This window comes from Antechinus flavipes, chromosome 2 (genome assembly GCF_016432865.1).
Source record: "Antechinus flavipes isolate AdamAnt ecotype Samford, QLD, Australia chromosome 2, AdamAnt_v2, whole genome shotgun sequence".
Taxonomy (NCBI): Eukaryota; Metazoa; Chordata; class Mammalia; order Dasyuromorphia; family Dasyuridae; genus Antechinus; species Antechinus flavipes.
In genome coordinates this window covers 466,390,141-466,462,229 of record NC_067399.1, presented here as the reverse complement: position 1 = coordinate 466,462,229, position 72,089 = coordinate 466,390,141, and the positions used below count along the sequence as shown (strand labels likewise).

The window sequence follows — 72,089 nt, the reverse complement described above, 5'->3', positions numbered from 1 at the left end:
AACTCCTTCTTTTTATTCAGGTAACCTGCAGTATAATTGAAGCCTTCTATTTCTTCACCATTTAATCCAAATGCTTTCCATCATGCTATTCCTGAATTTCCTTACATGGACATACCTTTTTAAAATGTATATAAAGTTAACCCTTCTTTCACTTATCCTATTTCTTCTGAATAAAGCATATACCACAAATTCATCCAAAATGCAATTCCAGTCATGGATTCCTTCCTGCCTAGTCTCAGTATCAACAGTGAGATCAAATTTGCTTTTTTACATTTGGAAGATCAATCACTCTTGTGTATTGATTAATCTCTGGTCATCTATGCACCCATTTGAAGCCAATGGCTTATTATGGTCTCCTGTAAATTTGTGAGTATCTCTGCAGTTATTTTTCCTTCACTAGAGCTATTCATTATATATCGCTGGATAGTTTGATAGATGCATATAAGTGACTTTCTCCTTCACCCTCCCTTTAAAAATATATTTAATATCTTTTTGATTAGATTTGCAAGAAACCAAGTAAAGATATTCTTATCAGTCCTTATAAGATGTACTTCATCCCTGGCCAGGAGTCTGTTATCCCTATATTTTAAATTAAGATCTAGAAATCCTAATCCACTTCTCATACACCACTTTCTAAGACAGCTACTTATTTCCTAAATTACTTTCTTTTCCCTTTTACATCCCTTGTTATCAGTGGATAGCACTGAGTAAAATAAAACCTGTGTTCCTGTGGCCAATATTTTCTTGCCTAAGACTTCATAATCTTTGGCAATACTTTTGAATATCATTTGTGCCACATGAATCACCAGAAGTAGGTAGTCATCTGTTTCAACAAGTCTTGGGAGGTCTCTGTTATGTCTTGAATATATGCCCTAGGAAGACAATAGACCTCTATTGTTGTTAGCAGGTTGACAGATAAATGCTTAGTTATCCCTTAAGGAATCACAAACAACTGCTATTCTTCTCTTCTTCTGATTGTTACTAGATAATTTCTCACATGATAGTTTCTGTGACTTTATTAGTCCTTTCAGAAGAAATAAATGCTTCCTCCTCAAAGTGTCCATCTCTCTCCACTTCAGCAAGAGTTCCAAATTTGCTTTTGCTTTTGTTTTTAGCCACTTGAATACTGTGGTTCTTTCCTTCCCTTTCCTTTCTGTGCAACATTATTGCATTATCCATTTTCCTGATAAGGAGTGAAATCCCCCTCTACTATTTTGAATCTCCCCCTCATCCCCATTAAAGCTCAATTCCCTTTTTAAAGGAACATTTCATTGTCCCTCAAAAGGGACAATCTCTCCATTTCCACCAAAGACTGTATGAGAAACTTTACCAAAAGATTTATTATTTACCAAAGATTTATTTAAAAATCCAGGGAAACTATATCCACAGCAGTTTCTTCATTTACTAGTTTAGCAAGACTGTCCAAAAAAAGGAAATTTTTTCCTTTTTCTCAATAACTTTATAATTATACATTATTTCCTTTCCTGTAATCACTAACCTATTTGCTCCAACATTTTTCAACTTGCATTTTCTTATTGACCTTGCCTTTCTATCGTCTCCTTCTTGTTGAATCCTTTTCTTTAGGTCCTTACTATTCTTCTGTTGCAGAAATTGGAGGTAGAATCTAAACTTAAGTTAGTCATGTTGCCTCATGCTTGTAATTCCTACTATTGGGGGAGGCTGAGAGTTATGAATAACTAGCTCAGAATTGAAGTGCAGTGGGATTAAAGTGCATCAACTACTAACTCCAATGTCAACATGAGGTACCCCCCCACACCTGGAACTAAGCTACCTGGAACTAACTGAAGTAAGAAAAATGAAACACAATAAATCATCTGCAACAATCATATTGGAGTTAAGTTTATAAAGCCACTTAACTTTTTCAAGAGTAGGAGAGATTGGGAGATTGAGGCTCCAAATTAATATGTGTGTGTGTGTGTATGTATATACATATATACATATATATACACACACATGTATATATGTATTAAATATGTATATGTATATACACACACATATACATATAATTGGACATCTTCAAATTTTCTTTAATTTGTTCCAAATTTCTTCTCCCCAAATTCAATCTCTGACCTCATTCACACATCTAAAGCCCTGCAAACCACCTCTACAATTTTTTTCTCTCTGGCAAGCTCAAGTTATTTTCTGTTCTACTCTCTTTCACCACCTACTCTCACAGAAGTAGAAAGCTGATTGTATCTATAGCCACCTAACTTCATCCTTTCTCTCCTTCCAATTCATCCTTCATTCCTCTTCTAGAATAATCTTTTTCAAACATAGTTCTGGTCATGTCACTCCTGTGGTGTACCTGTTGTTTATGGAGTTAAGTTCAAATTCCTTAGTCTGGAATCAATGCTTTTCACAGACTGGCATCATAGTACCTTACCATTTTTATTTCATATTATTTCCTTTTGTGCACTCAGTGTTCCAGCCGTACTAGTTTGATAGCTTTCCTCTGATCAAATCATGGTATGCACTCCCCCCCCCATACAGTTACACATGCCTTTCTTTATTCTTCACCATGCTTACCCATTAAACCTACCATCCATTAAACCTCCCATCCTACCCCCTCAAATGTCATGTAAAGTTTTCTATTAAGATTTTCCTCAACACCCTGATTGATGATAAACTCCTACAATCAAAATCATATAGCATAATTTATAAAATTCTTTCATGAACTTATGATTATAATATTGGAAATTATAATTATCCATGATGGTGTTTTATCCCCTACTAGTCTAAAAGTTTCATGAGATCAGAGAGTATGCATTATTGAAATTAAATATTTCTCTTAATCTTAACCTACTGCTCTCTGTATACAATCTGTATTTAATAAATGTTAGAGAAAGAAATAAATTATAAATTATTGATTCTTTTCCTGCTATCTCATAGGCCTGTGGTGAAGAAATCACTTTGCAAATTATATACTACTGCTGAGTGTGGCAGTCCATACTTGTAATTTCCACTTCTAGAGAGGCTAAAGTTAGTGGGTCACTTGAGCAAGGGAATTCTGAGCTGCAATGGGCAAAAGTCAGTCAAGTATCCAAACTATGCTTATGGCAGGATGAACTAGCCCAGGTCAGAAAAACAAAGAAATAAAAAAATTTCTGTGATGATCAAGACTATGATCAGATCCACAAGTGACTACTGCTTTTCTAGCATAAATAAGATAGGAGAGCCCAGCTTTTTAAAAATTGTATTTTAATCAATAAATATCAAGAATTTTGTTTTCTCAGAGGTTCGGTCTATTTATACTACCTACTTCATCAAGATAAGATAAGAAAAAATATTTTATAAAACTTATAACATTAGATAAAAGGCAAAAATAAAAATCTATGTTATTTTGGTAAGGTGAAAGATCTCAGGTCCAGTGCTTGCTAATTAGGAAACAATGTCCTGGATTATAGAGCTGGAAGGAATCTTAGAGACTCTTTAATTGAACTCCTTAATTTTATAAATGAGAAAACTGAGAACCCTGGGATGAAGAACTTCCTCAATTTACACACCAAGTAAATGGCAGTCAGGATTGGAACCCAGAAGTCCAAATCCAATGCTCTTTCTATATACCTGGCTTTTCCTTAACACATTTATTCATAAAAACAAACAAAAAACCCAATGACCATTAGAGGTAGATATTTAGAATATCCTAAGTTTTATAAATAAGAAAACTAAGGCCCAGAATGGCGAATTCATTTGCTCAAGGCCACATGGAATATTAGTAGCAGAGCTACAATATTAGAACCTGAAACTTATAATTCCCAGAACTCATGATATGACACTATTGGTATTTCTCAGGATGTCCTTGCCCATTAACCCTATTGCTAGAAGATTGTTGGGGGAAGACCCCTATAGTCTGGTAATAGACCACTTCCACAAGGTGCTTGCCTTGTGCAAGTACAAGGTCTGGGTTACTACTAGCCAATGACTCCTCCCTCTTCTAGCCCCCTCTTTGCATTGGTTCCTTCTCTGTTCCTCCAAGGCCAAATCTGGCCAAGCACAGATACTACTCTTCTCTGCCTGGTCTTACTTTGCCTTTTCTTATCTAGTCAGATCCTGGGCAAAGAGATGAGGACATAGTTGAGGACTGCCCATCTTGGGACAGGAAAAGGTATAGTTTGTACTAGCTTCAACAGCAAGTAACATTCAAGCAGAGATTCTGCAGGGAAGCTTTATGCTTCAGGCAGGGTTTGGGGGTTTTTTAAATTAGTTTTTAATGTCCCTTTTTATTTTAATATTTAGATTTTGTTCTAAAGTCTCTTCCAGTTCTAACATTCTAGATTCCACCTTCTATGAGCTATTTTACCTTTCTAGTACCATACTTCATCCTTTATGTTCTAACATTCTGATCTCTGCATCTCTGTACATCTCCATCTCTCTTCTTCCTTCCCTCCTTTCCTCCCTCTGTCCTTTCCTTTCTCTGTCTCTCTCTGCCTGTCTCTTTTTCTTCCTCTTTCTTTCTCTTTCTCTCTCTCTCTCTCTCTCTCTCTCTCTCTCTCTCTCTCTCTCTCTCTCTCTCTCTCTCATTCAACTTTGGAAGGAAAAATCTTTCCCTCTTTATCACCAACCCCCATCTCTAACACACTATTATGAACTTCTTACCATGTTCCTTTGTTGGGAATATAGAGAAGGAAAGGGGACACCCCCAGGCTGTGTTCCAAGAATCAGACTTATCTGTGTGGCAGTGCTGACAGACAGAGATAGAGATCGGGCTCTGTCCAAGCCTGAGCAAGGGGCATACTTGGCTGTCTCTATACATCTGTATCTATATCTTACCTATATGAATACTTCTATGTATTTACATGTTTGTGTCAGTGCAGGTATCTCTGAGTATGTCTTTATACTTCTTTTCTTCAATTATGTAGCTGAACTTCTGGATATGTATATTGAATGTATTTCTCACTACATATTTATGTGTTTTTGAATGTCTCTGGAATGTATCAGGACATGTATGTGTCTCTTTATCTGTATATATACCTTGAAGAGTATTGATGGGTGGTCATGTCTTCATGTCTTTAAGAGTTAATTATCTTACTAATGAAGGTTCTCTCTCCCATAGTTAAAAACACTACCTCCAGCACAATTTTTGTCCTCAATCTTCCCTAAATGCTCTATAGAGGGTCTACCCAATATGATAAGAGTCACCAGGACAGCACTCAAACTATTCATCACTTATTTCTGACACATAACTGTTTCAGCTTCTTTTATACCTACATTTTTCTTGATAGCAACATTTCTGGCAGTTCTTGTGGGTAGGTCATCATTGGTAATAAGTAGCAGTCTCCTTACATCTGCCATCTGTCTTTCCATTGCTCTTTGAGATAGTCACAATTTTGGTTCTTTGAATGTTCTGATCTTCCACTATTCTTCATCATATGGCACTACTAGAAAAAAATTTATGTTTTCAGAAAGACAGGCAGGGCAGGGAGTGAGAAAAGATTGGGCCATGGAATTAGATTGTAAACTTCTTGAGGGCAGAGAATGCCTTTTGCTTCTTTTTGTATTCCCAATGTTTGGCTTAGTTCCTGATATAACAGGTGCCTGATAAATGTTTATTGATTAAACTACTAACTGATGGAAAGCACTGTCCAATTTCCCAAAGGCAATCCAGCTCACTCTATTCTTCCCGTTTAATTCTGATCCTCCCTCATTACTGGGCTCATTTCTCTGCCAGGACCTCCTCAAGATAAACTGAAGATACAACTCATTGGATTGTCCCTTCAATTATATATATCACAATCTGGGCTATATTCATTCTCTAAATGCTTCTTTTAAATTTCCCCTGTATGGATCAGTAAACTAATGTCCATTGCAAAACTGGGAATCTTATTGAGGAGGTAATCTAAAAGGAGGAGCATCTATAGATCATACAGAGGAAAGCCCTCTTCCATTTGGACTCTGAGAAAGTCATCCTTCACGACCCTGGCAAACACGTTTGGCAAGCATATGCCTTGTTTGGTATTAATAAACAGAGAATGATTGAGCAAAGTTATCTCTGTGGTTACATCTATCAGGGAATCTTGTATGATTTCACCACATGCGTGGGAGAAGCCATGTTGGAAGAGGCCTTTAAGGCTACATTTTACTCTGTGAAGACAATTTTTTAAAAAAATCAACAAACAATAAACAGTAGGATCTTGTGTTCACTATATTTTTTAATCCCCAATACATGCAGCAACCCTGGCTTCCTTGCTGTTTCTTAACCATAACACTCCATCTCCTGACTCCATAAATTTTCTCCTGTTGTCCCCCACCCTTGGAGCTCTTTCCCTCCTCATCTCTTCTTCCTGGCTTTGTGCCTTCCTTCTGAGATTACCTTCAATTTAGCCTTTATTTAGTTTGTTTGTACAAAGTTCTTTGCATGTTGATTCCCCCACTAGACTGTAAGTTTCTTAAGAATAGGGATGTCTTGCTTTTCTTTGTATATCTAGCATTTAACACAGTACCTGGCACATAGTAAACAATTAATCATTGCTTGTTGATTTAACCTGAATTGTGTAACTGTGAGGATGTGGTCTGGGTGACAAAATAATCTGCCAAAACCCACATGTCTTCTCATATATTCAATAGGAACATTCTCCCCAGGTGCAAATTCTATTCTCATAAGGATATTATAGATATGAGAAAGTCAGCATGCAAGTTGGCATTTGCTGAAGTCTTGTCACCTTTTAGGAGTGAGCCATAATTTTGTCTAATCTTTTGATATTTTCTATTTCATATATCTTGAAAGTCAATTATTGGGCACCTTATTAAAAATAAAGAGCTAGAAAGAAGCTCAGAGATGAAGTAGTCCCAAACCTTCACTTTACTCATTTTTTTTTTTACTAATTTACTAATGAGAAAAATGAAATCCATGCAAGATAAATGGCTTTCCTGAGGACCTCCAAGTTCTCTGACTTCAGAGCCAGCATCCTTTCTTCTTTTGGCTTGGATTTCTTCTGGGTATTTTTGGAAAAGTCCAGTCACTCTTACCAATTTTATCTTTAGAGTGCCCTTTCTTTCCCTATATGTAGCACAGATAGTATCAAGGTTCATTTCTTCTTTACTTCTGCCTCTTACTGCATGCTCCTAGGCTCAGCTCAAATGCCTATATTTCATATAGGGAAATGCCTATATGAAAACTTTCCTGATTTGCTAAGTTAATGGTCTCTCCCTTCTCAAATTATCTTATGTTTACTTATCTGTTTTGATATGATATGATCCAGTTGAACAAAAGTGTCTTGAGGGCAAGAACTTTCTGGAGTTTTTATTTTTGTACTCTCAACATAATGCCTTGTATAAAAATATTTGTTGAATTGAATTAAATAAAGTCCAAATGTAATGATTCTTCTATCACTGGCTATGAAAACAGATCACTAGAGAAACATTGGCAAATCTGTGCCATTTTACATTGATTTGTTGTTTTCTTCCAGTTTCATCTATAACTGTGCTTAAGATGATTTGATATAGCAGAATCTCACATTACGCTTTCTACAGATTAATCTTCAACATCTTTCAATGTTTTGTGAGGTGATATTGCTCATAATCTTTTGCTATAGTCCTCCATAATGTAATATTAGTGACCTTGTATTCTAAATGGATGTTTTTCTTAGCTTCCAGGTGTATGTTCTTGGTAAAGAAGTGAAACGTTTGTTGGGATAGATCATTTCAGAACTTTTTTGTTTTCCTCAGCATGATGATGACTTTTAATTACATTAAATTTCTATAATAAATAATAATAGCAGTGTCTTTACTTTTGTCAACTTGGCATTTTTCAGTCAGTTGTTCATTTAAATAGACTGATTTGCATGAAGTGTGCATTTTTATGTTCATCGTTTCTCCTAATTTGGTGCAAAATTTGACTTTTGCTCCACCTGGTCAAAAATCTGACTGCACATAAACAATCGATTCTAGAATGACTCCAAAGCAAGTAAAGTCTCAATTTCTTCATCTGTAAAATAAGAATAACAATATCTGTACCAAACATAATAAGATATGGGAACAGTCAGCATTGGAGGTGTTGTAAGAAGACAGGAAGCTGGAGATACTATAAAAATAGTCAAACATTCAGGGAAAATAATTTGTAATCATGTTAAGATAGTGACTATTATGTCCATACTCTTTGATCTAGAGATCCAGTTGCTAAGCATATATCCCAAAGAGATCAAAAATAAAAAGAAGTCCCATATATGCAAAAAAAATTATATTAACACTTTTCTTAGTATCAAGGAACTGGAAATAAAAAAAATACCTATAAAACTGGGGAATGCCTATACAAATTATAAGAGCATAGAGATTGAAGTATATTTTTCTAGATTTTTTTTCCTCCTCAGAACATGGCTAATTTGGAAATGTTTTGTATGGTTTTTTGATGTATAATGGGTATTAAATTTCTCACTTTCTCAATGTCTGGGGGAAGGAAATGAGGGAAGAAAGATAATTTGAAAATGAAAATGAAAATAAAATACATTATGGTGAGAAATCTAATGGAATATTTAACTTCACAAGAAATTATTAAAGAATACAGAAAACAAGAGAAGACATAATCATTGATGCAAAGTGAAGTAAGCAGAACCATAATATATATATATATATATATATATACACATACATACACACACACACATACACATATATATATATATGTATACAACTTACAATAATGTAAATTGGAGGAACAACAACAACAAAAAAAATCAAAATTGAAAATTATGTGATCATGGTGCATATGTTTGTACCCAAAAAAGAATGGAAATGCTTATCCTTCCCTTCTTTGCAAAGGATTCTGAATGTGGAACATAGCATAAAATATCTGATTTGGTTGACATCTTGGCTGGTTTTTCTGAACTGTTTTTTTACTCTTTTTTCTTCCCCCCCCCCCCCCCCGGTTCTCTGGGTGTGAGAGGGGAAGAGATAAATTGAGAAATGGAAGGTAATGTCTTTGAGTGTCTCTGCATGCCTATGTTTTTATGTTTATTTCTCTCTGTGCCTATGTCTGTATGTGCGTATTTGTCTGTCTATAGAGAAATAATTTATGCACATGTGAATATGAGTGTAGATGCATGTAATTATATTAATTCAACAAATGCTAATTGAGAGCTTACTTTGTTCTCAGTCAAACCCAAGATCTTAATAGGTGCTGAAAAAATAATATGTCCAAGTGAAATGACGTAAGACCAGGACACTGAGAACTTTAGTTTCCAGTCGCTGTGTGAAAGGGCCAAATGATTGGTAAAGAGGGTAAGGGCAATAAAAGGGGCAGAGGAAGTACTGATATGGTGCCTGTTTCTGTGCTTGGTTTTATGCTTGCTTATTCTTATCTTAAAGCTTATTGCTTTATGCTTATCTTATCTCTTTACCTCCACTCCCCTTGGACTTTTTAGACTAGACTTTCCAAATGTACTATTGGAGGGGGGAAAATACTAACCCTAGTAGTATTCGATTTATATTCAAATCCCAAGTCTGATACTTAGTAGGTAAATGACTGAGCAAGTCATTTCCTTTCTCTAAACTTTAGTTTCCTCCTCTATAAAACAGAAATTTCCTTAAATTAACAGTTATGGCAAAATATTTTCCTCACAAACTGGTAAGGTAACCAGTATGGATATTATTATTTCTACTTTAGAGATGAGGAAACTGAGGCTGAGGAAGTTTAAATAATTGCCCATGGTCAGAAATGGATTAAGTTTTGGAGTCAAAACTAGAATGTAAGTTGCATCATTGTGTTTACAACCTAAAAACTAGTCTGTCCGTCTCTCTGTCTTTTTCTCTCTATTTCTCTGTCTCTTTGTTTGTCTGTCTCTTTCTATCTCTGTCTGTCTGTCTATCTCTCTGTCTGTCTTCCTGCTTGTCTCTCTGTGTCTCTGTCTCTCGCTGTGTCTCTGTCTATCTCTGTCTCTGTCTCTCTCTGTTTCTCTCTCATCTCTTCTCTTTGGTTCATCCTTCATAAAGTTTCCAAACAATCCTTTTATCATTTAAGTATCCTCCAAAGAATGAGGACCCCCCCCCAATCCCAAAACCAGTTCCATGACACCTAAAATCATGCCTTTAGAAACTTCTAAATCTGCATAAAGAGAATAACAGTCAATTCACGGACAATCAAATTACTTGTCCCTCTCTTTTCTTCCCCTTGCTTTCTGAGCCACTCAGGGAGCTAAAAAACCCCAGCAGATAGATGGCCTTGTATGTAACACTCTGTCCCCTCCACCTCACCCCTGTTTCCAACAGAACGTTCCCAGTACAATTAAATAGAGGGGCCAGAGGGAAGTGGGTATGGAGGGGAGAGGAGGAGAGCAGGAATGGGGGACCCACAAAGTGTCCTGAAGCTGGAAGAGGGAACAGAGGAATGGTAGAAAAGGAGAGTTTAAAAATTGGGGAATGGAAGATATGGCGATGAAAGGAGGAAGCTGGGATGTACAAAAGGAGGACTGGAGTAGATGGAGTAATGGAGGTACAAAGACTCAGGAGGAGAAAATGGTGAGGGTTTGGAACTATGAAGAGACCCTTCAGAGAGCCAAGTCTTCTCATTGGAAGGCACTATACCAACCAGACTGCCTTTGAAACATCTGGAAGAGCATAGCAGCACACAGCAAGAGAAATATGTTCTCTCTGTGGGGATGTGAGAGAGAATATTCATATTCCAGGTAACATGAGGTGATAGAAAGAGCCCTGGAGTTGGAACAAGCAGGCCTGGGGGCAAGTCCCCAACACCTGCGTGATTTCCAGCAGGTTATTTTATCTCTGTGGGCCTTGACTTCTACATCTGTAAATTGAAAAGATTGGGCTGGATGACCTCTAATGTCCAGCTCTAAGTCTACGATCCAATCATCTCTCTGAATTGGCTTCTTCTATGTGAATGTGAGCTATTATTAATATTCTAGAATCCTGGGCTGGCCAGATGAGCTACAAGGAAGAAGGTGGGAATTATAGTCCCAAAGGTGAGGGTATTAGGGGAGGGGACATTTCTAATCTCCAACCTAATCCTTATTTTAGGGGCCCCAACTCAACAAGAGATTTTGTCTTTTTCCTTTGCCTAGAAGCCAAGCAGCAGGGAGAGTGAAAAGATTATCCCTACGAGTTTGTGGGAAAAACTTGAAGTTCCCCCTTGGCAGGGGAACTCCCAATGCCTATGCCTACACTTTGCCTGGCTCCAGGGTAGAATGGAGTGAAGGAAAGTTTGACCCTAGGCTCTACTTCCTCTTCTGATATGCACAACTTGTGTCCTTGGGCTAGTGACTTTCCTTTTTCAAGAAGAAAAACCTGTTTCATCTGTAAATGTATGTGAGTGAGTATGTGTATGTATGTGTGTACAAGCACACGTATACATATATTTTAAAAAGAAAACTTAGACTAAGTGATCTCTAAGGCCTGGTCTAGTTCAAAATTACTATAATACATAGGATTCTATGACTTCTATTCCCCGTTCCTACACACACACCCTACATCTGCATCCCAAGGCTTCTAAAATTACAAAGGACTATGGTGGAAGAAGGAGCGAGAGATTCTATAGAAAGAGGAAAGAGGAAAAAAAAAAAATACTACTGGCTTTCTTCTGGTGCTTCTGGGGCTGCTTGCATTTCTTAAGAGGAAAAAAGGCTACTTAATTGTAGGCCGGTGCTTCCCTTCTTAATGTTTCCCTGAGGGGAAACAAACTCCCACTTCCCTCTCCCTCCACTACAGTCCCCAGCCCCTCCACCCTGGATGTGTATTTAAATAAACTGAACTTCTTCCAAATTCACCTGGACGTCTATCTCCCTAACAGATTATTCAAGAAGAATTAGCCAGCACTGAAGTTCTCCTGAGAGGCCTTGTTGGAGTGACTGTGACACCACTGTACTCTCCTAAAATATGCCTTTGGAAACCAAATCCCGACTGGGATAACCAAATCCCAGTCGGGATAACCAAACTGGGAACTGATGCTGAACTGTATGGCCATGGTGGAAAGGCCAGAAAATGTGGGATGAATGGCCTGCTGGTCTCAGTAGGTTACTGGCCAGGAGATGGAATGTTTAACCAATGCAGTTTTTTCAGACTATCTACTTAAGAGTGAAGGTGTTGCAATCTATGTCTGTACGGATTGTGTTCTTCCCAACAAAGTCAGGGATTCCTGAAGGGGCCCCCATCTTCTTGGTTTGGGGAATTGGGTGGCAGAGGGGAGAAATGAAAGTATGAATCGGTCTACACTTTGGCGTAGTGCAAATTTGTATCCCAAACACTGGGTTTGAATTCTGACTGTCTACAAACTAAACTTTTGTATGGCTTTAAGCAGACCACTCCTCTTGTTGGATCTCAGTTTCCTTATCTGTAAAATAAAGACAAAAATCTTGCATTACCGCCTCCATAGGCTGGTTGTGAGGCAAACCATAACAGCATCATAGAAATGTGACTTAGTATCAATAAAATTAACAATACTGTTTAAAAAATAAATCTCAGTTTCCCCATCTGCAAAATGAAAATAATCATAATTACACTATCACACAAGGTTGTAGTGAGAAAATCGCTACACAAACTGTAAAATGTTATAGAAAAGTATTATTGGAGAAATTTGAGCCTCAGTTTCTTCACTTATAATATGGAACTAATAATCCTCACCCCGTGTAGCCATTAAAATGCTCTAGAAATGGGAGCTGACATTAATTATTACAGCCCTCTTGAGAGTAGTGAGACCGAAGGAGGCGAGGCTCAGTTGACTTTCCTCACTCCTTTTCTCAAGGGTTTCGAGCTATCTCAAACCTTTACGTAAGGGGACAAGACAAGGGGACAAATAGGACAAGAGGAATAACTCATTTGGCAAGAAGACTGATAGACAAATCCCTGCAATCGGTTACCATGTCCAGGCTCCGCAGCTGTTAGGAAGACTATGTTTCCACGGATTCAGTCATTCTTCCTGCGTCGAGTTAGCTCGGCAGCTCCAGAATGAAGGGATGTGGGGGGTTAAGGGTAGTAAGGCAGCCAGACTTCGTTCCAGCTGTTTCCTCTCTGAGTACATCTGGTCCAAGGAAGACTAGCCCTCCCATCACAGGCACCGTCCCCAATCTTCCGAATTTCTGCGTCATCGAATTTAAAATGCGATGCATTGAAAGCCTTTTATCTTTCTCTTCTTTGGGATGTAGCTGAAGAGGTCGAGGGCAGGGGAGGATCACTCATGTCCACCTGGACGGATACTAGGCATTCCCTCTGGGAGTTATTTGCACCTGCTTACACAGGTGGGATCCCTTTAATCAGAAACCCGGATTTCGACCACTTTTTGTTTTTAAAAGACAGAGCTCGATTCAGTCATAACCCATAAGGGTTTAAAGTGGGAAGAGAATTTGGAAACTATCTAATACAATCTTTTCATTTTACAGATGAAGAAATTGAGGCTTTCCCAAAAAGCCAAATTACTTTTCCAAGGTCACACAGGTTAACAAGTAGCAGAGCTCTGATTCAAATGTTCAACACATATTTTTAAAATAGGACAAATTCATGAAGAAAAAAAAAGAAAATGAATTCTCTAATAATAATATCAAAAACACATTTATATAGTACCTAGGTGCTTTCTCCTTTGACCTAAAGAATATAGTCAAAGGAATACACAACCTATGGCACACTTTGACCTAAAGAATATAGTCAAAGGAATACACAACCTATGGCACACTTATTAAGCACCTAAAGGATAGTAAGGTGCATTGAATAAGAATGCTGGATCCAAAGAAGACCAGGGTTCAAATCCAGCCTCTGACACCGTTTACCAGGATGGCTATGGGTGAGTCATTTAAACTCTTTGAGCCTCAGGCATTTCTCTTAGGACTCTAACTTGGAGAAAGGGTTTCCACCTGCCTGGAGGAATATGGAAGGAGTGATTCCCACAAGACTGAAATCACAGGTCCTTGATATATTGGAGTGCCCTATTATGCATAGTAAGTGCTTAATAATAAATGTTTGTTGAATCCCCAGGGCTATATTGTAATTCATAGCAGCAAGAGCAGCTGACTGATGCCTCAGATGGAAAGAGACCAGGACCTGAAGTTAAGAAAGCCAGAAATTTGAATCCTGACCTTGGCCTCAGTAGTTGTGTGACCCTGACCATTGTCATTTTTATTCTCTGAATCTCAATTTCTTCATCTGTAAACTGAGGATAATACGCACCACCAACCTTACAAAATTGTGAGCAAAGTGCTCTGTACACCTTAAAGCATTATAAGAATAGAGACTAGACCTGTGATTTAATAGCATAGGGAACTCCCTGGTGAGCAAACTCCCTCTACCCATGAAGGATGACACCTCCTCAGTAATTTGGTTTTAGACAGTTGCCTTAAGCAATAGTAGATTAAGTGTATTGCCCAGGGTCATACATATCAAGTGTGGGTCAGAGGTGGAACTGGAACCCAGGTTTTCCTGGTTTCACAGCTAGCTGTCTAGCCATTAAGCAAAACTGCCTCACGTTAATTATTATTTTTGGTATCTCATTCCGTTTGATATTTCCCACCCTACTAAATTTGGTTCTGCCCATCTTTTACCATCCCTGCCAAGTTGGTTTCCTATCTGCCTTTCATTTTACAAGAAAGTGGCTAGGTTGTGTTATTTCCTACAGACGTGAATATTTCTCTTTTGTTTCTTCTCCTGCCATAACTTCCCATCCTCTCCCCTCCCTATCTAAGATTATTTGGAGTTTCCAATGACTACACTCCCTCTCTGATTCTGTTGAATGTTTAAGAGGCATTTCCTTGAAAAGTTTTAAACATAACACACCTTAAAATAGTAGAATGTTGTTACAACTGGAAGAGATCTTAGAATGTAGAATGTTAAAAGAGAAAATGTTAAGGCTGAAATGATCCCAAGAATACAATGTTAGAAACAGAATGCTAGAACTGAGAGGGATTTTACAATAGAATGTCAGAGCTAACAAGGGACCTGAAAACATAAAAGGTTAAAACACTGAAATTAAAATTGTAAAGGACCTTGGAAATCATTTGTTCGTTTCCTTTATTTCATAGAGAATGGAAAGAACTTTCCAAAGGTCCCAAAGTGGAGGAATTGGAATTCAGATCTCCTAACTTCAGATCTCATTACTCTTTCTACTTTGTATTTCCTCTCTGGATATTTTCATTCTGGGCGGTGAAAATACCTTGTCCCCTTTCAAACAGGCTCTCCAGTAGGCAGAGAATCTTTCTATTTCTACATGTATCTCAGACATTCTATGAGGCAGGGAGGGAAGACTGGGAAATACAACCCCCAGAACTCCTGGAGGGAATGGCTGCAGGCCATCTGTCTGACTTTCCAGTTTAGTTGGAGGTATTAGTCCCAAGAAATCTTTGCTAGACTGAACTGCAGCCAGTTACCCAGTAGTTTCGATAAGTGGTTTTATTACTGGTTAGATTTTACAAATTCTGATATTCGAACAGACGTCCACCTTAAAATTCTAAAACAACAACAGAACCAATGAAGGGATGGTGTGTGTGTGTGTTTGTGTGTGTGTGTGTGTGTGTGTGTGTGTGTGTGTGTCTGTGTCTGTGTCTTTGTTTTTTGTTTCCTTGTTTGTAGAACTATTCAAAGTAACAAACTTTTTTTTTTAAACATTTTTGCTCTGGTCATAAATATACAGAGAGAAAAGGAGGCAAGAGAGAAAATGGACATGGGAAATCCAGTATGTAGATAAAACAGTATATAAGGCACGTGGCAGTCTTTGAAATACAAGAAGCTCTAGCCAACTTAAATTAATTCTTGTTTTCCTTGCTCAGTCAGTCCACAAAACTGTACAGTTACACAAATGTTGTGTTGCGGATAGATCTTCCAAGTTAATTTTCAGTCCACACTCTGTAGTTACCAGAACACTCATTTTCCCCCTCTGTTTCCAGGCGAGATCCTAAAATGTGGTTAGTTAGTTGCTCAAAGCCTCTATTTAAAATACACTTGGAATTCAACTAAAGGATAATTTCTTTTTTAAAGAAATTATTGGGAAAGCGTCATCAGAAAAGGTTTGTAAGAGTTGTCTGTGTGGGACTCCTGGACTCATGGCCCTCCAGGCTCCCAGGCACGGAAGTTAAGACAGACGTCACAGTTGGCATTGTGGGATTAGTCAAGTCCGTGAGGGTGGTGGGGGTGCTGGAGGGGCTCATAGATGCGTTGGAAATCTCTGAGGCTGGGCCCGATGGGGTCCCCGTCTGTAGTGTGGAGTCTGAGGTCTTGTCCACCCCTGTGTTCTCCTGGCGTAGAAGGTTCCGCCTGAATTTAGCTCTGGCGTTCTGAAACCAGACCTGAAACAATTAGACAGAACAGCCAGTGTTTACAAGCCTGTAATGAAAAAAGAAAAAGACAGAGACAGAGAAAGACAAAAGGAAAAAGAGAGAGGGAGGGAGAGAAAGAGGTTAAAAGAGAGGGAAGGAGAAAAGAAAGGAGAGAGAGAAGGAGAGAGGGAGGAAAACAGAAAGGGAGAGAGGGAGAGAGACAGAAAGAGAAGAAAGAAGTATAAAAGAGATAATGAGAAAGAGGAAAAAAAAGAAAGAGAAATGAGAGAAGAGAAGAGAAAGGGGAAAAAAAAGAAAGAAACCCAATCGATCAGCTTCCCATGGGATCATTTTTTAAAGCCTCTGGTCAGCTGCATTGAATAAGAGCAACTTTCTGGCCTGTACCCAATTCTGTCCAGATGATTTTGGCCCAGGGCTGCTCTTCAGGCCCACCTGTGTAGATTCGGCCCAAATATCTAAGGGAAGGGGTGAGTTGAGGCAATTATCTGGCTAATTCAGGCCCAAGAAATCTTGCAATTGGAGGAACAGTATCATAAGGAACTGAATAAAACAAAATATGTATCTGCACAGAATTTGGTAGAACTGGGGCCCTGAATCTAAGAAACCCCTCCCATGTCTCTCCACTTATCTTTGGTTAAGGCAACATCATACTCAGAATATTCTTTGAAAAAATAATTGTTTGATTTACTTTTTATATGTATATATACATAAATACACACACATTGCCACATGCATTATACTGTATAGACACCTATATGCATATATACATATACATTCATATATAGTACATATATAGTACACATAGATGTATGCAATTATACATGTATTGCATGAGGATGTATATTCATTGTGTATTTATATGCACATATCTATGTTTACACATACATGTGCTTACACACAGAATATAAGCACATATCGCTCTGTGTGGTTCTATAGATACATGTGTATATGCACATCTATACATACAAACAAATATTTAAAAGTAAATATAAACATTATACATAGGTATATATACATATAACAAATACTTATGTGCACACAAATAATACTTTGGGAAAAAACTAATGAAAATAAATGATGTTCAAATGTTGAAACTCCAGAAAGGTCAGGGATCACTGGTCTAGATGATTTTTTAATGTTTCTACTGACCTTAGGTTGCTTCTACCTTTACTATTGGACCACTCTCCCCACACCCAAAGAGAGAAAAAGCAAGGACTTTCAGAAAGGATGCCATTGTCTATTTTCCTGTTTCCATCCATGCTGGCAATTGTTTTTACCTCTGTGATGGGGGACATTGAGAAATATTCAGTGTTTGCCTTTGTCTTTCCTTTTCAGCCTACTGAGAATCCCTATTGCTCCCCAAGCCCTCAATATCAAAGTGGGCTTTCCATAAGAAGCCATGTAGTAGGTGATAGTCATTGTGCCTTAATTCTGATTCAGTTTTTAAATCCTATCTAGTCATATCTGGAGACAGTAAAAAGAAGCACTTAAAGAATTCTCTTAACAAAGTTTTCTCTTCTTCCTTATACCTTCCCATATGTGTATGTCCAAGAATTGAACCAAGGCATGAATGATGGATGATGCTGGTGATGGTGGAGATCATATGATGCTGCTGAAGCTGATGACTTCACAGCAACAGTGAAGAAAGTTCACATTTCTAGAGCTTTTTAAGATTTACCAAGCATTCTCCTTACAGCTATCTTGTGAAGTCAGAAAGGAAAATAAGACTATTTCCATTTTACAGATGAAAAAGCTGAAAAACATAGGAATTAAGAAACCTATCTAAACTCACAGAGTTACTAAAAATGGAAGGAAAGATTGGAGTCAAGTCTTTTGACTCTGAATCTATATCTGTCTCTTATGGGAAGAACAGGCTTCCTCCCAGGTGAGCCTCAGTTTTACTCAAGAGTTTTCCTTTGCTTTTAATATAATGATAGTCCCATATCCCAGCACTGCTTGTGGCCCCTAATGTCTTCATGGTGCTCCCTGGCTGGACTTTTACCCTGCCTTCCTAACAGGTTGTTGCCTTATAGAAACAAGGAAATTGTTCCTTCCAAATTGATGATATCCAAAGGAAGCCATCCTGGATCTTGGAGAAGTGAGCATATCAGGGAAGTGAACTTTTTTTTAAATAGTTCTGTCCTGCAAAAATCATGATATCAATGAGGGTGAGTGCTGAAAAAGAAAGTATTATGTGAAAAGTAAGGATACTTGGCTTTTAGGTCCAGTTCTGCCATTAAATTACTGGGTTACCTGGGGCATGAATTTTACTTCTCTAGGCTTATTAGTTGCCCCATCTGCAAAAGGGAGGGTTAGGAGAAGATGATTTCCAAGGTTACCTCCACTATGTTCTATGTTCAAAATTTTTTACAGCAATAACACTATATGTTTTAAACCAATTTTTTCCAAAGCCTTTGGCTTTGTACCCCAGGTTTTCTAACAATTGCCATCAGTTGTTTTCATTAGCCTCACACAATTTTTTTTTGTGGGGGAGACATAAGTGAGTGAATAACTTGCCCAGGGTCACAAAGCTTCATGTCTGAGACTGGATTTGAACTCAGGTCCTCCTAATGGCAGGACCAGTTCTCTATTCACTGAACTACCTAGCTGCCATTAGCTTCACATACTTCTGAACTGTCTTTTCATAACCTTCTCCCCAGATATTGTACTGGCTCAAATATAGGCCTTCCAGAAATATAGGTCACAAGCTCCACAATAAGATTTCCTTGAAAGAAAAAAATATGAATTACTTTTTAAAGTTTTCATATAAATTTTTAAAATAATACTAATCATTGGTCACACTCCAATTTCAAACAAGTTATCTTTGGAAGTGAAAAAAAAATACAGTCTATATTTGGATCAATTTGGGCTTCAGATTTCAATGCAATTATTATTAACATTTTTCTAAGCAGCTACACTGTCTGAGCAATAATCAAGCTTTTCAAGTTAAACCAGCCTAAACAGGATTCTGAGATACAAGCTGATCATTAGAAGTTCTTTCCTACTGTCATATTTATTTTTGACATAGATCCAATGTTCTGCAGATTATTCAGTCTTCAAGATCTAATGGAACCTCTAAAAAGAGGTGAGGAAATTGAAACTCAAAGAGGAGAAATCATCTGATCATGGTTAATTTGTTGAACTGGGATAGACTCTACTTAGACTTCAGACTTTCAATCTGGTACTCAAAGCAGGGTTATTATTGACTATCTCCATGGGCTAGATCTATGTTTCCCTGCTTCTGTTTTGCAGCGGAGGTGAGAGAAACCCAGAGTTAAATGAACTGCTCATAGATCACAGAATGAGAGAGGCAAACCTTAAGACCCTAGAAACCACAACTAGTCAATAACTATTCATTTCTTTACACTGGCCTGATCTGGAATAGGAAACAATTTATATATCCTTTGGGAGTAACAAGAACATATCATTTTATTTAAAATGATAATAATAATTACCAAGAATATTAAAGAATCTGATACTGTGGCTGCTGATTATGACTAGGAAATATGACCAGGATCAGAGGGAGTAACTGTGATAGAACGCAGCAAATGACAATTTCTCCAAGACTGAACTAGTTAGGACTAGCAGAGAGCACGACGGCCTCTTTGGAAAGAGGAAGAAAGTAAGCTCCTAAGATGAGCCTGTGGACTGGGAATTGATCTCTTTTTATTTATGCCCATTTTTGGTTCTTTAAACATATTCAATTTATTTCCCCTCATAGAACCTCAGTTTCTTCATCTATAAAATTGATAATAATCCTGAGACTACCTCCCTCTTGAGACTATGAGGAAAGTAATATGTAAACTAACGAGTGCTATGGAAATGTGAACTAGTAATAATATTACTATTATTTTTGCTGTTATTATGCAAAATTACTACAGGTTCCTTCATTCCCAAGAGCCTTTTAGACATAGTTATATGCCACTTTGGGATACTGCTTTCTGCGATTAGACCATGACCTAAGAGGCTAAATCCCAGACCTACTTTTTTTCATTTTAGCTGGTCGAAAAGAAGAGTACTAATATATAACCACTCAGAAATCATAATAAGCAAATAACAAAAGAAAGGAATAAGACCTATGGTTTTGTTAACATGGGAAATTCCTAGAAGAGGAATTATTCCCTATACCAATATGGGTCAGCACCTTTCCCATAACTTATAGTCTTACAGAGTTGCCTACAATGCCAAGGGACTGCCTAGTTCCTCTCAGTTCTCTCTCTACTATGCCTTGCTGCATCTGGAACAATTTGAGTTTTATCCATAAAATACCCTGCCCATAAATACTATTACCTATCTATCTACCTCCACATCAACATTGTTCTCTAATCCCTAGAATCTCTTCTCTACCCTGTGAAAGATTAAAAAGAGAGGAGTAAAGCTTTCTGGGGAAGTTAGGTGTTGAAGAGGATAGAGAGCCAGACCTGAAGTCAGGAAGAGTTATCTTTCTAAGTTCAAAACTGGCCTCCCAAAACTTACCAGTTATGTGACTCTGGGCAAGTTACTTAACATCATTTGCCTCAGTTTCCTAATCTGTAAAATGAACTGGAGAAGGGAATGGCAAACCATTCCAATATCTTTGCCAAGAAAACTCCAAATGGGGTCACAAAGAATCAGAAATGGCCAAAACAACTAAATAATAACAAAAGATCCTATTTGCAGAGGAAGCAGACAACTCTGAAATCGATGTCCAAGACTGCATATGGATAGAGCTGATGGACACAGTTTCAATCTTCTTGAAAAGGGAGAAGGAATATCATATTGGAAAGAACACCAGAGTACACAATCAGGGGACATAAATTCTATCAAGGCCTGGCTCTGTCACTAACTCATAATTTAACTCTGATTAAAAAGTTACCCCTTCATTTCTGGCTTCAGTATCCTCCATTATAAAATGAGCAAGGTGATTAAATAACCTCCTACATCCTTTCTAGCTCTAATATTCCATGTTCTGTGTCAGTGTTTTAGCAATCTACATTAATCTCTCAGGCATTCCATGTTCTAATTTCCTTTCTTAAGGTAACATTCCTATAAACTCTTAGCAATCTATATCCTAAATCTCTTTCAAAGCTACTACTAGATTATGTATCCTAACATCCTATACTATAGCACCGTCCTTATTCTAATATTTTAAGATTCTAAGGAAGAATCCTCAACAAATTCCACAGACCTTGAATTTTTTAAGAAGGGGCAAGCAGAGTTATTGGCATAACGAATTTGGACAGAGTGCTCCAGAAAGAAAGTACTCTATGAAGAAAGAGTTTGTCCTGTTTGTCCTTTGCGAAGGGAGAACAGCACCTGAAAATTCTGATGATATAGTTGCTCATCTATGGGGATTTTACCATCCTCTGCTATTACCTTCTAATAACTCAGGGTTGAATGGAGCAACTGGAATCTAATTGCCAGATGCTCTGGGATCTCTTCCTTTACCTCCCTTGCTCAATGTTACTTCTATCATTGGTCAAAAAGGGCAGAGAAAATAGAGCTCATATCTGTGCTTTTCTCCCAACTGAGTAGAGACTGGCTAAGGAAGGAAGCTGAATCAAAAGAGAGCTTGGACATCTTGGGATTTCACTGATTCTATTTCTTCATAGCCAAATATCCTTAAAGGTAACTACAGCCAAGCCCTAAGTTAGTAGCTCACAGAATCACAAGATCTAGAACCAGAAGGGGATCTATAACTAAAGCATGAGTCCCCTGTACAACATCTCTTGACAAAAGGTTATCTAACATGTGTTTGAACACCTAACAGAACACACTGTTTCATGATGTAGCCAGATTTAACTTTTAGAAGTTCTTACTTATATTTTGTTGAAATCCCCTTCCCTGAAACTTATCTCAATTGGTCCCACTTTTTTTGTCCACTGGTATCAAATAGAATAAGTTCACTCCATTTCTCACCAGGCATCACATCAAATCACCATTCTGGTCCTCAGGATTAGATTAAGAAGAGAAGATGAACAGACCCCAACGTTCCTGGTCTTTCTTTTAAGATTCCAAAGTGGGAAACACCAGCTTATCACGAGATCCACACTACACATAGATTTTAAACCTACTGTGTATAGCAGCTTCTTGCTTAGGCTTTGAGTGGCAGAAGGGTATGGTTCATAGAAAAAGAGTTAGTGGAAGAAAGGAACGTTAGCTAAAGGGATATTAGAAATTAGAATGCAGGATGTTAAAGTCGGAGGGTAAGTGGGAACATAGAATGTCAGACCTGAAAAGGACCTGTTTAGAATGCGGGAACTGTTTAAAAGCTAGAGAATAGAATAAAGACTGTTGGAGCTGAAAGAAACTTTAGATATTGTTCTACCTCCCTTCCTTTTATAAATGAAAAAGGCACACAGAGAAGTGACTTGTCCAAGAAGGTAAAGGGCAAAGCCATGACACTACATCCTTTTCTGATTCTGTTTAAGTCCTGACTTCATAGGAAATGGCAGGTGTCCAATGATTCCGAAAGCTCTAGCATCTCCTCATTGATTCTTCCCACTTTCTCCGGAGATATGAGAGCGCCTGCTTGTGGTAGGGGTGGTGAGTGTCCCTTGGGCTGTTCCAGGTTGGACCATCAGTGAAGTAAATACTCCTCACCTCTCCCAAATTCCCTTCCCCCTGCTGAAAATAAGGGGTTGAGACAAGGAAATCGGATACAAGGGCCGCATTTTCTAAGCTTGAGTAATAAAAGAACTAGAAGAAAACTTGAACAAAATCCTAAACAATCCTGTCCCGAACTGACCTCGGTTGTTCAGGTCTCCTGGGCAACTCCTGAAAGTTCCCATCTCGGTTTTCCCTCCCCACTTGCCCTTCTCTTCCCTTTTTCTCCCTATGAAACATCCCTACTTCCCGGAGGCATAAAGGAACGGAGAAAGAGATGTGGTAAGGGCGCAGAGAACTCATTTTTTAAAATGGGTCAGTGGTCTAGAACCCAGACAAAGGCTGAAAAAAGGGAGACGGGAAGCAGGTCCTTGCAGAGATAAAGAGGTGCATCAGCATGAGATTGGTTTTTGAGGAGTTCACTCGGCTTACGTCACAAAATCATCTCTAGGGAGCCGAGGGGGAAAAAAAGTGACATCTTTCTTCTCTCAAAATAGTTCTTCGATATCATATAATTGAAAAACACGAGTTGTGACTCCATTCTTTGTCATCAGTCTCTATCTCTATCTCCTCCACCACTCAGAGAACTAAGACCACCTACTCCAGTCTTCCATTTTATAAATGAGAAAATGGGGCCCGGGAAAAGGGAAGTACCTTACACTTATTAGGTATTTAATAAATGTTTGCTGGATTGCCCAAAGTCGCCCAGCTCTTTAAGGAGCAAGCCTGGTTTATAACTTCAGATTGCAGATCTAACGCTCTTTTCACTACGGCAACGGGAGAAAGAGTAATTTCCAGACTCTAGTGACCCCAAATTTCCTTCTCTCGCTCTGAAACTTCTGAGTTTTCATCTCTCTACTATCCCTCTCCCTCGCCTCGGAGCCGCAGCTCCCCTAAGAACTGCACACAAAAATCCAACACTGGATTTCTGTGTTGGCTAGAAGGAAGCCTTTGCGCAGGAAGCTATCTTAGGGATACCCATAACCAGCCCGCTCCCCAAGAATTTATCCCAGCGATCGTTCCTCGACCTCGGTTGGAAATTACAAAACTGCGCATTAGAAATTAATGCACTTTAATCTTTGAAACAGTCATTTATTATTCATTTCCACCACGGAAGCAAATATGTTCTGTCTGTCCTTGATTGACAAAACAAATTAAAGTTTCTATTTCTTTTTTCGGTGTAAATATTCAGAGAAGTCTCTGAACTTCCTCAGTGTCTTAACCCAGCAAGGGAGTCGGTCGGCTCCATTCAATTCACTTTTGCCTTTCTCTGGAAAGTCTACTTACCAACAAGACGGGGTGGGGGACTGAAAGGGGAGGAGAATGGGAGAAAGGCGAAGTTAAACGAATAATTACAGTCATCAATGTTAGAGGAAACTCGATCCCGAGAGTTACACGGATAAGAGAGAGAGAGGATACCAAGAAAGAGAAAGAGACCTCAAAACACAAGACAAGAGATAAAGACACAGTCACAGACTGAGGCAGCGAGAAAGGGACGATTGAAAACAGAGAAAGGGCCGAAGTGCTGAAACCCGCTAGAGATGGGAGGAGGGGAGTATGAGAATAGGGGATTGGAGTCTCTGGTACAGACAGAAGGGAATTGAAGAGATTAAAAACAGAGGAGGCAGAAAACCGGTTTAGGGGGTGGGAGGGCAAATATAGGCAGAGGGTGTGTGTGCCTCCAACGAAGTAGGCACATAAAATGCTTTTTGGACTGAATCAAAGTGAGAAACAAAGGAGGAATTTTATTTCTTCAAAAAGTCAAGAAGAGACTGATAACAGAAGACTATATAGCATAAAGGACGAGAAATAGAATCGCTCTTTGGCCTCTTTTCTCTGTCTATAAAATTCCAGAATAGACTGGATGGTTTTTCAGGATCCTTCCAGTTCTAAAAATCCTATGTTCGCAAGGAAGAGTAAGGAAAACAGAGAAAGGGACAAAATAATTCCAGTAACAAAGAACTTAAGGTGAAAGAGAAACTGAGACAGAAAGGCAGAGGAAGAAGCAGGAGGAAAGAAAAAACACAGAAAAAAGGGAGGAAAGAATAAGATGTTAGAGAAAGTGATCCAAAAGAAGCAGGACCAGGATTTTTTCAGTTTCCTTTTCTTTAAGGTTTATCTGGTTTTTCATCAATTGTGAGATTTCTTTCTGGACTTCTATAGAACTAGTCTTTATCAATAGAGAAAGCTCCAACCTTTGAGCCCTCAGGGAAAACTCCAGAAGCCCATGAGTTTGGGTGTGTGAGCTTACACTGTAGGTGTATTGTATGTTATGTGTTTTGTGTACTGCTATTGGGTGTGACCTATCCCGGGCATGATTTACTGTGGATTGCAATTTGTGTATCATATTGTATATCTGTGTAATCTGAGATGGCCGTGCTCTTGCCTCCCATTATTTCCCCTACCCCTTACCTGGAGGACTCTCTTGGTGAGACCCGTTTTCTGTGCGAGCTGTTTCAAGTCCTTGGCGTCGGGGTTATGATTAATAGCAAAATAGGACTTCATCGTCCTCAGCTGGTGATGTTTGAAGGAGGTCCGCATTCGCTTAGTCTTCTGACTGCTGGGGTACTGCTGGTCTCTGTCCAGATGGTCCCCGTCATTTTCATTGCAGCTCAGTGCTAGAGAGAGAAAAAGGTTCAGAGGTGAAGGGTGAAGTGAGGAGGTTTCTCCTGTCCTTCGATTAGTACAGAAGACATTTCCCTAGAAGAAGCCTGCATCCTTCAAGGTCCGGCGTCCAAAGTCCTCCTCCCAGAGGCTACTCAGATTCAGTCTGCAAAAGTTCCAGCCCAATCAAGAGGCCAACAAAACCTACTAAGCTCTCCTTTCCCCATCCAATGGAGAAGAACCCAGGTCTGAGATGTCAGCTTATTGTCAATCAGGTACAGTCGGGTACTGTTCCTTCCAGTCCTTAAAAATGAAAACTATGACAGCTGCTATGGGTCTCACTGTCATAGCTCCTACAATGAACGGAATTAGAGCTGATTCAAAAGGCATGGAGTTCAACCTTATAGATGAGGAAACAAAGGCCCAAAAAGGAGAGATAACTTGCCTCAAATCACCCAACTAGAAATGAGGAATTTGAACACAGGCCCTTGGATTCTAAATTATGTTCCCTTGCCACTACATCAGCATTTCTGAACTTCAGGTAGAATTTCAAAATCATGTCACTATATTTGTGGTCTATCTGAAGCTTTGGATAATATAGGACAATTGATCATAAAAAGAAATCCTTATGAGTTAGAGATTGAATTCTTCTGATATTCAAAGTATATGCATCATAGTAAAGAATGGAGAATCTGAAATATATATGTATACATATATATAAAATAATAACTGCAGTAAAAATACATACAATAAAAAGGAAACATGAAAGGGTTATAGACGCAAACAAGATATTTGAATTATTTTTGTCAAGATTAATACACATTTTTCTAAAATAAATTATAAACAATTTTGATGTCATTATGATCTCGTTACACTAATCTTATTTTGTTTTATTTAATTGATTATTATTAAGTTCAGAATAAATTTACATATAAATATGTGAATTTATTTTTTAAATCATGTACACATAAAATTTCCTTCCATGTGCTGGGTAAGGACTAGACAGAGCTCCTTTCAGTACTATTCCTTTTTTAGAATTTAGAACTGGAAAGGACCTTGTCAATCGTCAAATCCAATATTCTCATTTTATAAGTGAAGAAGCTGAGATCCCACAAGAAGAAATGATTGGCCCAAGTTCATGCATCTAAGACTTCTCAGAAGCAAGATTTCAACCCCCAATTTTCTGTGTTCAGATACAGGATACTATGTTATCGTCACATCTCTGTCATGAAGGAGACCTCAGAACAGCCATTACAGGAAAGGACAAACTTCTCTAGCCCCAGGCGAACCAACTTCCCTATAGCTAAGAGACCTCATCTCCTTCACTATCTCCCTGTTGTCCAGACACAACCTGGGCTCAGAGGCACTCCTCAGCTAGGAACAGAGAGCTGTCCTCCCTTGACATTTTCCAGCTAGGGATTGAATTCAGTGGTTTCCACAAAGCTTAGCTATTACCCCAAATGGGCTAGGGAGTAATCTTTTCACAGTCAGTGAGACATTCTTTCCACAAGAGACCAGGTCACAGCTTGGCAGGGGGCTCAGGTCACAGTTGCCACCCACTATGGGCTCACAAAGCAGAATATCCTCTGAACCCCCTGCCCCAAGAACCCAAAAAACCCTTTGCCAATAATTCTCCCAGAAGGGCCCTGCCCAGCCACCAACAGTCCACAAAACAGGATCTCCTGCCCTTCCCCCTCTAAGAACCCACTGCGCAGGGTCTCCCTCTTCCAAGATTCCTCAGGGCACAGACCACCTGGGAGAACCCTTAGGATCAGGCCTGGGACTAGAGCCAACAAATTGGGGAGAGCACAGGGGTGCAATTTGGGGGATGGAAAGGGAGGAGCTTAGTCCTTTAAAACAAGTTCCTGCCATTTAACAAGGAGTCAAAGGATAGTCCTTAAATGTGGTTTCAGAGAAATAATAGCTCCCATTCCTATAGTGTTTTAAGGCTTGCAAAGCTGGAGCTTTTTCTTCACAATGGTCTTATGTAGGGAGTACAAGCATTATTATTCCCATCTTACCGATGAGGAAACTGAAGCTCTGAACAGAAAGTGAATTGCTCAGCTAATAAGTGTCAGAGCTGGAATTCTGGCCTACCTCTCAGAACTCTTAAGTTCAACCCCAAATCTGCCAGTTGCTCCCAAGGTGCCTGAGAACAGGAGTGAGCTCAGGGACATAAAATTCCTTTTATTCTCACTGATCTTCAATGCCCATCCCTAGTGATAGAAAATGGGGGAAAACAGGAAGAAAGGGAAGCAGCTCAAAATGATAAGAATAATGTTTTGTATGTATATAGGATTTTGAAGTTTACAAAGTGCTTTCATATACATAATTTCACTTGATCCTTACAACAGCCCTGTGAGGTTTTTCAGATGATGACAGTAAAGTTCAAATAGTTTAAATAACTTATCCAGAATTACATTGCCAGGAATTGTATTTTGGAGTTTGAGTTTCAACTCTTACAAGTAAGCAATTCTCCTCAAAGAAAGGGTGGGCTGGGAGTAGAAGAGAAGGCTGTCTCTTGGGAGCAAAAGTGGGACATAGCATTTGTGGACCTCAGACAAAAAATTGATAACTTGATATTAGAAAATTGTTCTCCCATATATTTCTGACTATTCCTATTTCCACAGCATGCCAAAGTTTACAAAATGCTTTCCTCCTATGAGGTAAATGGGTGGTCTATGTTGATCAAAAAGGGACCCTGGTCCCTTTTTTTTTTTTGGTATGGAAATTCACTATCAACTCAGACCCTAACCAATTTACAACTTTGAACCTCACGATGTGGTTCTGAGGGACTAAGGGATGTGCCTACAGGTTTCTCTAGTAGTGAGTGTCAGAGGTAAAATTTGAATTACAATCTTCTTGACCCCAAGTCCAGCCCTCCATTTACCATCTCCAGCTACTTCTGTTCTCATTTTACAAATGAGAAATTTGAGATTTAGAGAGGCTAAAGGGACTTGCTCATGGCCACAAACTAGTACATATCATATATAATATTCTAAGCTAGTTCTCATTCCTTTGGACCTTTCATGGTCCTTGATTTTGAGCTCAAAGGATCCTTCGTTATCAATCAGTCCAACTGATGGTCCCATTCCATAGATGAAGAAAGTGAAGTCCAGAAATATTAAATAAATTACCTTAGATCACAAAGCAAGAGACAGGATTTGAACCCAGGTCCAAAATATAGCAGTGTGCTTCCCAATATATGGTTCTGTCTCTTAGAGCATATGATATTTGTCATTATACATGGGCCTTAGAGGGCAGGATTTGCTGGCATAAAAGGGATATACATTTTGAAAAGTCATATTTAAAGAGTCTCTGTGTCTCTTTACTTATCCTTAGTCCCAGGTTGGTTTAAAGGGAGAGAATGTGGAGGAGGGAAAACACTGAACCATCCACAGCTGCTCCCTCAGGCATGTTCTCAAGGGGTTTCTCTCAGTCCTTCCCAGGACAGTGCCCCCTCCTTCCCTCCTTCTCTCCATCTCTCCCTCCTAGACTTCTGTTAATGAGCTCTGCTGGGGGCCTTTGCTGGCCCAGTGTGCCCTTGGGTATCCTTCCTGAGATAGGCCTGAGGGGTGGGGAGGGGGGAGTCCAAAGGGAAAAGAACTCCTTTGAGGAAGTGAAGGGGGAAGGGCAAAGTAGAGAGGAATAGGAAGGAGGTAAGAGGGGCCAGAAAAGCAAGCCCCCCAGAAGGGTTGGAACCGGAGAATGGATAGAACAGAAAGAAATAGAAATAGGGGCAAGATACTAAGGAAATATAAGAATGTGAACAAGAATAAATTGTTTCTTGGTTTTAAAATGTAGAAAGCTTAGAAAAGGGAAGGCAGTAGTGTATTTTTACAAAAGATGTCTGACAAAACATTTGCCGACTTTGAAACTTAGCATATCTGCAAAATGGGTACAATACTATTAACACTACCTCACTGATCTTTCAAGTGAACAGAAATAATAGCATATTGGGCACGGGAAAGCTGCTCTGGATAGCCTAGCTGAAGCCTGGTCTGTTCTGGGAGAAGAAGCCAAGGCAAAACAGAACAGGAGGGGAAGAAGGGAGATAGAAAAATCAGGAGATGGTGGGGATTGTAATTAAGGGAGGATGAGTCAGGGATCGAGAGAGTGAGAAGAATTGGGGGTGGGAGGGGTGGGATGAGATCAGATAGAGGTTGAATTTGGAAGATGGAACTGAAGTCCCAGGAAAGAAAGCATGAGGGAGAGAGGGGGTTAAAGGGAAGGAGAATGAGAGGTCAGGGTAAAGAGAAAAGGGGGCAGAGGGGAAAGGTGGGAGATGGGGGAAGGGATGAAATGAGGGGGGAAGGGGGCGTTGAGGGATTAGTTCAGGAAAGGGGAGACTGGGCCGAGAGGGAGGTCGGGGAAGGGGGTAGATGGGGTGGGGAAATTGTGGGGAAAGGGGAGAGGGTAGGGAGGGCTTTGGCTTTCTTTTTCCCTCTCAATTAGGCCAATTCAATAGAGCTAAAGAGCTCGTAAAATCATGAATAATTTACTCGTGATCTGTTATTAACCCATCGGGTTTCCAGCTCTTGTCGCGGGGACTGAACCTGTAATCAAATCTGACTTCGCCTCATTTTACTAAAGACGAGATTGTAGGTTCAATTGTCTAAATAATGGATTGGAATCAAATCAGTAATTACGCCGCCAGGCAAAAAAAAAGGGGGGGGGAGAGATATGGAAGAAATAAGTCACCGCCTTCCGGACAGAGCTGTTTGCCTGGCCCCAAAGTCTACCCGCCAAGCTGCTCCCGAGCTGCTTTGGAGCGCCCAGCTCGGCCAGGCCAACCCCATGCTGCGCTGGGCTCAGAGCTCCCCAAGAGACCGGGCGTGGCTCTCCTTCTGGTTACCAGCATCACCAACCCCACTCCCCTAGCCTTCCTTCTCTTCTTCCTGGCCTCCCCCAGGGTCTGACCAAAATCGCCCAACCCATAACCCTCCCCTCAACTCCCCACCACCACCTCCCAGAGCGCAGGCAAGCCCCCCTCCCCCCTGCCTGCGCTGGGGCCCAGAAAAAAAGGGAGGGGGAGAGTTGGAGAGAATTCTGAGAAGCTGGGCCACAAGGGTCCTGCCCTTTTTCGTGCTTTACTCAGACTATCAGAACAGTGGGGGAAATAGAAGAGTTTCTGATGAATTTCTGTGCAAATTCGGAGGGGTGAGTGGGACTCCTATGCTCTTGACAAACTTGATCCTGCTCTTGTTAGAGCCTATGGGATCATAAAATGTCAAGCTGAAAAGGAACTTTAAATGTCAAGCTGAAAAGGAACTTTAGAGATCAACTAGTCCAAACCCATTTTACAGAGAGGGAAATGGAGACCCAAATGCGGAAGTGGTTTGCTCAAGATTATACAGGTAGCAAATAGCAGAGATCAGATTTAAACTTTATATTATCAGACTTTATTTGAATCATTCAACCTGATTTTCTAAGGATAGCTTCAAACAGATAGGGAGACATTCATTCCCACTCCCACCCCAATACAGTAACTAGACCACCGACCAAGGACCTCTTCATACATGCAATATACATATACATATACATTTATTTCTATAGCATCAGGCAAACTGCCATCTCAGCTTAGAATCCTGTATAGATTAAGGACTCCCGTTTCTCTGAAGTTTACACACTTGCCCTCAAATGGTCCTGGGAATAGATAGAGCCTACCTTCCCATTTCACAAATGAGAAAACCGAAGCTTGGAGAGAACTGACTAACCCACAAATACATCTGATAAGTGTTAATTTGGGAGTTTTAATTCATCCCAATTTTCTAAATTCAGCCTTTTCCACTACACTATGAGACCCCCTGCTGGGCTGAGTGACCTTGTGTCATCAAACAGGCAAACCCATATATTTGGGCTTCTCTTGAATGCATTCCTTCCCTGGCTAGGGCCTCCTGCTCCAAACCAGGCTCCCAGCATCACTTGCCTGTCTAAAAGTCTCTTCACCACATGAATGAGTTTTTGGCTGAGGTTAGAAGAGAAGGGAGACATTGACTACTCAGGATGCTTGCTAATCTGATGGTGACATCTCTCCCGACTCCGTTTCTGGATAGATGTTAGTTTCTGTCATATGAATAGGAAAAGATATAATGCTAACACTCATCTCACATTTCTATCACATTGCAAGGTACAAAGTACTTTACTCAGAACATTTCTGTGAGGTAAGAAAGTAGTATCCTATTTTTCATAGATGAGAAAAATGAGGTTTTCTTGTCCAAGGACACACAGAAAGGAAATATCAGAGCCCGAATTCCAATCCAAAATTCCTGACTCCAAGCAGTCATTTCTGTATACCATTTGGCCTCTAAAAGGAGACAGAAACTGAAACGAAAAAAGAAAAATCTTCCGAATGGAGGGAGACTAAGGCCGACCTGCAGGGATAACGTTTTCCTAGGAAACACTGAAAAGTGGCCCCATGTTCAGGCATCAATTCAGTAGTCCCTCTTCTACCTCTCCCACCCCCTCCCAGATAACAAAACAAAATTTCAAAACTATCCTCCAGCATCTCACTTCTTTTCAACAAGTGAGGGAGGATGAACGACAACAGGGGCAGCAAACTCTTTAAGGGGAAAAAAAGAGACGAGAAAGAAGGGAGGGGGAGGAGAGAAACGAGGGATGGGGGGGGGGAGAAGAATGGATCTTTTGAAGTCTTGGCTTCCTTCTAAGCTATTCTCCACTTGTCAGCCTTCATCCACATCTCAAACCCGCCAGCCAGTCTTCTACCTCACAGAGATACCAGCTCGGGAAGCGGGGGGGTCGGGGAAGAGAGGTGGAAGGAAGAAGCGAAAAATCTCTCTCATTTACTCTACAATTTAATTCTCAACGCAGCTTCAATTGCTCCTCCCCCCACCTACCTTAAGAAAAAAAAAATTCCATCACCACACACATACACCGGCCACCCGTAGGGAATAGAGATCTCAGAAACTGGTCCTAACTTCTATGTTAACCTATCCACACTTAGAACAGTTCATAAATATACACAGATTTCACTTTTATCTGAGAAAGTAAGGACGCAGCAGCAGTTTCATCCTCACGGAGAAGGGAAAAACACCAGGTTCAGTGGAAGAAAGAAGCCAAGTCAAAACTGTAGTACTTAAAAAAAAAAAAAAAAAAAAAGCAACACCCCCCCCCCCTTTAACTTTCCAAATCCATGTTTTTTGTATTCAAGATTCACGGATTCCGATATTGAGTTTAACATTTCAAACGAAAGTACAAGAAATTCATCCTCTCCCCTCTCCCCCTTAAAGGAAAACGAAAAACCTACAACCCACCAACTCTCCAACCTGTTTCTCTCCATCCTATTTCTTCGAAGGCGTTATAAAGCTTCAAAATCGCCACTGAACTTAGAGCATCTAGACAGATGTGCTCCATCACATTTTAATCAAAGTAAACCCGACTTTAAGACCGCTTCCCGGCCCCCTCCTCTTACTGCCCAGCCTTCCAGATAGCTGAAAAGATAGTTTTGTTTGCAGTTGTACATTAGACTGAGAGAAGGAAGGAAAAAACCTCCCGGAACCGGTTATCTCGAAAACGAAATAAAAAATAATTGCAAATAAACTCTATCTATTTAGGAAGCCAGGGGGATCGTAAAGCTTTCCGGACCTGTCCATACCTCAGGCAGATGTCGACGGTTTAATTTACTAGTCCTCAGAACCTCAACATCTGCCTCCTAAAGAAAGGTGGCAAGCGGAGGAGGGGGCTGGGAGGGGGCAGAATGAAAGACTGAGCCCTGCAAAAATTACAGAAGAGAGGAGACTTCTGAAAACAGAAAGACTAAACCAAGACCTCTTAGACTCAACCGGAGAGACGCGTAGAGAATGGAAAGAATGGTGCACCTAGAAAACCTGAATTAGGGTCATAATTTTTGTTAGCTATGTGACTTTGAGTAAGTCCTTTACATTCTCTATACCTGTTTTCTGATGAGCAAAATGGGGATAATAAGACCTTGAATTTCTTTATGTCAGCGTGGTGTTGAGAAGGAAGTGTTTTAGAATCCTTAAAGGGTCAGGGAAAGGGGAGTTGTTATTGTAGTTATTTTAAACTGTTTGACGACCCACCCTCTCATCTCTCTCCATCTCCAACACCTCGGGAGTTCGTTCCCGGAGCCAAGTCCCACTGCTTCCCTGGTCCTATATTTCGGGAAATATGTTCCTACTTAGTACCAGTCAATAGCTCCGCAGTTTTCAGAGAACTGTGCAGTGCTCCTAGCACTTTAGTTTCTCAGGTATCGGGGAGGCAGGATGGGGGAGGGGGGAGCTGCTCCCAGGAACGGGGGGAGAGGGCGGGAAGACTTAGAGCCTGAGCCGAGGGGCATTTGGTAAAACTAGCCGAGGTCGAGAAAAGGGGAGAGAATGGTTTCCTCTCCACACCACGGATTTGGCGCCTTCTGCTTCACCCTATTCCCCCAATCCCGAAAAGTGATCCCTTCCACCTTCATCACCAGCAGATCTGCGAGGTCGAATTCTTACGTTTAAATCCTCTTCTCCTTTCTCGCCCCACCAAATTGCCAGTCTGCGGTCTACTAGTCCTCAGAATCTCTCGTCGCCTCTCCCCACACCCCCGCTCCATACCCCAGTTTGGCATAGACCGGAAGCCCCTTCCCTGTCATCTATCTCGTTAAGGCCTCAGCAAGTCCGTTCTTAGCTTCTCTCCACCCAGACTCGGCCCTGTCTTGCTTCGGCCTTACACTAAACAGGCCTTGCCTCGAGGTCCGTCTGGCTCCAGGTCTGAGTCCCCAGCCTGGGCCTCTTCCCCCCTCCCCGCTCCGCCCCGGGCACCTGCTCCCAGGCTCTGGGCTCAGTTTGCCACTGGCTCCTGCAGTACTCAAGTCGCTCTCCCAGCCTGGGCCCCGGCCGCTCTGCCGATCCCTACCCCAATCCCACCACAAAGACGAACAACCAAAATCAGTTAGTGTTACTCGGAAACTCTATCTTCACATGTCGATCTTCTGGGTTTCAGCTCCTATACTCCTCTCTGCCTTAACCTCCCAGTCCGGACATCTGCTCTCCCGTTTGGCACCAGGCTCTTAGGGTCTCTGCAGCTCCCTGCCCCGGCTGCTCGAGTTGGGGCTAAGGCACCAGGAGGCAGCCAGCACACTACGTTGTCTTTCGAGATCCCCCAGAGAGGACTCCCGGTCCTCGAAAGTGAGAATTTACCATCTCTGGCCTTCATCTTTTAGCTCTTGCCTCATTTTTCTGTTCCTTTCCCTTTAGCTTCCCGCACCTGCTCCCCCGAAATTCTCCGGGTCTCTGCAGCTTCCAGACCTGATTTCTTTCGCCAGGATCCGTCCTTGCAGCCGGGACTAACTCGCCCCCCTCCTAAGCGAGCTACCAAAGGGAATTCACAGCCCGGCCCTCGGAAGTGCTAATTTACAAGCTCTGCCTGACTTCCAGATTTCAATTCCAGCTACCCTTCTTTTCTCTCCTACCTACTAATCATGAAAAGTCCCCCCTCCTGTTTTCTCCTTAACCAGATGACCTCGCTTCCAAACTCATTCCTTATGAGGGGGTGATGGGAGGGGGAGGGTGTTAGGGGCAAGAGACCAAAAACCAAACAACTTCCAAGACCAATTCATAATAAGTTCCCATACCTTCGAGGTGCTGCGCCCCCTTCCACCACTACTCCGGCCCAAGTCCCAGAGGACTGAAGCACAAGGGTAGTGAGAGGGAGGAGGAGGTCAAGAAATTAACATGTCCCATTTAATCCCAAGGGGTTAAAGTAGGTACGGGAACAAGACGGGACAAGATGGAAATAAGTGGCAGAAGTGGTTTAAGGAACTGCAGTCGCGTACCATCTGGGCAGGCTCATCAGCAGACACAGTCTCAGAGCCCTCGCCCTCCCATTTGCGACGGACTCCCACTTCCCAGCGCTGCGCCTCGCGGGAGGAAGTAAGACGTCTAGGGGGCTAGGGAAGCCGCGAGAACGCACTTCTTACCTGCGTTGTAGGCGGCTAGGTCCGCTCCAGGCCCTGGACTCTTCCGTTTCCGCGGCCGCCCCTTCTGCACTGTGCCCACGCCGTTGTAGTAAGGGAGGCCCAAGGTGTTGGCCCCGCCGGCGCCCAAACCCGAGCCCTTGGCTGCTGCCGCCGCTGCCGCTGCTGCCGCCGCTGCCACATCGGCGTGGTTGAAGTGGGCCTGGTAGTCACCCTGCAGCAGCGCCTCAAAGTGCAGCCGGCAGTAGACCAGGCTATCCTTCATTCCAAAGTGGTCGCCCGTGGTCAGCATCTTGTTGCAGGTGGTGCAGGTGAAGCAGTTGAGATGGTAAACCAAGTCCCGGGCACGCATCACCATCTCTGATGCTGAGATACCCAGGTGACAACGGGCACAGCGTTGCACAGAGAACCGCCTGGGGTGAGGAGAAAAGGAAAGCAATTTGGGGAAGGTGACTTTCTGTATGCCTTAGAAGTTTGATCAAACCGTCCTCTTCTCTGTTCCCATCACCATCCTCCAGCATCAGATTCTTCACTTTTATCCAATAGACTAATGGCAGCAAGTAGGCCTTGAAGTCTATAAAGTACTGGGTTCCAAGCGTCTTTCTCTATTCTATGCTAAGTGTCTTAGGATTCCCCAGTTTCTCTCCTTCTGACACTTAATACCCTACCTTTACCTGCCTTTACCAGAAAGCTCCCTGTTTCTCCAAGTGTTCGTGCAAGACCCAAGAGAGCCCCCAGTTAGTTCCCACTCCTGTCCTCCTCAAAGTTGTCAACACCGGGGACCAAGGGACTTGTCACATGTCCTTGCCCTTCCCCCACTCCCCACCAGCATCTCCCACGCCACTACCAGTGAACAACACAGATCCCTGAAACGAGGGAATTTGAGAGAGCCAAAAAAAGGAAAGTGATTGAGTGAATATAAGAAAGTAACGGCAGAAAAATGATTAAAATTAGAAATAAAATGAAAGACCCTAAACAGCAAGTGAGAGAGGGAAAAGTGAAAGGAGAGAGAAAAAAGAGAAATGGGAGAGAGAGAGAGGGAGGGGAAGAGAGAGAGAGAGAGAGAGAGAGAGAGAGAGAGAGAGAGAGAGAGAGAGAGAGAGAGAGAGAGACTTTTTCCATCAAAATGTATTTCCTGTGCACACCCAGTAGCTCCCAATCATTCTGATCGATCCAGAAATCTCTAGAAACAAGAATCTCTTTTCCCAGGGATCTCTCGTCACCTCCAACACAAAGTCCAAATATGGCGGGGGAGAGGAGTGCAGGATACCTACTTTTGAGACTCCAGAGACTAAAGGGAGAAACGAATGGAGGCCAAGGGAGACGCTTCCTCTTAGTTTCACTTAAACTTCCAAGAGGGATAAGGAAGGGAGGAATTTTGCCTTTGTCCGTCTCTTAAGGAGTCCATCCAAAACCCTACTCTTTTCGTTCCAGGACAGAAACATGCCCCCACATCCGCTCCCCCAGGGCAGCTTAAGCCGGGCAGGGTGGGCTGCGCTCGGGATGGGGAGCCTGTTCCGGTACCTGTAATAGTCTTCTTTGCAGTAAATGCTGCCGTCCTTGCTGAAGCAGGTGAGCTCCGACTCCAGGTTGAGTTTACACTCGCAGCACTTCAGGCAACGCATGTGCCACTGTTTGTCCACTGCTAGTAAGTAGTAGCGGTCGGAGATCTTACCTCCACAGCCCGCGCAGAGCGCGGCCCGGTCACTGCTGATGGACGGCATGGTCTGTGGGGAAAAGAGGGCACGGTTAGCCCAACTCAAGGTCGATGTCACCTGAAGGTTGCTACCCTGATCCTTTCCCCCCAGGCCAGAGCACACCTCCCCACAGCAACCAAGCACCACTCCCGCTCCAAACTCTGCCCTCTTTCTTCCACTGTCTCCCCCAAAGGAAGAAAGGTACTCCACAGTTTAGTAAGGCCGGTGGGACTAAGGAAAGAAAAACTTTTACCCCTGGGCTGGTGAAAAGGACCCCAACCCCCACCTCGTAGCCGGCGTGAAACCAGACGCCCCAAAGCGGCGCCTTGCTCGCGACCTCTGCCTCCTCTTCGGCCCCGGTCCCAGTCTCTGGGTCTCTCTCCTCCCCTCTCACTCCAGATCTCTCCCTCCCAATCGCCTTCGCTAGCTCTCGCCCTCTCCTTCCTCCCCCTCACCCCCCTTTCTCAGAGTCGCCCTCTCCCTCCCTTTCTCCTTTCCTCCCTCCCTTTCTCGCTCTCCTCCCCCTCCCTTTCTCCAGAATGGCTTTGGGGCTAGGGTCTTTAACTCGGCCTACACAAGAGGATGGAGGGGAGTAAAGGAGGAACCAGTGGAAAGAGCGAAGAAACCCCCTCTCCATAAAGTATCTTTTCTGAGCCTCACGAGTGACTTAAAGGGAGTATTTAAAAGAGTTTGTGTTCCCTGAAACATCATGATATCCAGACTTTAAAAAAAAAAAAAAATTCTTGCGAGCGGTTTTTCTTCCTCTTCCCTTCCCTCTCCCCAACCCTGGATTTAAAAAGAGAGAAATAAAATATAGTGAACCCCACACGGCTTTGGAAGTCGGGAATAGACTGGAGTCAGACGCATAATCTCTAATCAGATCCGGGCGTTTGAATTCAAAACAGGACCTGGAGAAATATTTTTGCCTGTCCCCCTTTCTCTTACTGCACCCGAACTACAGTCTTCTAGGCCCTACAAGTGAGACAGCATCCTTACGCACACATTACTAGACTAGACCTTTTTTCCACCATAGAGGGAACCGACTTTCACAGGAGGCCGGCCAAGAGGTCTATCAACCCAGCGACAACGGCTCGGTGACCAACATTAACAGTCCACTACTCGCAACTCCTTCCCCAGAGCCCTATTTGCCCCGTACAGGACCCCTTGGTGCCTTCCAGTCCCCCGGGGCACCAACGTTTAGCGAAGAGGAATAGACAGACTTCAAAATGCTCCCGCTCCCTCGGCCCACAGCTCCAGTCCTACCCCGTGGAGTCTTTAATTTATTTTGTCTAATAAGAATCAGCGCTGAGAAAGGAAGGCCGCCTTGCCCTGGATCCAGGCACAGCTCCGCAGAGAAATCGCAAAAGCTGGGCCAGGTTATTTTTCTCTCCCCAAAGGTCACGCCCGAGCTGGACGCTGGGCCTGGCCCTGCTCTGGGGACAGCCAGCCGGCCTGTCGGAAACCCTAGGATCCCGCGGCCTGAGTCAACCCAGAACCCTAAGCCGCAACTGGGGCCCCAAGGAGCGGGGCCGGTGCCCTTAACAAACGCGGCAGCCCAACTTTGGGGCTCCCCCCCACCAGGGCTGGAAAAAAGAAACGGGATGGCAACCGCCCGGCGCTTGTCTCCCCCCAACACACCCCCCTGGCAGACACACACCCTCCCAAACCCAAGACCCCCGAGACTGGGATAGAAGGCGCCGAAAGACAGACAACGAAGCCCTCGAGCCCGAAGTAATCAATCCTCTGCGGGAATAGTAAGCCAGGTTTTGCCCCTCCGATTCCACGCAGTGGCTAGAGGCTAAAGGGAGCGGGGCTGGGGGAAAAAAAAAAAAAGGCAAAGAGCCAGGGAAGCTCCTACAGCCCGGAGCCCGGAGCCCGGAGCCCGGAGCCCGGAGCCCTTAGCCCGGAGCCTGAAGCCAAGCGGAGTGCACAAACTGACGGCGGATTGTGCCGGCTATTTCTTTCCTCCAAAACCCGGGTCCTGGCTGCCATCGGGACCAAGGCCCCTTGGGCTGCCCCAGGACGATAACTAAAAGAGGACTGAACGCTGGGCACAAACCAAACTCGGGGGACACCAAAGTGAGGAAGAAGGCAGATGTTCCTCCCCTTTTCGCCCCATGTCACCCAAAGGAGGCAGGTAGTCCTTGTCCTGGGCCCAATTGGGCCCCTGGATCTCCCACATCGGGAGAAATACTAGGCGTTTCTCTCTCTCTCGTGTGCTTCTTTCTCGTTTTCCATCTCCTTCCTAGGGGAGAGCCGCAGCCCAATAGAAAGCCCTCCGTCCTGGGGTGAAAGAGTGTTGCTGCGGGCTCAGCTTCTTGCAGCTCCAGCCTTGGCTTCTGAACCCCGGGCCCAGCGAAGGGCGCTCCGGAAAGTACACAGCTCACTTTCCCCAAAACTTCGAAGAGGAGGTGTGGGAATCTCCAGTTCTGCGTTTCTCCACACACTCACCCCAAACCCGAGATCGTAACTGCCAGTCAAAGCTTGCTCCCTTCTGCGCCATCCCCCCAAGATCTTTCCTCCCGGATCTCTCAAAGCAAACACGGGTATGAGGTGGTTGATCTGCCTTCTCCTGTTGTCAGTCCACGGCAAGTAGGGGGTTGGGGGGAGTGTTGCAGAAGAACTGGAATCAGCATTTGAAGATGATATCGTCTCCCTCCTGTGCCCCACAGCTTCCCCTCTCCCTATCTTGTCCTGCCCTCGTTCCCCTCCGCAAACACCCCTTTCCCTCCTCCCCAGCCCGTGCGCCTACCGTCTCCGTCTCGCCCCGGTCTATGGCTGAGCTGATGGCTGGCGCTTCGCTCTTGGCCCTGCGGTCCATTTCGTCGATGACCCCGTGCACTTCAGGGCCCGACAAGCTGTGGAAGAGCATCTCGGCGGGGCCGGGCCCCCGGGCCGGAGAGAGGAGGAAAACGAGGAGGAAGCTGTGGTTGAGACGCGGGAGAGGGAGCTGGAAGCGCCGCGGGAGGCTGGGGGTGGAGGGAAGGTGGGAGGCGGCTGACTGGCCCACGAGTGCTGGGGGCTCACCCTGGACCCGAATTCCTCCGGGGGTCGGTTCGCCCTGCTCTCGGGAATGTTAGCGGGCCAGGCGCATCCCTCCTCCCACCGCCTCCCGGGCTGGGCTCTCCTTCGCCCCAGCCCAGCCCCGCCCAAGCCCAGCTCCCCTCAGCCCCCCGGGCTGTCAGCGCTGCTTGGAGCAGCCGGCTGAAGGGAGCGGTTCTTTGCGCATGGTCTGCCCGAGTCCCCTTCCGGACGTGCCCCAGGCCTGGGCACCTACATATCTAGAGGTCTCGGTCACTGAGGGACAGAACTGCGGGGTATTGGTGAGGAAAAAAGGGAGGCTCGAGAGCGGTGGTTAGATGTCGAGCCCCGGGACCTAAGGAGGAGGGCAATGGCCAACGCCCCCTCTGTGTTCCCTCAGTCGGTTGGCATGATCGTTTGGCTTCGGGGTTAGGGGCTAAAGCCCTCGGCTATACGCGCTGCGCGAAGCCAGGAGGTAGCAAAGTCTGTGAGGCTGGGTTCTCTACCTCCTCAAACTCCGCCGGTGCCTCTCCCAGGGAGGGGAGGGAAGGGGAGGAGCTAGGGAATACCAAAAGGCAGGCAAGAGAGAGAGAGAGAGAGTCAAGGGATGAAGGTAATGATGAGCCCCCTTTCCAAGAGCAACTCCTCCCCCCAACCCTAAGTATCCCGCGTCTCCAAATGCACCCTGTTTTGCTTATTGTGCCTTTGGTGGATCCGAAGTAGCTGGCCTTCAAAGAGAGACGCGTGAGTAACTGGGGAGGAGCAGGGTAGGAAAGGGAGGACGAGGATGAAGAGGAGGAGGAAGAGGAGGAGGACGAAGCAGATCAAGAGAAAAGAGGAGGTGGGCAGGAGGAGGAAAGGAGGAGGAGGAGGGAAGGACAAGGACAAGGAGGAGGAGGAGGAGGAGGAGGAAGAGGAGGAGGAGGAGGAAGAAAAAGAGGAGGAGTCGGGATGTCTGCCGCTGCCTGGACCTGCTTGGAGCAATCCCCTTAAAATGCGAGCTAAGCAGCCACCCCAGCTCTGCAGTCCGGGTGAGCACAACCCTGCGCGCCTTTTCTACAGCCTCCTCTGACATCACGTCCTGCCATAGCCCCATTGGCTAAGGGCCGCCTCTGGCCCTCGCAGCTCGTGCTGCCTGGAAGATGGGATGCAGGGGAGGGGTGATGTGATGGATTGGAAAGGGATGGAGTGAGTGGTGGAAAGGGTGGGGGGGAGGAGGGGGGAGCGACTGGCTGGTGTCAGAGAGGGAGGGAAAGAAAGAGGAGGTGGTATTGGTAAATTCTAAGCTGCTGATTCCTTCCTGTTTTGACTTTGAAGGAAAGAAAAAACCTTTCACCTCTCTTCTTTTCACCCATCCCCCGCCAATATATTTCTGCAAAAAGATGTTGAAAGAATCCTCTCTCTCCACCCCTGCTGTGACTACTGCTGAGTGTCCCTACCCAGTGCAAGGGACACTGTCTGGGTTGGGGGGTAAGAGTGGGATGAATAAGGAGAGGGAAGGCCCAGTCCCTGAAGCTAACAGTCAACACAGCTTGAATTTAAACCCATTTCACTTCGGGTCACTGTAGGAAATCCACCAGTTTCCCGCCGCTGGCTGATGGGAACATCACATGATTCATCTCTAACATGAGCTGAAAAAGGAAAGGAAGAGCAGGATAAGGAGCAAAGGCTCCAGAAGGGAAGGGGAAAATCAAATTTCTCGGCTTTTTAGTTAAAGAGGAAATAACTCTTTTCTCTCCTCACTTTCACTCAAAACCATCCCATTCTTAAAAATCCATTCATATTTAACAAAGTCCTTAAACTCTTAGAGACCTTCCACACAGTAAGTTATTCCTCAGTTACTGCAGCTAGAAAAACTATCGAGGATGCTTTCTGAAGATCATCACAAATCATCTGGGATAGTGGAAAAATTCCAGAACTTGTAAATAAAAGACCTCCCGTATCTTTCAGTTATTAGCCTCCCGATTGTGGGCAAAGCTAATCACTTCAGCTCTCCTAGTTTATACATTTTTAAAATGGCACTTATCATCCTTTATCAGTCTCAAAAGAATGCTGTGAAGACCAGAATCAAGTGAAATCATGGATAAAAATTGTTCTATGAACCTTAGCATCCTTTCTCTCTAAAATTTACATGATACTTAGTTTTGTGTTTCTCTTATGCTCCATTCACATTTTATTCTATTTTATGGTTATTTGAATATGTATTCTCTTCTAGACTATAATAATTGGCAAGGACAGATTTTGTTTTACCTGAAATTTTAATTTTTCCCAACGTTTCCTACGATGATATGCACTCATTGGACATTTAACATTTATTGTGTGACTGTGGACAACAAGTGATTAATAAATGTGTGTTGATTTAAATATGCAATATAGATTTATTATTTTTCTCCACAACAGAGGTGCTCTTCCCAGACCTTCCCAAGTCTGCTAGATTTACATATTTCCCCTTTCACCGTTGACTTTCCTCTGGACCTCTGAAAAGTCTACCCCCATCACTAACTTTGAGATTCAAGGAACCATTTCTGGGATTCCTCAACTATGAATTAATTGTGTTTATTGGAGTTACATGAAATTACAAACAAATGTGAATTAATAACTTGCTGAATTTAAAATAAAATCAGAGTGCCCAACCCTGATTGGTAACATTACTAGGGACATTATAAAAATCACACACTCAACACACACACACACACACACACACACACACACACACACACACACACCCCTTACTGGAAGGATTCTCACCAAGAATCCTTTGTGTTTATGACATTGTATTAGTGGAATCTATGGCCCTCTATAATGTTTCACTTAAAATTGTATTTTCCCTATAACTCTTCAATGTGAACACTAGCAACTAGGAAAGTGTATAGCAGAATAAAAAAAGAACTACATTTAGAATCCAACAACTTAGTCTCTGATATGTATGCTACCTAATAATTTAGTCAAGTTACTTTATCTTTCTGGTTCTGTTTTTTATCTATAAAACAAAAGACTAGATAGATAATATTTAAAGTCTATTACAAATCAAAATCTTTTTTTTTTAGTCTCGCTCATGAAATATATTCTTTTCTAAGGTAGATTTCCAGCACACCAGAAGGAAAAATACTTAGCAGAGGTTGGAGTGATTTCTCATATTCATCTACATTTAATAGAACCAGTTTTATGTTTTCACACATGCTTTCAATGCTTAACACAGAGTTTTGTACCTACTAGGCAATCATTAAATAAACATTAAGCACCTACTATGTGCAAGGCGCTATGCTAAGCAATGGAATTTTTTTTAAGAAGCAGAAAACAATCACTTCTTTCAAGAAGTTTATAATCTAATGAATGAATGAAGGTACACATCTTGGGAAATATATATGTGAATAAATATTTATAGGTATATCTAATACTATTTGATTTGAAGATAGTAGTTTCTTACCACCTAAGCTGGGTCCAGGGGAATCATGTAGAAGTCTAAAACAGATTCTAAAAGTTGAAAAGCAGATTTTATCATCTATTTTATTTTTCTAGAATCAAACCACACAGATAGTTTTTAATTCTACAGATTTAGGAAACATGGTATAGTGGCATGAACACTGCCCTTGCCCCCAAATAACTTGCGTTCAAGTCCCAATTCTAAAACTTTCCAATCATGACGCCACAGGCAAGTTGCTTCACCTGATCCTCAGTTTTCTGACACAATTACATGGGAATAATACTATTGCACTATTCTCCTTCCAAAAGTTGTGAAGAAAGCCTTTTGGAAATAGGGAAAGAACTATAGAAATGTAAATTGTTGTAAAGATCAGTCTTTCATTTTACATTTTTAGAGTCTAAAAGTCCTAGTTTCCATGAAGGGAGAGGGTTGAGGTGGAATAATTAAACTTGAATGTAATCAAGTGTTCTTGTGGTGTCCTAACATACTAAACGAACATCTGGGGGTAGGAGAACAATAACAGCATCCACTTACATAACCCAAATCCTTGCTTATTTTTATTTACCTTTTTCTCTTTCCAAGAGAGCAAACTAAAGTTGAGTTACAGCCCAGGGAATTCAGGGTTACCAGTTCTTATTACTACTGTGTACCGTGGCTAATGAGCTCTTAAAGTTTGATTCTTATTTTTGAATTTAGCTATGAGATAAGATTGCTGTCTCCATCCAAACTATTTCTATTTAGAACCTTAAGAAGGTATGCTATTGTCCTCCAGTTCATAGGCTAGTAACTTTGATAATCTTCCTAAGTAATGTAAAAACATGATAAGACATCCATTCTTGTCTACTGAGACAAAGCAAACAGTAATAGACTGTAAGCATAGAACTGGTGGTATACATCCTGACACATGAATGGTATTAACATTCAGAATAAGAAGCTGGGTATTGTTGTATGATAAGCAGAAAGAAGTGGGGTGTGGGAAGACCTTCCCCCTCCATGACATTGCAAATTATGTTGCCATATAAAATCGGAAGTCCTGAAACGGAAAATTATTCACCATCCCAAAAGAATCACTAATTTTTTTTCTTTCCTTCTTTCTTTCTTTTTTTAAAGTTGCATTTAGTTGACTAAAATAAAATTCCCTTAACCTGTATTTTGTAGTAGGTGACAGGTGAACTAATAGCAGGTCTGGAGTTTCTCTACTCTGGCTCGCCGAGGTAGCGTCATCTTCACTACCATCTGCTACCTACCAGACAAACAGACCAACCACATAATGAGGTACCAGCTTCTACCCAGCTACCGTGACTAAACCAGAACAAAAGAACTCAACGCCTCCTTCAACAAAGGGACACAAGTCTAAGCTGTCTCTGCTAATTGCTGGGTTTCAGGTTGTCGGTTCCAGATTTCAAGGGAGCTGCCAACTTCCACCCGGACTTCCTAGCTGGTGGAGAAAGGTAAAATGGGCTTGAGAACAAGGAAGGAAAGAGACAGATAAAGAAGAGTTTGAAGAGCAAATATCTAGTTAAGCTAATTAAAAAGATGGGGAGATGAAACTGCCCAGGAGAGCAAGGTCATGGTGGGGGAGTAGGCTACCGAGGGACAAGGTGGGGGGTGGGGAGGAGAGGATGATTGATAACTCATATGTTTTCTATGTTTCTTTCCATTATTAGGCTGTAATATATGGGACATAGCATAAACTATGAATTAAATCGTAATTGTAGCTTCAGGCGTCTTCATTGTCTGCTATGGTGTTACGTCTTCATGCACGGTGATTGACAAGGTGCAATTAATCATCTTACTCGGTTGTAAATATGGGCACCCTGCTCAGTAGGCATCAGGAAGTGTGTACCAGCAAAGGAAGCAATAGTTGACGCTGATATACCATTAAATCCAAATGAAGCCGTTTCAAGAATGTGTGTTTGGTGTGATGCTGTTATCGTTTATTTCTAAAATACTGTACCAACAGATTTACTTGATTTGCAAGTTAACTACAACATTAACTGGTTTTATTTATTTGGTCGCTCCTTCATTTTTATAGGCAATGATGTTGCTCTGCTTGAATGTGAGACAGTTTGCTTCGTGACAAGCAAGAGGAGCCCAGATCTGCAGCTTCCCCAAGTCTCAGGAGAAAGATTTCCATTTGGTAGCTTCCTGGAGCGCCTTGAAGTGATTACACAAAAGTGCTCACCCTTTCTCTCCCCCTTCCTCAACTCCTTCTGCCCCCAACTGCACTTTCCTATATCTTTTTACACTATGAACATTCCAAGTGATCCCTACCACTGTGGATCAGCTTAAACTCAAGGAAAATGGGGAAAGATAGAGAACTCTCACAAAATAACTTAGGGAAGGCATGGCGCAGTGGTAAATACTGACGTGGAAACTCGCACTGCCTTAAAGCAAGAAGGAATGTGTTCTTAGACATGTTTGCAGTAATGAAGGCCAATTTGGCTGTCTGTTTCCTGGGTAAAGTATTTCTCTGTCCTTATCCCCAGCTTGCACAATTGAGCAAATTATTCTTCTTGCTCACACAAGTAGCTCTTGCCTAAGGAAATGTGTTGTTGCTATCCCCCAACCTCCTTTACCTCACAATAAAGCTGGTGGGAGGAGAATGGCAACTCTTTTTGGACATCCCAAGCTTTAAAAAAAATAGCCCCTGTTATATATCCTGAGTTGGCTTTTGTCTGGCTTCTCTGTCATCTCTTAATCATTGAATATGTATAGGAAAAGACTGCTCATCATGTACAGAAAATGAAACAAAGACACACAACATACTGTAGGAGGCATGTCTTCCGTGTAGATCCAGTTATAATCAAATGTGTTTGCTGCTCTCTAGGGCTGCTAATTTTTAAACCAAGTTGGTGGCTAGCCTAGAACATTAGCACTTATCAAAACTACATTTCAGACAATCCGTTCTAGGATTCACTCCTAGATCTGATGACCCTAGAGAGAAGGGAGGAGAATCCGATAGGATTCAGCCTCACTAATTTTGACTCCTTACCCATCTTACTTCCCCCACTTTCTTTCCCTGAAGACAGAAGGTAGTTGCACTTTGGAAGAAACGCACCTAGCCAAGGATGGATCTTAAACCTAATTTAAGAGACTATCAGGCACCAAACAAGACTTCAAGACCGCATTTTATGAAACTGGCAAATAAATTCTCTTTGCGAATGTATGCAGGAAGTATGACAGAGACAGTCACATTGGATAGAAAATACTGGGATTTTTTTGAGGCAGGTCCAGTGATGCAAAGAATTTTGATCTTGAACCCAAGTCTCCCGACTCCACACCATGCTCTGAAACACAAGTTCTATTATCTTGGGCAAGTAAATTGCTGGTAATTTTCAACTCCATAGCACCTTATGGTTCACAAACCACTATCTTCACTACAGCTCTGAAGTAGGGAAATCGAATATAATTAAATCCATTTTAGAAACATGAAAACTGAGGCTCAGAAAAGTTCCTCATCTGTAAAATGAGGGGAATAAGCCTTGAAGCTACCTCCTCCAGAAAAGGTTGTGTAAGTGAAATGTCTTGTAAACCTTAGAATGCCCTGGAAATGTGCTTTGTTTTAATATTCTTCCCATTTCACAAGCAAGAACTTTTCTGACCTTCCATCTTCTCGCCAATAAAATCAAAATAATAATACTGGCTTTCTCTACCTCATCAGACAGTTGTGAGAAAAGTCCTTTGGAAATATTAAATCACTCTAGAAACAGGAGCTATTGTTATTGTTGTTTTCTCTCAATTTACAGATGGGAGAACTCTCCTCTCCCAATTCTCAGTGTCCTTATCTCTATTTCCTGCTTCACGGGGCTTTTGAGAAATTTTTTTAAAATGGTAAAAGGTTATAAGTGCAAACTATTATCAATCAGCACTATCATCATTATTATTTTGCTATCTCATTAAATCCTACTCTCTTTAGGACATGAGGATGAACAAATGATTTGGGACATAAGTGGGTACAACCAAATCTTTTGCAGAAACCAAACTGTTGGTAGCCAACTCCCTCTCTTTTTCTCCTGCAGCTAACAGAACAATTCTAAAACTGCTTCTCTGGGTGTCATGAGAGCAGGATGGGGAACTCATTGCCCGGCCCTCTCTCTAGGGCCCTGTTAAGCTTACTGAACTTAAAATCAAACAAGAAGTGTGAAAGGAAGGTTTGAACATGATGCGTGTCAGGGACGTGAAGGTTGGAAGCCTCTTTTCCCTTTCTTTTAGTAACAGATATTAATATTGTATTCAATAGTATAAAAAGGAAGGGACTGGGGAGAGGCTTGTGCTCATATGCAATTTTGTCAAGGTTTTTATCTATGATTATGATTCCAGATGTATAAACTCCCAGAGGAGAAGAATGAAGGGAGGCTGGCATGTGACATGTGTTTTAAGGTGTTTGGCACCGTTTCCCAAAGTGGTGACAAAATGCTCATTTTTATTACAGTGAATCGGTAAAAGAAATATGAATTCAGAGGTCACTGGTTGTATACTGCAGCTAAAGGATTTACTATTATTGTGTGGAGAGAGGGGGGAGGGAAGAGGGCTGTTAGTTGAGCCCTGAATCATGTTATCAGCATTGTACATCTGTCATATCAGATAATACTTAAAGAAGAACAATTTTAACAAACGACCCCCCAGCTAATTGTGCTCCCCCACTTAATTTTGCTGCAAAGATGTAAGTTTCCCTGAAAGTGAGGAAAGCAAATATTGCAACAAGATGTCTCTTTTTTCTACGGTTGAGGCTGTGACCAGCGTTTTATGCTAACTTATTTTTAATCTAGTCCAGAATACTCCCGAGTCTTTTAATGACCATTTTGCTAATCTGGTTGCTATACAAGACTTTATAGTCCAAGCTCAAGTAACTACAATAAATTTCTTCACAGGGAAACACCTCTTGCTTGGGGGGAAACAGAAAGATTTTTTTTTTTTTTTCAAACAGCCAAGCTATTTTGACTCACGGAAAACTATTATGTCTAAATACGTAGAGGGTGATTTTACGCTGGAAAGTTCCCCGATTCCCCCATGCGACCCCCACCCCCCAGGCTCTTCCTACTCCCGCCACAGTATCAGCCATTCTTCTGACAGCAGGGTACCCCAAACTCCATTTCCAGGCAAACCTTCCCCCATAAACCTTTTACGAGTTCCAGATCCACCAATCCGAGAGACGTCTAGGGCCGCCCTGATTGGATATAGTGTGGGTTTGGTAAACATTTCTACATAAAAAGAAGGGTTTGTGGCAGAAAGACGCGGCGACCAGTACCTCTTTCTGATTCATAATCTGCGGGTAGAATGTGGTTTAGTCTTCCTTGCTGGGGGCCTGGGCGGGGAGGTTATTGAATAGAGAGAAGGAGGGGGATAGCGGTGTTAACTAACCCCCACATCTAACTACAGCAAATACTAGAAGTGCGTGCGTGTCTGTATATAGAGAGAGCCGGACCCTGTATACGATATGGCCAAAACAATATCTCTTTTGGCTTCTAAGCCAACTGCATTGGATTTACAGCGCGTCAAATTCCTAACACATATCAGACTCCTTTCGTGCAAGGAAGCTTCCTTCGTTGGAAGAAATTGGGAACATTTTCTATTTTATGGGTGCGTTTAAGAGGGTTGGGGGTGGGGAGGCGGGGAAAGGCCAAGGGAGGGGGTTGGGATGGGAAGTCGAGGTGTCATCTGTAGCAAATCTGTCCACAGCTGAGCTGCTGGGAGCTGGGGAGTGTTGAAGGGAATCCTGAGACACCCACATTCTTTTGTTCATCCTTCATCCTTTCACAACCGTCCCTCCTCACCTGAACACCCATGATGGACAACAGAACTGTTTGCCTTTTTTTTTTTTTTTTTTTTGGTCTTTTGATCTTTTTGTTTTGTTCTGTTTTTATAATCAAAGAAGACTTCAGGTAGATACATTTGGGCCGGTCATTGCCATCTCTGGTGAGGCTTAATTGTTTTCCGCGTTTGTTGATTTCCAAGAACTCCACTCCCTCACATTTTTATTATTATACTAATTAAAACAAGGAATGTTCCGAGGCGATTATCTTTGCATGGATGAAAATCATTAATGACCCTTGCAGGTATATGGGAAATACTGTTTGGTTAATTTCCTATAGGCTAATTTCCTTAGGCATAAATAACATGGATGGGTTTAAAAAAAAAAAAAACTGACATTTTGCAATAAAACACAGGAACTAATTGTAATAGCATTCTGCTGATTCCCCACATAAAGTATTGTATTTATAACCAGGCTTCCCACTCAATTTGTATGTGAATAACAGGTAAAAAAAAAATCTTCTCCAGTAAATATTTTTTAAAATAAAAGAAATAAAAGATTTAGTTGTCAACAAACATCACTGAAATTTGCTCTTTTTATGGATGAGATATGTTTGTTGTCCAGATTTACTTTACAGTCAATATATTTAAACTCTTCTAAGTGAAAACGGCTCCATGTAATCAGATTCATTTGATATTTGCAAAATATCTGGTCATTTAATATTTATTCTCCATTTCTCTGAGCTTCTATAATTATAGCTATCTATTTTGCATTTATTACTCTTTGCAAACACTCCATTATTCACTCTTTCTTGTGCTTATTAAATAGTACCACCTGCACCAAATCCGAGAAAGCTTTGCCCTCAATCTGCCCCAGCTAAAGAACCCCCCACTACCTATTATCACTCTTTGAAGGTCGATAGAACACTTGGAGATGGTATAGGTCAGATAACAAGAAAAAGCATCAACATTTTCAGGACTGGTTTCTCAACATGTTTGAGGCCAAAACATTATAAATATATAAAATACACCTTTTACCAAGTATCTCTCCTATCTTCTGACAGGAAACTCCAACAGCAATTAGCAAGTCCTTTAATTAATTATTTTTAATATGTCATCAAGATGTCTATGGCACAAATGTCCTTCTCATAAGGGTAGTCAATATTTTGTGGAGAGGATCTTTGCTAATGACCACCTCAGAATTGGTTTTAAAAATCATCTCCAAGAGAGAGAAAGTACAGAAATATAGGAAAACTCTGCCTTGGGAACTCATTTCTTTAAATGATATTCATTCAGAGAAGAAAGGAAGAGAGGAGGGTAGAAATAGTTGGGAGGGATGTATTTAAAATATCGAAACAAAAACAAAAAAACAAGAGCAAACAAGAAACAGAAAGTTTGGAGGAAAGCATAGATTCTCCCAGAGAGATACTTTCTTCCCCTCCCCATTGTTGTTTTTGGTTCTGGTTAGTTGGCTTCCTACTTTGTTAGCAAACTACTCATCCAAGTGGTGGTGATTTTAAAGAAAACACACACACACAAAAAAATAAGAAAACAACACATACAAAAATGCCTAGTCCCACAAAACTCACTGTGGTATGTCTTTTAAAGTATCCCCTGCCTCGTTCAATACACTACTTATCTTTAGTATTGTCAACAGCTCTCCATGTAGGACAGATTAATTAAGTGGCAGGTCAGACACAATGAGGTGAAAGGGCAGTTCCACCCAATCAGGACCATTTCTTCAATTTTATGTATAAGGAACTCTTGTAGGGGGAGGGGAGGTGCCAGTTTTAGTCCCTACAATGTGATCAATAGAAATGTTAAAAAAAAAAAAAAACTACAAATAATCATGGATATGGGGACCATTTGGGCCATCAACTTAAGAGGGAGTACTATATACATTTTAGTCAATTCTAGCTGAATAGTCAAATGTGTAAATATTTCATATTTTTCAATCATAGATGAAAAGATTATTTGTTGAAACATCTGGAATTATATATATATATGTATATATATGCACATATATATATAGACACACACACATATATATATAAATTTTAAATCCCACATCTTATTTGTGATAATGTTTCCTAGGGGAGATTTAAGGCTCTCCGATGGTCTTCAAACATGATCCTTCTTCAAAAGAGCTAGCCAGGGCTTCCATGGCAGCTTCACAAGCAACATGATGAAATCATTAAACGAAAAACACACCCCTGGCTGTCTATATGGCACTGCCTCATCCAGAGGCAGGCATCTGTCCCTATTCTCAAACCCTTACAAAGTTAATTTTTAATTTCAGGGAAGATTTTGAGAAAGGGGGGAAGAGGGGAAGAATGAAAGGAGGAGGAAAGGTAAAGGAGGGAGGGAAGAAGTAAGGAAGGAAGGGAAGGAGAGAGAGAGAGAGAGAGAGAGAGAGAGAGAGAGAGAGAGAGAGAGGAGAGAGAGAGAGAGAAGAGAGAGAGAGAGAGAGGAGAGAGAGAGAGAGAGAGAGAGAGAGAGAGAGAGAGAGAGAGAGAGAGAGAGAGAGATTTTGTAGAACCTCATATTTTGAATGCAATCAAATCCTGGATCTGCTCTAGGTGAATGTGGACAAGTCATTTTACCTCTATCAATTTCTTCATCTGTAAAATGAAGACAATAAAAATTGTACTACCAGTCTCACAGAGTTATTGTGAGGGAAAAGCACTTTGTAACCCTTAAAGTTTGGGATTACAGTGAGTTCAGATCCTAGTTCTGATATAGTATCAGGCTGAGTGTCTCTGGACAAGTCATTTCCCCCTAATTTGAGCCTCAGTTTCCTCACCTGGTATATGAAAACAATGCTCTTTATATACAGGGTTGTAAGAGGGAAAGGTATGTTTAAACTAAGTTTTAGAAATGTTTAAGCTCTATAGAAATGGGAGCTATTATCATTCAGCCCATTTACAGGTTATCTTTAAAGCACTTTTTCTCCCTCATTGCTTTCTCAATATAACCATTGATCAATAAAAAATTAGTTAATTGGGAAAGGTCATGTGGCAAGCCTGCATCGTTTCTTAATATAATAATTAAAAGGTTTTAAGATTTTTGTGCAGCCTACAAAGCCAGACATTAAATCTCCTCACATCTTTTTATCACTTTTAGTCCCACTTGTAGTGAGTGTCCAAAATGTTGCTTCAAGTATAGAGGGATCCTGCACATGCCCTCAAAACACACGGAAGGTTTAAAGATCAGGAACAACTCTAGACTCAGAAATGTGAAGTGGGCCCATTTTTTTTTTTGAGAGATTTTTTGCTGATGAGAGCAAGTCTATTGGGGGGGGGGGGGGGAGAGAAGGCATCATTTTCACAAACATTTACCTAAGAAGCCAGGTAGGTGGGGGAAAAGGGGTATCTGTTCTCTGATCAGTCATAGAAGCACTCAAGGTATAATGCCAGGTTTATACAGTTTTCTAACTGTTCATTTCCTTGAATCATCTGGGATAGATATAAAAAAAACGCTCAGAAATACTTAACAGTCTGATCAATACCCATTGATTGCTCAAGCTACGAATACTCTTAACACGAACAGCTTGATCATGTATATTTGATCACTGAAAAATTCAAAGCATCTTGGTCCAGCAGATCCAGTGTGTGATAAAATATCTTTTCTGCTGTTTCATAAAGTGTGTGTAGATAGATGGATAGATAGATGGACACAGACATACACACACACATAGTATAGTGCCTTTCATTGACGGTAATTTATTGCTCATATATTTGATGGAGAACAAGGTAATTAACTATGCTCTTACACATCTGTGCACTATTTTACAGCAATAGTAATAATAAAACACCTTTCTAACATTTTAGGAGGGAAAGGGGTAGGTCTGCCCATGAATTCAACGGACCCGAGAGTATAAACTTGAAAAAGCCTTCTCCTTATAAATCCTGCATTCCTGCTAAGTGATGGCATGCACATTACACGGAGGTACACTAAGTTTATCTCTGGGAAGCCATTGGTGAAGGGGGGAGAGGAAAAGGAAACAATTCTAACCAACACTTTTCCCTGGCTAGTTCTTGAATAGAGGCTATGAACCTTTTAAAGACATATGGCCAGGAATGTCCTCAAATTTAGTTTGGGGTTTATATAGAAACAAAAGCGTATTAGAAACATAAGTCCCCCAAATTATGGGTTACTGCCCCACCTTTAACATTCACATAACACAATTTTGCATTTCTGAGAATCAGATAGTTAATGTTCTCAGGGTGGTGGGATGGGGGTGAGAGAAACCGATATATTAGTTGTAATATTAATTGCTATTATTGGCTACAATGATACTGCACCAACATGAAATATTTTCTATGACTGACTTTTCTACCAAAGAGTCAAAATGTTCATTCTTACTTTTTGGAATCAGTTATTTTAGGCACCCATACATTAACTCCATTTAAATTGCCACCCTCTACAAAAGAAAGATAGATCCTGTGACAAAAGCAGGGAAGCGCCTGCAGGTTAGGACCGGGAGGATGCTTCCCATAAAATGGTAAACTCAGCAAAGGAAAGGGAAAGGGAGGAAAAACCCAAAACAACCCCACAAACAACAACAAAATTAATTACCTGATAAACTTCCCATTTCTGGACTTGTCTGATATGTCTTCCACACAAATTAAGTGGGGCTTCTAAAATTTCCAGCATCTGCCAGTTTAGGCCCCCTCTTTTATAAGGGGGGAGGGGGCTATTTTCATATGATAATACATGTAATATGATATAGAATGGCAGAATGCATGACAGTTGCCCATAATACGGAGAAAGTCAGTCAAAGGACAGAGGCGACATTTGGATAATTAGCATCCATTGGCCAGTCAATCATGCAGACAGAAAAAACTGAACTAAACCCACAATGGAGTTGGAAAACAAAAGAGACCCCAGCCAGTCTCAGGATTAACTGGTCTAAAGCGATCTAAATGCTTTTGTATCTGAGGCACTAAGGCTCCCTGTGCTGCCCACTCCCCCCTGGATACCCAGGGAACTAATTGTGGGGATCAAAGTTAAAGCCCTCTCACTCCTTTTGCCTTTCTCTTTGTAGACTGCTCAACGCACAGAAGAAAAAAAAATGATTTCTCCCTCCGTGTTCATTAAACTATTTTAAAGTTCAGGGGGGAGGGGAGCCTCTGAATGCCATCCCCCTTCTGCAAAGTCGATTCTGTTAGGTAGCATTTTATAGAGTTCTTATTTCTTTGTTGGGGGGGGGGGACCCATGTGAAATATGTTTTTATCTTTCCTGTCTGGGAACAAGTGCACTTACCAATCTACAGCTCCCCGGGCAGACAGCAACCTGGAGCCAGGTACTCAGTGAGAACCTGGCCCCAGGAAAATGCAGTGTTTAATTTTTTGTGTGTGTTTTAATAGCCGATTTCCTCATAGAGTAATGACCCTTTCTCATTAAGCACACTTCTTGGTCTTCTCCCCCACGACCCCCACCCTCACCAGAGCTCATGCCCCAGAATTAGCTGGAGTTGGAGAGCAGCCACTTGGCAACCCAACTAAATTAAGAGGAGAAGGGGGGAGAGGGAAAGGCAGGGGTGGGAAAAGAGAGAGAGAGAGAGAGAGAGAGAGAGAGAGAGAGAGAGAGAGAGAGAGAGAGAGAGAGAGAGAGAGAGAGAGAGAGAGAGAGAGAGAGAGAGAAGGAGGGAGAGAGGGAGGAAGAGAGAGAGAGAGCCCCCACCCCTTTAACCCTAGGACACAGATAGTCATGTAAATACCTACCCCCGAGACGGTATTCCCATGGGGTCCTCCTCATACAAATTCCAACTCGCCTAATGCCCTTAATGAAAGAAGGGAGGGTATGTTGGAAAGGCTGGTTCTTGTAGGAGAGTGTGGATCAAGGCAAAGCGACAGAAGATATGTGAGAGGAGAAGCGGTACCAGCCCCATCAGCCAAGCAGAAAGGAAGCGCCCAGGGGGTGGGAGTGGGGGTGGGGTAGGGGTGGGGAAGGAGTGTGGAAATCTTCCCCCTCTCTCGAGCAATTGGCAAATTGACTCCAAATCACATCCCGACACCTAGGGATAATGGATGCCTTCTTACCTTTAGTTGTTCTCTGTAATTAGTCTGTGCAGCAACCCCGGCACTCCTGATACAGAAAAGGGGGGAAAGGGAGAGGGGATGAAGGTGGGGGAGGAGGGAGAGGCAGTGTGAATGTGTGTGAGACTGTCTGGGTGTTTGTGTCAGCATTGAGTATGGAGTGTGGGTACTAGGGAATGAGATAGGGTATGGGGGTGGCGGGTTGGGAGAGTGGTGAGGTGGTGAGGAGGGATGTTGTCAACCCCGCTTTCAGGTGCTGAAGGAGGAGACCCAAGAAGGTGAGAGGTCGTTAGAGCTGGAGGGAGAGGGAGTGGTGGAGGAAAAGGCAGGATGAGTGTGGAAGAGAGGCTATAGCTATGTGTGCACTGAATGTGGGTACTGAGGTGAGGGATGAGTGTGAGAGCAATGGTGGGAGGCAAGGAGAAGGGAGGCTGCACCCGTCTCTTTTAGGTGCCAAAGGAAAAGCCAGAAAAATGTGAGATATCATTAGAAGTGAGGAAGGAAGGTCTGGGTGGCCTTTTGTGTCCCCTTCGGAATTCACTAGAAGAAATTTCCAGCTCAATCCTATCAGGACTCTCTGGACCTCTTACCAAGTGTTGGCCTGCAACACCAGCACTAAAGAATGGACAAGAAGAAAAAGGATAGAAAAATAGAGAGATGAATATCAGATAGGCTGGATTTTTTTCTTCTTCTCCAAATGGGCCTCTGCTGACAAATCAATCAAGGCCCATTCAGGCTAATGATGCAGTCAGATTCTACTCACTAACCTTACCATAGGCTCCCCCAAATCCCCTACATAATACTCAGCTGATGACTGGAAATACAGTCAGGCTCTTTTTAGAGTTTGATTTGTATATTCACATCAAATTCTGCTTTCCCTCATTCTGCCTGCTTGTATCTTGTCTGTTCTGTCCATCCACCCTCACTTCCCTTCTTTCTTTCCACCTTGATCACCTTGAATTCACCTATCACTTGTTTCCCCCCCTTTCTCTTTCTTCCCTATCTCACTCTTTCTGCTATCATTTCCTTCTGCCCTTTTTTCTTCTTCACTCATCTCCCCCTTTCTTCTTCTCTCATTGAAAACATTTAACTTGAAGGGGAAAAAAAGCTCCTGACTAGAAACTTATGTTGGAAAACAGACTGTAAAACAAACACCTGTTTCCACAGGTTCAAGCGTTAAGAACTACATTTGGTGAAATAGAAAGTAAGCTGGATTTGGAGGCAGAAGATTCAAGCTATTTACCAGCCAGTTCTTTTCACAGTTTCTATGACCTAGTTCTTTCATTTCCCTTAGTCTCAGCTTCCTCAATGGGGGATAATAATATTTGTACTGTCTGATTCACAGGTTTGCTGAGCCTCAAGTTCCTTATCTGTCAAATGGGAATAATAATCCACATTTACCCATAAGAGGCATGAGAGAAAGAGGGTCTGCATTGAAGTAAAAAAATTAATAAAAAATAAAAAAGACCTACATTCAATTCCTATCTCTAAAACATATAAGTTACATGACCATATGTAGGTCATTTCATTTCCTGATACCCTGAGCAACCCATCTAAGACTATTAAGTTACATACAAGTAGCTGATCTCTGCAGTAGTGGAGGGAATTTCCATAGCTGGAGTTCCCTATGCGAAAATGAATACAGGAATTCCTTTTGGTCCAAAGGGAGGGGAAAAGAAATTATTGCACCAGCTATTTCCTAAGAACTACTTTAGGAAAGAGTTTTGTAAATTCTAAAACACTATAGCAATGAGAACTAAATAGAACACTTCTATTTATTTACCCTATTGACAATTGACTTTACAGGTCTATGTATGAACATGGGTGATGGTCTGAGATGGGACAGTTTGGACTCAGATCTTTTCTGCTTTTCTCCTGACATTGGCTAAAGGCCATTTTCTGGACTTTGTTCGATTCAACAAACTGTTTCAAAGATATTTGCCTAAGAATTCAGATTATTTATTAGGTGCCTGTTATAGTAAAGCACTATTCTTCTCTGGGCTGTTTCTGAAACACAATGTGAAATAAATTTGAATAACATTTCTACCTGGTTTCTCCTAATATGTGGGTCCTTTGGGGCTACTCACTAACTCTCTTCCTTTTCACCCTTTTCAAGTATAACAAGGGCCTCTCATTTCTCCCATCAATCTTCAAACACAATCCCCTTCTGAAACCAAGCAGAACTGTCTCTGGCTTCTGGCACATTGGACCAGGGAGGAGAAATCCCACCCACTTCTGTTCTGCTTTTAATCCTGAGCCATGTGGTCCTGAATCTTTCTTTTTAAGAGCACTTGAGGAAGAAAGCCTTTAAAAGCCCCCTATTGGTATCCTCTGTATATTGGCCCGCCCAGACTAACCAAGGCGCTTCCCACGGTACCGTAGCAAGGACAGAATGATGAAGGGAGAGCTGAAAAGTATCCAGTTAGTGCAAACATGGAGGTGGGGAAAGGTGAGGGGAGAGGGGGGGGGGGAGAGGAAAAGAGGAAGGAAGAAAAGAAGAAAAAGAGGAAGAACATATGCAGAATGAAGACAACCAAGCATAAAAAGAGAGGAAGAAGGGAAAGATAACAAAATAAAGAGCTTTTAAAGTAATTATTCAACTTTAAAACAATCCTTTTTAAACTCTTCAGAGCCCAGCAAAGCAGATCTAAAGCAAGGATGTGGGTCTCTGACTATAACCTGTAGCTTTGCGTGGTGATTATCTTCAAAGCTATCCTGTCAAGCAAGGAGTCTTTTAAACATCACAAGGGAAAGTTTCAGAGTCTGTTTTTTTTTTTCAACTTTGTTTTTAAATCAAGAGATGGGGAAGTCCCTCTAACCCCAGAGTTTAAAAAAAAAAGAGAGAGAGAGAAAAGTTCCAGCATCCCATCTTGTTGCTGGCTCCAGGGTTTGGGAATTTGGCTGCCGATAAGATGTTCTAGGTTTTGGAAGTTCAGTCTTCTTCAATGGTGAACTGGTAAGGTGTCAGGTCAGCTGCTTGCTCTAGGTTAGTAAAATGAGGAGTAGCAAAGAAGTCAGGAGATCTAGATTCTTGTTCTTGCTCTGTCACTTATGATTTACTCCTAGGCAAGTCACTTCTAAGCTTCATATTATTTATCTTTAAAATGAAAGATTTATACCTGGTGATCTTTAATATCCTTCTAGCTCTAAAATTCCATATTCTAAAGTACTTAAAAGCTCTAGTAGTCCATTTTTCTGTGATCCTTTTTAATTCCAATATTAAGTTCTCACATTAGTATCTAACATTCTTGGGTCTATTTCGCCTTAATGTTCTATATTCTAAGCTTCCTTCTAATTTTAAAATTCTGTGTTCTAACATTCTATTCTTTAAGGTACCTTCTAACGCTAGCATTCTACACTTCTAAGAACTCTCTGTTCCTTTTATAGGATAGTTTAAGAAGAAAATTTAAGAAGAATTGTGGGTGTGGACTTAAAAAACATACCATCTACTCATTTTTGTGTTTCCAGTGTTGGAAAGCCAGAGAACTGAATTAATAAGGTATCACTTCATCTGACCTCTTAATCTGCTTGTTTTCTACCTGCAACATTTACTGGCAAGAAAATACTAATTCATAAAGGTTATAACATGCACATTAATACTATGCTTTTTATTCTTCTTTGCTCAGACAGCATGAAATAAGGGCAGATCAAGCTTTGTTTTTAAAAATCCCCATCATGCCACTTTACAAGAATTTACCTTGCCTTTTTAGATGAGACAATTCTGGTTGGGGAAAAGGGCTCCACTCTAAGAGCCAGAAGAATTAGCCTTGAGCAGTGACTCTGTCTTGCTATAGCCACAGGACAGTGAGCAAGTCAATTTACCATTCAAAGCTTCAGTTTCTTCTGAGAAGTGGTGGGAGAGGAAGAACTAATTATATTTGTCACCTTCAGCTGTTCAGATGTAGACAAGTTTCTTAATATTTCAGAGTCTGTTTCCTCATTTGCAAAAATGGGGATAATAATACCTGTATTACTTTCCTGCTAGGGATATGAGATTTGTTTCTTTGTACAATGTTAAGCTATAGAAGATAAGCTATTATTATCCAGTCCAATCCCTTCATTTCCCAGATGGGAAAACTGAGTCACAGAACAATGAAATGATTTGCTAGAGGTTTTTTAGCTTGAAATTACACAAATTCCAGGCAACACAGGAACACAGTTCCAGGGATTGGAACTCAGGTTCCTGGACCCTCAGTTCAAGTCTCTTTTAATTTGTAAATTGAGGATCCTAACATTGCATTAGCTACCTCATAGGGTTGTAGCAAGGAACAACTGATAGAATGTTATATAAATGTAAGCTGTTATGAGTGTCTTTCCCTTAAATTAGACTAATGTCCTCTTGAAAATGCCAACCTCTGCCTGCAAGTGAGCTCAAGGAAAAGAAAATGACACTCAGACCAAGCTAAAGAAGGACTGGTGGCAGCTATAAAGAGATGCAGAAGAGGTCATTCTCTTCCCAGGGCTTTGAGGGAGGAGAAAAGGATTGTCCACCAATGGTCAAGGACAGAATAGGAGAAGAAAACCTTGGGTGGAATTAGGTGTGAGCCTATTCTTTTCTGCCATCTTTTTACATCCAACTCCCCCTGTCCATAGCAGAGATCAAATAAGATAATGAATGTAAAATGCTATTAAGATGTTAGTTATTATTATTTATAGATCAAATCTGGTTGATTTTGGAATTATGATTTGGATTTTGGATACACATCAAGACATTGGCTTCATGCATTTTAATTAGGCTGCCTTTTTCATTTATTACTAATACAACCCTCTTAACTATGATTTATTTGTTAAACAAAGCACTATAATCCGTCACTTATTCATCTTAATTTCAACAAAATTAAAGTAGTCTCTGTTATATTGCACCTAATTGCACTTGCAATGAAAAGAACGGAGATGTTAATCAAAATAAATTGAAGATAAACAATAAAATCATTACATCTTTGCTGCAGTAAGTGTAACTAATCAGTTTTGACTTGAAGCGACGGAACAGGAATAATGAATCTGTCACTGAAGACACGCTCATTAAATATAACCTCATCCGCCAGGGTCCTGCAGGCAGGAGACAGCAACACTGCCCTACACGACCTGCTGGCTCTCTCGTCTTCTAAGCAGAGAAGGGGTGGGGGAGGTGAGGGAAGCAAAGGGGACAGAAGAAGGAGGAAATTGCAGGCTGTTCCAAGATTTAAAAATACTACAGCTTGGCTTGCTGGGAAGGGGAGAGTGCCACAGGTGTGAAGCACGCTGCCGACTTCCTCGGGCAGTGGGAGGCAAAGCTGGAGAGTGTGACTCAAGAGTTGTCATCACATGAAGATGAAAAAGCGAGAAATGGGGGTGGGGGAAAGAGAGGAAGGGAAGAGAGAGAGGAAGGGGGAGGCGGAGGCAGAGGGAGGAAAAAGGAATAGGAGGTGGAAAGGAGGGAGAGAAGATAGAAAAAAGGAGGAAAAGAGGAAAGAAAGGGGGGGAAAGAGACTTACAATGAAGCAGAGCTGGAAGGAACCTTACTTAGAAGACAGGACACTTGCAGTATAGAATGACAGAACAGGAAATTAATAAGAGCTAGAAGGGATCTAAGAACGCATCTGTCCAATTAACTCATTTTATAAAGGAAGAAACAGGTTTAGGGAAGAAAAAAAAATGATCTGGTCAAAAATCACAAAGCTGACTGTAAATAGAATCAAGACTAGAACCCAAACCTTCTGACTTTTGCTTAGGAAAAAAATCTTGTCTTATTTTCCCCTAAAATACATTAGAGAGACAAAGATTAAAAGACAACAGACAGACCGGAAGTAAGAGAGCCAGAGACAAAGAAAAATGAAAGGATCTGAGACCAGAGGAAGAGGAGTGCTTTAACCAGACAGATTAAAGTGGGGAGGGAGGAGGTTTGTCTTAATTAAATAATTTCCCCTGTGAGAAAAAGCCACACATATAGTTAATTTCAAGTCAGTTGAAGCCCAGGAGCTTTTTAGGTTAGATTTGGTTTATCTGAGCACTGCCCTGAGGGGGAAAAAAGTCTCTGGAAGTCTATTCAAGTAAACCTGAGACAAGCCATTTATCAGTGATGCTCATAAGAGTGAATTGCTAAAGACAAGAATCCCTAGAGTAGACCACAATAGCTCATATTTATATAGCACTTTAAAACTTTTCTGACAACAACTCAATGAGATAGGTGCTGCAGGTATTTATTATATTGCCAGGAAGACACTGATGCCCAAAGGATAGGAACTTGTCTAAAGTCACAACTTTGGGAAGGTAGCAAGCTGCAATTCTAAGACCTAGATCTTTTGACTCTTAAGTCCAAAATTCATTACATGACACTGTTTTGCAATAGTACTGTCCAACCAGTCAAGTGTTGGAGGGAATTATAGAATTAATCAGCCAATCTGATTAACTTTGGCTGTCAAAGTAAGACTAGACAATTTAGTTGAACTCTTTCCGCTCCAGTCTCACCTCTCTCCTACGATCCCAACAATGAGTGTCCTATTCTCTGTAACAAGGTGTGTGTGTGTGTGTCTATGTCTGTGTCTGTGTCTGTGTCTCTCTGTGTGTGTTTGAACTGACTGATCTTGATAATGACTTTTTTTTGCCCATACAAGTATTGTCACAATTCTCAATATAAAAAGAGAGAAACTGAGGAACAAATAAAAGATGAGGGGTATTATGAGACAGAGGGAAAAACCCAGACATTGTTACTTTGGGTGAATATAGCTTCCTAAACATAGAACTTCTTCATCTATCACCTCTCTTTCCCTCCCTCTTTCTTTTCTTTCTCCCTTCTCTTTATTCTTCTCTCTCTCTTTTCCTCTTCCTTTTTTTCTCTCTCCCCCTTTCTCTATAGAAGAGAGCCACTGTGGTATGATGGATAACTCTGAACTTGGCTTCAGAAAGACTTGGATTTTAATCTTATATCTGACCCTTAGTAGCTATGTAACTATGGTTTGATTAATCTCTCTGAGTCTTAATTTCCTCATCTGTAAAATGATAATAATGCCTATAGGATCTATTTCACAGGATTGTATAAGGCTCAAATGAGATAATGTATACAAAATAGTTTGCAAACCTTAAGATGTTATGAAAATGTCAGTCCTTACTGATTCAAGCATGTTCTAAGGTCTCTTCCATCTCTAAAATTCTGTGAATTTATGATTTTCGATTTAATTGAAAATGGGATGATCAGGAAGGAGGAGTTTTTATTAGCAAACTCTCAGAGGACATGGGGTTAGACCTTAAGTTCAAAGGAAGTTTCATAACTTTGGAAGTGTCATGACACCAGGGTTCTGGCCCTCTAAGATGGAACCTTTCAACCTTGTCTCAGAATAGAGTGGTTTATCTATTCTAGGTCATTGACTTTTGCTTCCTTTATTATACCTCTTCTATGTATTTCTTCTCTCCCCACCCCCTACCAGCAGTTAGGATGAACACAACCATATTTAATGCCATGAGATTTTACCAAGGGTGTAGTCTCACTTTGGTCAGTTAGGTTCAAGAAAACTTTCTTTTCTCCCCACCCCACCCCCACCCAACCCCACCCACTCCTGTTTTGAAATGCAGGGTGCAATTCTGAGTAGAGTCATTTAGATAATTATGCTTTTCAGAGTAGCTTGGCTGGAGGTGGCAAAGTTCCAACCCCACCATGGGAGACCCATGACGCAGGAGGCAGCCCCCGTGTTTCTCTTTGAAGACTCTTCCAAACTGGGAACAAGTTGCCCTTCTGCTCTGCCAGATGGGTGCAGGACACAGTGTGCCAGGTGAAAAACTCTCCTGCTCGTTAGCCTTGGGAATCTGCCAGGGCCTCATCTCATGGCTTGTTGGTGCCTCTGACGACCTAGAATCATAGACTTTAGAACTGGAAGGGATTTTAAAGATCATCTAGTCCATTACCTTTCATTTAAAATGAAGGAAACTGAGGCCCAGAGGGGAAGGAAACAATTTGCTTAGGGTCACATAGTCCCAGAGTCAGATTTTAATTTAGATCTTCTAATTCTGGAGAGATTTCTATGAGAAGCTAAAATCTCTCTACTATTTTCCTCTGAATATCTTGAAACTTTCACAATTAAATCAAGATCTCTGTTTTAAAGCTACAAAAACATGAAAAGCTTTTGGGTTTCTTCATATGTATAATGAAGAGTGTTGGACCTGGTAGTTTTTAAGGTGATATCCATAGTGGAAAGAACCTGTGAATTTGAATAAAGACTTTGTTATCATAGTATATCAACAATCCATGAGTATTTATTAAGTGCTAGGTCCTTTGTTAAGTTAATTGTTGTCATTTATTCTTAAAGAGGACCAAAATAACATCACTATGTTAGAATCAACTTGAAGTGACTGTGACTGATCAGGACAATATGGGCTTCAAAGACTCTACCACAGGTCAGGCACAAGCATTCTATATGAACATTTGGGGTGGGGATGTCTCTATATTTGCACATCTCTTGTTTCTTGTGAGCTACTTCAATTCTACTTTGTTCATAGAACACAGCTCTTTCTTTGATGTAGGTATACTATATTGAGTGGTCCTATGCCAATGTCTCCATTGTCACACAAATAATTCCAAAGTTCTTCAGAGAGACCTTGAGAGGGTCCTTTTATTGAGTCTTCTGACTACCATGGGAGGACCTTCCTTTCACAAGTTCTCTCTAAAAATAGTGTTTTAGGTAATAATATGTTTAACATTAGACCAATATGGCCAGCCCATCAGAGTGCTAAGTGATAAACAATCTAAGTGGTTCTTGTCCTCAAGAGCTTACATTCTATAGGGAGACAAAATGTGTGTGTGTGTGTGTGTGTGTGTGTGTGTGTTTGTGTGTGTGTGTATGCACATAACATGAAAAAGTGAACACAAAGAAATTTTGAGAGAGACCAAAGTAATACTTAAAAGTTTTGAAGGAATTCTAAGAGTCTAATGTGAGGAGAGAGTGCATTTCAGAGAGAAGGGAAAGGAGATAGGCAACAAAAGGTCCTGTCTATGGAATATAGGCTGATAAAGAGGGATCAGAGCATCTATAGAATAATCATCATAATAGCAATGATGATGATGTTGATAATAGTCATTGTAATAAGAGAACCAGAGCTTTGGCTCTGAACCTCAAATTGAACTTCAGCCAAGTCCCTTCTTCTTCCTCAGTTTTCCTCTTTGTAAAATGAAGGGTGTCTGTACCAGATCATCTCTAGGATCTCTTTTGGTTCTAACTACTGTGAATCCCAATGATCAAAGCTACTAAGAATCAGACAGGACTGCCTCAAATAATAATCTACTTATATCCTGTATGTAAGTATATAGTAGGTGCTCAATAAATGCTTGTTGATTTATTAGTTAACTGACAATAAGACCTGTGGTCTAGTCCTTGATTTACCATCCAGTTGATGTATGATCTTGGGAAAATTCCTTTTACTCTCTAGGTCTCAGTTTTTCCATCTATGAAATGAGAGTATTAATCTTCTCTTCTAGCTTTAAATGTCTACAAACTGTCTAGATTGCAATACTGCAAATCTCTAGCAGAGCCAAGGACAGCCAGGTGCTGGCCATTCTTTCAAGAGGTCAATGAGATGGCATGAACAACAACAACAACAAAAAACTGCCTTTCATCTTAAAAAAAAAAAATCCCTGTGATGACTTCCCTTCCCCTGTTTTATAGCTTGTTGAAAGTTGTGAGGAAAAATGAGCATGGCCCATAAATTGCTTACTATTCCCTTCCCCCAAGTGTTGCTGGTCCAATATGAATTATTCCTTGGAGAAGTTATGGAAAGCAAAGGGAGACACCTTCTTCCAGAGAGTATGGAGTTCAATGTGACTTGTCCCATGGAAAAAAAAAAATGAGGCATGATCTCTTTTAAAATAGTTCTTGCAGATAATAAATCTTTTATGAGGTCTCTTTTATGAGGGACCCAGTCTGTCTCCTTCATGGCTCCATATATTCTTTGTTTTCTCAGATATCTTAATTGAGTATACCATGGCTCTTATGCCACTGTGGTAGGGAAATCCCAGGAACATTAGGCCAAGCCTGTGGAGAAAACCTGTCTTTGTCCTTTGAAGGCATTTTATACAGAACTAGAATCAAAGTGAGAACTGGAAGAGACTTTAGAACACAGAATATTAGAACACAAAATCCTTGCAATTTCATTAGTATATAGACGTCCTGGCCTGAATTTGCAGGTCAGCACCTGCTTAGAGGCACTCAGGGGTTAAGTAGTTAATTTGCTCACAATCACACATGATATATGACTGCTCCAGAACTTGAAACCGAACTTTCCTAATTTTAAGGCAGGCCTTATCTATCCATTGCATTAACCTTCCTCTCATACCTAGAAGATAAAATACTGGAAAACTAGAATGTCAGCCATAAAGGAATCCTATAACATATTGTTTTCTAAATGGGAGAACTCAGGACTGTTTCCCCATTTGGAATTATTCCTTTGAGTGTTAGTCTGGAAGTAGCCACTTACTTTTTGGTCTAGGTAAAAGGATGATTGATGTCATGAGAATATATTAGAGAATTCTGTTTATTTTATTAGCAGAGAAACTTTCTTGAGAATACTAACATATTTAATCAATCAACAAAAAAATTTAAGTACATACTTACTATGTGTTGTGCTTTGTTCTACATTATGGGAATACAAAGAAAAGCCAAAAAGCAGTCTCAGTCACCAAGATATTTACATTTTAATTGGAGAGATAACTGTAAAAGACTAGGGAATATAAGATGTACAGAAAAGATAAAAATAATCTAAAAAGGAGAAGCATTGACATCTAGGAAGATTGGAAAAGGTCTCATGTAGAAGGTAGGATTTTAATTGAATCTTTTTTGTTGTTGTTGTTGCACTGGGCAGTTGGGGTTAAGTGACTTGCCCAGGATCATAATTTTAAGTATTATATGTTCAAGGCTGGATTTTCACTTAGGTCCTCCTAACTCCAAGGCCCATGCTCTATCCACTGATCCAGCTTTCCCATTTTTGACTGAATTTTGAAGGAAACCAGGGAAGCTAAAAGATGGAGATGAGAGGTCAGAGAATTACAAGTGTAGGGGACATCCAGCACAAAGATACAGAGAGCTGACATGGACTATTCATGGTTCAGAAACTGCAAATAAGCCAACATAGATAGCCATATGGTAGCTGGAGATAAATAGAGTTCTGGGCTGGGAACCAACAAGATATCTCAATAAATTCAAACCTGGACTCAGAAACTTACTAGTTGTGAGACCCTGGGCAAGTCCTTAATCCTATTTGTTTCAGGTTTCCTTATCTATAAAATGAGCTGGAGAAGAAAATGGCACTCCAATATATTTGCCAAGAAAATGTCAAATGGGATCATGGAGTGTCTGAAATGACTGAACAACAACAAAGTTGGATCATAGCTGGAGAAGGGCAGTGAAGGTTGTAAATTTTGAGAAGATTGGACAGGAAGGAAGGAGCCAGATTAAGTACAGCTTTAATAGCCAAGAGAGATTATATTGAATTCTAGTGGTAATAGAGAATCACTGAACTCAGTTAGTAGAAGTACAAGAGAGGAATGGTTAGAGAAAGGGTGATGATGTTAACATGATTAAACCTACAATTTAGAATAATTATTGATTTGGCAGCTAAGTGGAGAATAGATTGGAATGGAGAGACATGATAAAGAACTCTATTGTAGTCATCTAGGTGAGAGGTAATGAGGACTTGAACTAAAGTGGGGGACTCCCCACTCTAGTTGGGGGACTATGAGTAGAGAGAAGAAGACAAATGAAAGAAGGTGAAGGTGAAATCAAGATGGATTGTATATGAGTAAGAATAAGGAGTCAAATCGAGGACAACACTCAAGTTGTGAGTCTGGGTAACTGGAAAGATAGTGATGCGCTCAATAGGAATAGAGAAGTTTGGAAGAAAGGAGAGGTCAGAGTTGGGCAGGGGGGGCGTGTAGAGATAAAGAGTTCTGTTTTACATTGTACAATGTATCTACAATTGTATAATGTACAATGATCTATTATGAATAACTTCACTATTCTCAATATAATGATCCAAGGCAGTTCCAAAGGACTCATGGTGAAAAATGCTATTTATATCCAGAGAAAGAACTAATGAAGTACAAATACAGATCAAAACATACTATTTTTCACTTTTGTGTGTTTTTTTTCTTTTGATCTGTTTTTTCTTTTACAAGATGACTAATATGAAAATATGTTTTACAGATTGCATATGTATATATATATTTTTTGAGTGGATTTTTTGAATGGATGTTAAAATTTGTCTTCAGATGTAATTGGAAAAAAATATTTAAAATGAGTTCTGTTTTAGATAATGAGTTCTGTTTGAGACACATACAGGATATCTAGTTCAAGATGTCCAAGAGGAATTTGGAGACACACAATAGTAACTCAGCAGAGAGACATTAAGACATGCTATATGGATCTTAAAATCATCTTCATAGAGATAGTAATTGAACCTTTAGGAAGTGATAAGATCACTGAGATAATATAGATTAAAAAAGAGAAGGGAGCCCAGAAGAGAGTCTTAGGTCACAGTTATGGTTAGTGACATAGATGAAGTCCCAGCAAAGGAGACTAATGAGTGGTTGGGACAGAAGGGAGAACCAAGAAAGAATAGTGCCATGAAAGACTGGAAAGGAGAGTGTATCCAGAAGAATAAGATGATCTACAGAATTAAAAGAAGCACAGAGGTCAAGGGGGATCATGATTGAGAAAACAATATTCAATTTGTCAATTGGGGCAGCAGGATGGCACAGTGGATAAAGAGCCAGGCTTAGAGTCAAAAAGACTCATCTTCGTAGCTGTGTGCTCCTGGACATATCCCCAAATCTTGTTTGCTTCTGTTTCCTTATCTGTAAAATGAGTTGGAGAGGGGCACGTAGGTGGTGCAGTGGACAGAGAAGCAGCCCTGAAGTCAAGAGGAGCTGAGTTCAAATCTGACCTCAGACACTTAACACTTGCTAGCTGTGTGACCCTGGGCAAGTCACTTAATCCCAATTGCCTCAGGAAAAAGAGAGAGAGAGAGAGAGAGAGAGAGAGAGAGAGAGAGAGAGAGAGAGAGAGAGAGAGAGAGAGAGAGAGTTGGAGAAGGAAATATCAAACCACTCCAGTATCTTTATCAAGAAAACTTCAAATGGCCTCATGAAGAGTCAAATATAGCTAAAACAATTAAACAAGAAATTGTTGGTAACTTTGGAAAGCGTAGTTTAATTAAATAATGAGCTTGAAATCTAGATTGCAAGGCATTTAGAAAAGACTGAAAGAGAAATAGAAGTACTGATTGTAGATGTCTTTCTCAAGGAGTTTAGACCCTAAGTGCAGGAGGTATATAGGACAGTAGTTAACAAGAATGGTCAAATCCAGAAAAGGTTTTCTAAGGTTGGGGGGAACTTGGGCATTTTTACAGAAAATAGTGAGGAGGATATAGAAGATGTCCAAGTGATGAGGTGAAGAGAGAAGAAGAGGGATCTCTCAGTAAATAGTCTCAATTTTTTTTGTGAAGTATGAATCAAGGCCCTCAACTGAGAGAAACCAGGGAAAGGAGTATTGTGGGAAGCTTGAGCCAAGACTAGAAGGTCTGGAATAGTCATTGAAAAGAGTGCGATAGGGAATCAATTAGGGAGGTATAAAATATTGGCCTTGCTGCAGTGAGGCTATAGTTGAGATTAGATAAATGCATTTTTGGTGGGCCCAGCCAGCACAGTCTCATCATCTCTATCTCCTTTCAGCAGAAACAAACTAATCTAATGGTGGGAGTGACCTGGGACTGGGTCTTGGCAAGTCATCAGCAGTGATAGCAGGGGAATGGAGGCCAGAGTCAGTTAGTAAATATTTTATAATGAACAAGGCTGGCTTCATCAATTCTTAAATCTATTCTTCTAACATATAAAGGTCTTTACCCTCACTAAAAATGGCCCGGGTCCCTCTGCACTGATTCAAGATCTCTCTACCCTCAAGGCTCATCTTAAATACTACCACTTTTGAGGAGTTGAAAGTATATTAAAAAAAAAAAAAAAAAAAAACCTAAGAAGACCTAGGTGGTATAGGAGGGGAAGCTCTGGAACTGAAGTCATATGACCTGGATTCAAACCCTGCTCCTGACACTTAGTATATGTGAGACTTTGGTCAAATAACCTCATATTTTGGGGCCTCAGTGTACACATTTTACAAACGAGATAGTTTTTAAGTTCTCTTCTTACTTTATATTTAAATTTTAGTTGAGGTATGCCTATGAGTCAATCACTTAATCTCTTTATGCCTCATTTTCCCAACCTGAAAAATGAGGTAGTTAATTTAGAATAAGTTAATCTCTTTCAGCTCTGATATTCTATTATTCTATGCCTTCCCTGACAATCACAGCCCCAAAGTAATATTTCTTCCAACTGAACCCCTATATCAGTAATTGTTGGGAGCATTCATTTCACAATTAATCAAATAATGTTTTATGACATTATTTTGAAATGATAATTAGCTCACATTATTACTTAACTTCCCCCCTCTTTATAGTTTGTCATTTCAGTTAGGCTACAAATTTCTTGAATGTAAGATTCTATCTGCCTGCATTTTTGATTTCCTTCACAGGCTAATTTTATACTATTTCAAAGTCCAACTCTTTTTATACAGCAAATTAACTGTCTGGACATGTATACATATATTGTATTTAACTTATACTTTAACATATTTAACATGTATTAGTCAACTGCCATCTCGGGGAAGGGGTAGGGAGAAGAAGGGAAAAAGTTGAAACAAAAGAATTTGCAACTGTCAATGCTGAAAAATTACCTATGCATATATCTTGTAAATAAAAAGCTATAATTAAAAAAAAAAAAAGAATGTAAGATTCTAGCTAATCCTTTCTTATCAGAGATCAGATCTTTCCTAGTTCTGCTTAGTGACCATTTCAAAATATCTAGAGCAATGAACAAGTCCAATCATTCTTTAGAAAAGGTTTTAATGTTTCAGATAGAACTGTCTTAGAAGAAGTGAGCTCTGTCCCTGGTAAAGGCTCACAGAGACAGATTTTGATTTTACATATATATGTATATGTATTGTGTATGTGTTGTTTTAGGTGTTACATATGTGTACTATATAAATATACATTTATATATGTATTGTGTATATAAACATATGTAAATATTTATGTTATATATTTTATATTATATTTATTATTATATATAAATATTACATATGTTTATATATAATATAATAAATAATTTTAATTTTGTGTATTTATATATTATATATATAATACATATAAATATATATTACATATATGTAATATATATGAATGGGCTAGCTGCCATGGGAGGCATTCATAGATGGTAGTTTATCACTGAGAGTCTTCAATCACAGATGGATGACACCTCTTTGTAAATTACCTTTACTCCAGTCTCTGATGAAGAAATAGTCTTCTTGCCAAAGGCAATCTCTCTCTCTCTCTCTCTCTCTGTAGCTTTCTCTCTTTCTCTCTCTCTTAAACCCTTTATCTCAATCTTTTCTAACAGTCTAGAAGATTGTTCCTATAATTACCCAGTTTCTAATTTTCAATTTCTTTCTAAAGGGAATACAATGGATAAAGAACCCAGTTTTGGAGTCAGGAGGACCAGAGTTCAAATCCAGCTTCAGACACTTACTAGCTGTGTTACTAGGTCAAGTCACTTAACACTGTTTCCTCAGTTTCTTCATCAGTAAAATGAGCCGGGGGTGGGAAATGGCAAACTACTCCAATATCTTTACCAAGAAAGCACCAAATGGTGTCACATAAAAATTAGACATGACAGAAATGACTTAACAACTTCTATTGACTCGTTCCCTCCTTCCTATAGATACTCCCAAGTTTCCTTCAACTTAAAAAAAAAATCTTCCAAATGAAGCCAAGATTGTAGAGAAAAGTCAGGAAGCTGTCTGAACTCTCCCTGGTTTCCCTCAGAAGTAATGTTAAATAAATGGATTTGGAATGACAGAGCTCACAAAAAGACACAATGAAGCAATTTTCCAGCTTAAGATAACTTAGAAGAACTTCAGGAAAAGCCTATCTCACTTGGGCAAAGGGAGAGCACAGCCCAGCAGCAATAGCATTCAGGAAAGCCAGCAGGAGGCTCTTAGCCACAGTATAGATCAGCTCATCAGGGCACTGACATAGCAAACCAGCTGTGAGGCCTCCAGCCCTAGCACAGAAGGCAAATTGCCAGCCCTGGAACTCTAACAGAATATGTGCAACTAGGACTGACCATCCCAGTGCAGTGGGCAAGCTTCTAGCAACCAAGGCCCTAGTATGGTACTAGTGACCAGGCCTCAGGCCCCCAGCACAAGAAGCTTGGACATTGCCTACTGTGCCCCAAGAGCATGGCTCTACTTTTAAGAATGAGCAAAAACTCAAAAAAGAACCCCAAATAAGGCAACAGGGAAAATCAAAATAAAAACTCAGAAGAGGACAACAATATCAAAATGCCTTTATGTTACTTTAACATGTATAACATATATTGAATTGCTTGCCATCTAGGGGACAGGGTGAAGGTAAGGAGAGGAAAATTTGGAACACAAGGCTATGGAAGGGTCAATGTTTTGAAAATAAAAAGCTTTAATAAAAATGAATAAATAAAATTTAAAAATTCACTAAGAAAAAAAAATGTGAAGCCTTAAAGAAGAATGTGAATTGTTCTCAAGCCCACAAAGAACTCTTAGAAGAGGTAAAAAGGGTTTTAAAAATCAAGAGGTAGAAGAAAAACTGGAAAAAGAAATGAGATTTATACATTAGAATTATGAAAAAAAAGTCTTGGAAATGAAAGGACAAAAATTGACTGTAGAAAACAACGCCTTGAAAAATAGAATTGATCAAATGGGGGG

At 41.1% G+C, this 72,089-nt stretch overlaps 1 protein-coding gene across 2 annotated transcripts; it reads right to left on the bottom strand.

Annotated features, from left to right (window-relative positions):
- Window positions 1-15,622: 15,622 nt before the first annotated feature.
- LHX2 (LIM homeobox 2) lies at window positions 15,623-55,102 on the bottom strand. 2 transcript variants are annotated; one of them, XM_051979619.1, is made up of 5 exons: window positions 54,967-55,102; window positions 36,868-37,070; window positions 35,347-35,756; window positions 25,218-25,423; window positions 15,623-16,229 (listed from the first exon to the last, which is right to left on the bottom strand). In XM_051979619.1, exons 2-5 carry the CDS (start codon window positions 37,065-37,067, stop codon window positions 15,942-15,944), a joined length of 1,104 nt encoding a protein of 367 aa, XP_051835579.1. In that variant the 5' UTR covers window positions 37,068-37,070; window positions 54,967-55,102; the 3' UTR covers window positions 15,623-15,941. The 2 variants fall into 2 exon arrangements, with proteins under 2 accessions (XP_051835579.1, XP_051835578.1); XM_051979618.1 differs by lacking the exon at window positions 54,967-55,102 and adding an exon at window positions 39,793-41,117.
- Between the last annotated feature and the right edge of the window lie 16,987 nt (window positions 55,103-72,089).

Bases quoted from the DNA above. Each gene is read 5' to 3' on its own strand.
- LHX2 (XM_051979618.1), bottom strand. From the start codon at position 39,912: ATGCTCTTCCACAGCTTGTCGGGCCCTGAAGTGCACGGGGTCATCGAC. The intron at 37,071-39,792 runs GTAGGCGCACGG...TTTTCCCCACAG, and splicing joins ACCGGGGCGAGACGGAGACG to ACCATGCCGTCCATCAGCAG. The intron at 25,424-35,346 runs GTAAGAAGTGCG...TTCTCTCTCTAG, and splicing joins CCTAGCCGCCTACAACGCAG to CACTGAGCTGCAATGAAAAT.